This window comes from Setaria italica, chromosome III, assembly GCF_000263155.2.
Source record: "Setaria italica strain Yugu1 chromosome III, Setaria_italica_v2.0, whole genome shotgun sequence".
NCBI lineage: Eukaryota > Viridiplantae > Streptophyta > Magnoliopsida > Poales > Poaceae > Setaria > Setaria italica.
The window spans coordinates 25,176,471-25,245,112 of NC_028452.1; the positions used below are offsets into that span (position 1 = coordinate 25,176,471).

At 42.5% G+C, this 68,642-nt stretch overlaps 5 protein-coding genes and 1 pseudogene across 8 annotated transcripts in view; 1 reads left to right on the top strand and 5 right to left on the bottom strand.

Annotated features, from left to right (window-relative positions):
* Positions 1-1,482: 1,482 nt before the first annotated feature.
* On the bottom strand, positions 1,483-3,680 carry LOC101759042 (pentatricopeptide repeat-containing protein At3g62470, mitochondrial). The gene has a single exon (XM_012844277.3). The coding sequence runs from the start codon at positions 3,645-3,647 to the stop codon at positions 1,695-1,697; it is 1,953 nt and encodes a 650-aa protein (XP_012699731.1). The 5' UTR covers positions 3,648-3,680; the 3' UTR covers positions 1,483-1,694.
* A 1,361-nt stretch (positions 3,681-5,041) lies between these two features.
* Positions 5,042-10,505, bottom strand: LOC101758634 (protein FAM91A1). Its single transcript, XM_022824752.1, is given in 10 exon segments — positions 5,042-5,291; positions 5,405-7,016; positions 7,207-7,571; positions 7,703-7,781; positions 7,938-8,199; positions 8,385-8,507; positions 8,731-8,837; positions 9,245-9,341; positions 9,744-9,861; positions 10,375-10,505. Coding segments are annotated over 10 exon segments (3,141 nt in total). The 3' UTR covers positions 5,042-5,044.
* A 16,164-nt stretch (positions 10,506-26,669) lies between these two features.
* LOC101758227 (protein trichome birefringence-like 28) lies at positions 26,670-31,307 on the top strand. The gene is made up of 6 exons (XM_004962319.3): positions 26,670-26,894; positions 27,015-27,451; positions 29,469-29,640; positions 29,896-30,095; positions 30,248-30,409; positions 30,561-31,307. Exons 1-6 carry the CDS (start codon positions 26,670-26,672, stop codon positions 30,946-30,948), a joined length of 1,584 nt encoding a protein of 527 aa, XP_004962376.1. The 3' UTR covers positions 30,949-31,307.
* A 1,420-nt stretch (positions 31,308-32,727) lies between these two features.
* Positions 32,728-34,244, bottom strand: LOC101757419 (annotated as a pseudogene).
* A 4,242-nt stretch (positions 34,245-38,486) lies between these two features.
* Positions 38,487-59,594, bottom strand: LOC101757544 (anaphase-promoting complex subunit 1). Of its 4 annotated transcripts, none has more exons than XM_004962317.3 (37): positions 59,185-59,592; positions 58,259-58,322; positions 57,766-57,850; positions 57,398-57,669; positions 57,078-57,183; positions 56,843-57,000; positions 55,967-56,154; positions 55,829-55,898; positions 54,698-54,868; positions 53,691-54,178; positions 52,221-52,680; positions 51,813-52,145; positions 51,008-51,091; positions 50,594-50,686; positions 50,414-50,473; positions 49,938-50,036; positions 49,658-49,798; positions 48,653-48,733; positions 47,295-47,366; positions 45,625-45,696; positions 45,067-45,160; positions 44,900-44,982; positions 44,295-44,348; positions 44,134-44,211; positions 43,900-44,021; positions 43,658-43,818; positions 43,282-43,358; positions 43,098-43,211; positions 42,816-42,917; positions 41,975-42,115; positions 41,704-41,877; positions 40,283-40,346; positions 40,071-40,210; positions 39,819-39,967; positions 39,604-39,682; positions 39,419-39,517; positions 38,487-39,141 (listed from the first exon to the last, which is right to left on the bottom strand). In XM_004962317.3, exons 1-37 carry the CDS (start codon positions 59,415-59,417, stop codon positions 38,764-38,766), a joined length of 5,439 nt encoding a protein of 1,812 aa, XP_004962374.1. In that variant the 5' UTR covers positions 59,418-59,592; the 3' UTR covers positions 38,487-38,763. The 4 variants fall into 4 exon arrangements, 3 of the variants coding, with proteins under 3 accessions (XP_004962374.1, XP_012700410.1, XP_022680865.1); XM_012844956.3 differs by having other exon boundaries at positions 57,766-57,883; positions 59,185-59,246; XM_022825130.1 differs by lacking the exons at positions 57,398-57,669; positions 57,766-57,850; positions 58,259-58,322; positions 59,185-59,592 and having other exon boundaries at positions 56,848-57,000.
* Positions 59,595-61,718: 2,124 nt separating this feature from the next.
* LOC101757820 (probable AMP deaminase) overlaps positions 61,719-68,642 on the bottom strand; it is a 10,288-nt gene continuing 3,364 nt past the window's right edge. The window contains exons 3-20 of the mRNA XM_012844890.2: positions 68,137-68,326; positions 67,421-67,599; positions 67,286-67,337; positions 67,074-67,201; positions 66,792-66,971; positions 66,625-66,692; positions 66,409-66,551; positions 65,437-65,498; positions 65,222-65,335; positions 64,484-64,624; positions 64,045-64,197; positions 63,917-63,970; positions 63,736-63,846; positions 62,969-63,142; positions 62,691-62,771; positions 62,330-62,428; positions 62,093-62,221; positions 61,719-62,007 (exon numbers count right to left, since the gene is read on the bottom strand). Of these exons, the coding sequence (XP_012700344.1) occupies positions 62,150-62,221; positions 62,330-62,428; positions 62,691-62,771; positions 62,969-63,142; positions 63,736-63,846; positions 63,917-63,970; positions 64,045-64,197; positions 64,484-64,624; positions 65,222-65,335; positions 65,437-65,498; positions 66,409-66,551; positions 66,625-66,692; positions 66,792-66,971; positions 67,074-67,201; positions 67,286-67,337; positions 67,421-67,599; positions 68,137-68,326 (2,001 nt within the window). The 3' untranslated portion in view covers positions 61,719-62,007; positions 62,093-62,149. The remainder of the gene's footprint in view (positions 62,008-62,092; positions 62,222-62,329; positions 62,429-62,690; positions 62,772-62,968; positions 63,143-63,735; positions 63,847-63,916; positions 63,971-64,044; positions 64,198-64,483; positions 64,625-65,221; positions 65,336-65,436; positions 65,499-66,408; positions 66,552-66,624; positions 66,693-66,791; positions 66,972-67,073; positions 67,202-67,285; positions 67,338-67,420; positions 67,600-68,136; positions 68,327-68,642) is intronic.

Genomic DNA, 68,642 nt, shown 5'->3' on the forward strand with positions numbered 1-68,642 from the left:
ATGTGTTCCAACATCAAAGCAAGCACCTTTGAATGCCATTGGAGCAGGTTGAGGATGACTTGCAACCAAGATGGGAAGAATGATGAGGACATCACCTGCTCAGATATAACCACATTGGTTACTTTTCATTCAAAGGTGAAACAATTCTTTGTCATGATTGTATTTGATACATTTGATGAATTGATGCTGCACCATGACGTGTGTTCATTGTCATTTTCAGAAATACATACATGGATCAAAAAGAGTGTTAAACACACATGGAAGGCATGAAGGACCAAAAAAGTTGATTGGGCCAAGTATAAGTATTCCCAACGTCCTCCACCAGGCCACCACATCATTTTTAGCCTAAGGAAAGAAACATATCAAATCCAACATGTTTCGGGGCTGGATTCGGACTGTAGCACTGCGCCAACTTGTAACGGCCGCCACGACTTCATCTGGACTCTATTTTGGACGTTCAAGTACTTCATGGAATCCTTATGAAGTTTATTTTCATATGGATTCGGACTCATGTCCATATCTGTTCTGAGGCCGTCGCAATGATCAAATTACTACCGAGAAGTTTTTCTGTCCAAGGTGCTGCGTCGTCTTATTTTGACACAATGGGCCGTGTTGGGTCCATTAGGGATGCATCCTAGGGTTGTAGGACGACCCCCACCATGTCCTGGTCGTCCACTACCCTCTCATATACCACCGTAGCCGCCTAAACAGATTGGGTTCATTGCTACTTCCTTGTAGACGTGTGTGTTGACTAGATCATCTGTGCTACTCGATTCAGAACCCCAACTTTGTGATTTCAGATTGATTTTTATCTCCATATTTGCAATTGAGTTGCTTGTTCTACTTGCTCTTACTTGTTCCTCAATTGCTTGCAGGAATTACTCTAGTGGTTTGGTTGATCGTGCTCCACAAGATCGCGATGACCATTGGAGGTGGTGTATCGGTTGCTAAGGCACAGCATCCTTGGATGGTTGTAGTCAGGTCGTGAACGTCATCTCCATCCCCAAATCAAGTTATCCCCCTTCTCTCATTGAAAGATCGGAATTCAACCCCACGGGTTCACATCATTTTAGCATTAAAGAAAATATATGTATAGCATGCTTGCTTAAACCAGGGGGCCATGGCCTGTTTGGTAGAGCTCCATCTGATTCTGATTTTTTTATAGAAGTGAATCAGATTTTTTTTATAGAAATGATTATGTAGCTGAAAGAGATTCTCTTTGATTCTCTAGCTTAAACTCTTAAAATCATGATGAAGAATCACTCCACGGAACCAGGAGAAGCTAATTTTTTCAGCTCCTAGCCTCTTAATTCATTTTAAAGAATCACGAATCAGCAGAGAATTACTTCTCTCTAAAAAATTATTTTGCAGAGCTCAAGTTCAGCTCCCAGCCTCTTAATTCATTTCATTTTAGAGAATCACAGAATCAGCAGAGAATCACTCTCTCGGAAAAATTGTTTAGCAGAGCTCAAGGACAGAGCCTTAATTTCTACCCAGCTCTAAAACTGGCTGAAGAGTAATCTTTGATGAAGATTTACTGTGCATTACAGTTGAACCTGACGAAAAACAGAACTACAACATAAACTGACTCAATATTTTTGTTCCAACAAATATCAATGCACGTACTCTTCAATGGCACATTACTATACATGGCACCGAAAAAAAAGGTAGCGGCTCTTCTAAATAATCAAACCTTAGAACATTCTGTTACCAGTCTGATTAGGGGCAGTTCTCTTGACCCGGCTCTTCATTCTCTCTGCCCACTGATGGAACACATTAGACACATCAACTTTCCCTGCAAATTCTACTTTCTGAGCCAACTCGTACAATATGTCTGGTTTCCCAGCCTTGGCGAAATCTGCAGCAAACTTATTATAGTCTATCTGCGGAGCCTTCATCCCTTTGTTGATCATCTCCTCGATATATTTACAGGCCTCCTCTGGTCTGCCATGCCGGATATGCCCATTAATGAACACCGTGTAAGAGTTCACATCAGGACATATACCCTTCCGGTGCATCTCCTCCCACACCGCACAACCCATTGCGAAGTTCCTACCACCAAGGAAATATGACTTCATCATCATGTTGTAAGTATGGATCGTGGGCTCAAGTCCCTTCTTGATCATCTTCTTGTATATCCTTGCAGCATCGTCTGGCATATGCCTATTTGTTAGCAACTTAATCAGTGCATTGTAAGTCTGGGCATCAGGCGGGCACCCCTTCTGTGTCATCTCCTCCAACACAGCAGTCACTCTGTCCATACGCTTTGCATTCCCATATCCAACAAGCAAGCATGTATAGGTAGCAACATCTGGTTGGCATCTGGCCTCCTGCATCTCCTCAAAGCACCGCATCGCCATGTCCATCTTCCCCCGTTTGCAATGGTCGCGGATCAACATTGTATAAGTCCGCGCATTTGGTGGAGGCCCCTTCGCCTTCATCAGCTCAAACATCTTCACGGCCTCAGGTCGCCTCTGCCCACGCAGCAGCCCCTCAATCATCGTATTGTGCACGACGACATCTGGCTTCATCCCTTTCTCCAGCATCTCATTCCAAACCCGCCCAGCCTCAACTAGATTCTTCGCATTGCACCATGCCAGCATGAGAGCAGTATAAGAGCGCAGATCCGGAGTGTACCTGTCATGCATTTTGTCAAACACCTGCCTTGCCTCCCTGCCCAATCCCTCCTGGGCCAAAGCAACGAGCAAGCAATTGAATGACTCCACCCCATCATCAAAACCGTTCTTCCTCATCAACTCGAACACCCCGACTGCATTCTTGATCTCGCCAGCCGCAGCGAAGGACTTAATGGCGATCTTGAAGGCGTCCATGGACAAGGCCCCTGCCTTCCCCATTTCCTGGACCAGCGCAACCATCGACTCAAACTGCCTCGCCTTGCCCAGAATGTGGACCATCTTGCAGTAGGTGGTGGTGGTGTGAACAAAGCAGCCGGACGCGGCCGCCCATCGGAAGAAGCGGTGGGACGGCCTGTGCGCGTGCTTGAAGCGATCGAGCACCGCGAGCACAAGTGCCTCAGAGAGCGGCGGCGCGAGCGCGGACAGAGCCGCCTCCAGGTTCGCGTCGGCGCCGGCGGCGATGACGTCTGCGATGGCCGCGCACACGCGGCCCACGTGCTCCGGGTGGCCCGACGCTGCCGCCGCCTCCTGCTCCGACGAACCGCCCTCGTCGTCGTCGTCGTCGGAGGCAACCGAGGTGGAGAGGCACCTTGCGGCGGGGAAGCCAGAGAGCGCATCGGCAGCCCAGCATGCCGGAGGCGCAAGGAGAGGGGAGCCCGGGAGGGAGCGAGATCTCGCCGACAGCTGCGGGATCGCGCAGCTAGGAAGCGGGACCGCGCCAGTGCCGCGGTAGCGGCTGCCACCGGAGGAGCCGGAGGTCAGATGTGGTGGGGGCACCGGTGGGGGGAGATGAGGTGCGCGAGAGGGGTGTGGCAGTAGAGGCGGAAGTGGACAGTGAGGGCGATGGAGACGATGATGAGGACGAGGAGGAAGAGTGCCAGGCACGGGCACAGCATCACCGTCGCCGCGGAGGGCTCCCGCGGCGGCGAGTAGAGCGGCGGCGACTTGCTGGTCTCCATGGAGGGCGGCGGCGGCGGCGGCGGCGGTGGTTGGTATGGGCTTAACGGCCATGGGGGATGACCGTCGGCTGCGCCGGTGGGGAATTTTGCCATAGTCTGCTTGGTGGGTAGAACCTTAATTGGGCTTCAACGATTTGGCCCATTCACCACATAATGGGTTTGACAAAAGTCCAGTCGCTGGTGTGGGCTTAATGGCCATAATAAACGAAGGTAGAATGGCAGCTGCGCCGATGGCTTTTGACGATGTTGCAAATCGTCGTCATGCTTAAGGGAAAATAACTTGTGTTACAGTAGCAAATGACAGGTTCGGATGCAATGAACATCTATGCATGGCAAGCAAAGCTTCCTCTGAAGATTAAAGTATTTCTATGACAAGTATGCATTGGCAAAATTCAATCTGCAAAGCAACTTGCAAAACAAAATTGGCCGGGAGAGGTAACATGCAAACTATATATGTGGACAATTGGAGAGTACAGATCATATCATCTTTAAGTGTGCAATTGCACAGTTTATATGGTGCATTTGTAGAGATGTGTGCTGAGTGGCGATGGATTCCTGTAAGTGCAGATGATTTACAAGAGAGGGTGATGGAGGGATCAGAGCCAACAACCAAAATAAGAATTAATTTTTTTAATTTTTCTTTTTGGATGTATAGCTTGGAGCCTCTGGCTCATTAGAAATGATTTCGTTTTCAATAACATAGTGGTAGCTTCACCTGATGTAGGTTTTTATCATGCTATTTCATAAAATGGAAGATCTTGAGCAAGGAGGAGCAACCCTGGATGGAAGTGGAGATACAGCGGCTGAAACATCGACTATCATCATTGCAATCTGAAGAATGATTATTCACCTGAAGGAGGGATGCCAAGAGGAAATTAAGTTGCTTTGCTTCTTGTTTTCTAGAGGGAGGCTTAGAGTGGTTAATATTAGAGAAGCTGAACATTTCTTCTGTCACAGCTTAAAGCTTAATCTGTACCTGACTCTTGTAAAGCTGGTAACCCCAGCTAAACCTTTTGCTTTCATATAAAGGACCATAATGGTCTTTTATCTAAAAATGACAGGTTCGGAGAGTGCTGCTTTGCATTTATGCTTCTGAAACCTTTACCAATATGGAGCGTCTGATAAGAAGGATTTTGCTATAGAAGATCACAGTTGCCATAGTTAACATGCTACAAAGATCATATTAGCAAGTTTGGATACTACTAATAGATAGTCACACTTTCACATCTTATGGTCAACATTCTTCATTTTGTCCATATATATGATTATCCCTAGAGAACTCATATCTATAAGAACCAAGAAAAGCTAACACTGGTTCAAAAAAGTCTTCCCTGTGAGCTTTAGTGATAATTTCCTCTTCAAGACTAGTTCTGCACATATCAGCAAAAAGGAGCCAGTGATGTGCACACTGGACTCCATCATATAAAAAGAAAAGCACTAGTGGACTCGTCATTTCATGGCTAACGATGATGTGGCCGACGCCTCAGCTATCAGCGAGAGTGGTTGGCGAGCTTGGAGGCAGGCAACAATGTCGAAAGGGTGCAACTCAGCTCCATCAAATATCAGATTGACTCCTGGTAAGGCCACATCCTTTGTGTTCGCATCATCATGATCCGATCTCGCAGCAGGTGTTGATGGTTGCTCTTCAGAGACGGGTCTGGTGGCAGCCTCGTATACTGGAGTGAGTGCATATGACCTGTCAAGATCCAAAAGCATGAGAGCTGGTCAACAACAAAATTAGGATTACACGAATCTTAGTGAGAAAATACAACAATGCTTCACAGCGTTTTTCAGTCCGTAAGATGTTACCTGAGGATGCTACCATCAAAGCTTAGAACTTCAGTGAAGCATCTCTGTCGTCTTGCGGGTTTTGTTCTATCTTTTTCAGATGGGGAGCCGGAATGAGTCGGTGATGACGGGTCATGGAATGGACTCCATCTTCCACTAACAATATTCACTAGTTTGCGTGGAGAATTGTTCTTTGATCCTCCCCGTTGATTGAATAACCTTGCTGTTGGACCAGTAGCTTGATACTCGGTGCAAAGTTCTTTTAAACTCTTTCTCACATTCTGCATTGTCTCATAGTGTTCAGTGATATCATCTTTTTGAAGCATTTGTGACTCAGCAACCCTTTCGCAGATTTTTTCACATAACTTTGGACTGAACAAAGGGATGCCAAATTCTATGCTCAATGGTATCCATTCGTAACTTTCATTCACGAGAGTTTCACTTACCCTGTGTAGCCTTACTAAACGAAGGTAACCAACAGTGCTCAACTCAACTTTGTTGGACAGGTCTTCCAATAATAAAATCAAACTTGAGACTTGTTCTTTTGGCAAGTCAGTGCCTACTATTGTAGATGGAATTGACCCATCAGCATTTTTTAGCGGCAATGGCACATCGATGGTAATAATGTTTCCTGTTTCATCAAGATCATCTATGCTCAGTGGCTGCACTATCACAGCAGAATATTTTGTCATTGAATTCAAGTAATGCAATAAAAGACTTCCTTTCACCAAGTTCCCTTCAAACTGTCCTCCTAGTCCACCCACCATAGATTGATCCCAAGACCATATGAGTGCCTTCTCGCAGCTGGCTAATGGTTCAGGTAACAACCTCAAACGTTGCCCCTTCATTAAAACGACAGATATTGGACCAGAACTCCCTGACGTATACAATGCTAATTTCATCCAAGGTGTCATTGAAGAGTACGAAGGTGGACCAAAATGTACCAGACCAGATGGGCAGGGTAGAACTGACGAAGATGGAAGAGGAATCATAGACACTATCATGTCGTAGTCCCTGGCAAGTAGACGTTCCAGTGTCGATGGGGCCAGGGAAGCTAAGCTTTCACATCGAAGAATATTGACTTGGTAGCTTCTTTTACTCTTTGAGGATGGGCTGTTGCCTGTTGAACCAACCAACTTTGAGGTATGGATGTTGTCAAAATCGTTCTTGAGTATGCTTTCCTTGCTTTCAGATACAATAGTTGAAGGTGATGATGCATTCCTATCTGCAGCATCAGAATCACCCATCTGTTGATCCTGTTGCAATAATTCATCATGTTGGCAACCATTAGAAGATTCTGAAATTTGAATTGAGCTTTCATTTTTATCAACCACATTATCAACAATATCATTTTCTTTGTTTTCCATGGTAGAACGGGTATCTAAATCATCCTGCATGCAGCACTCCTGATTATTTACTTCACTAGTCTTATCACTTGTTTCATTTGGTGAATTTCCACCAGACAGCAAACACTCGAGGAAGCATCGAAGGCTAAATGCATGATTTGCAAATTCTTGTAGCACACCTTCAAATCGTTTCCCCTCTAAACTAGCTAGATCGTTGCATAACTCAGCAATGCAGGAAGCACCAAGCTTTCCTGCCTCATATAGTGTTACAGCATGTGACTTTAAACCTGCAATAGTTTGGTGTGGAAGTATCAGTCCATTATACCACTTTAAAGAAAAGTTACATCAAAGTTGTGCAAACATCATTTAAAGAGTTACATTGTCAATTAGAATATTTGGGTATAGCTAATTAAATCAGTGCTATTGAATGTTATTCTGCAAAGAAAAGTGATCTAAGCAATTGCATGGTAATCTAACCTGGAGAGAGTGAACCCATCATCAAGTACGAAGTTACGTTAGCATCCACAATGAAGCCAACAAAAGCCGTCCCAGAGTTTTTCTTGTGTCCATCAGAATCGCTGCTAAGCAACTCGTGACCAGACTTTTCTGAGGCGATACTTGTGCGTGAACCTTCATCATCTTCACTAAGGATATTACTGGACAATACAGAAGTACTTGAATCTCTAAGAACCGAGTCGGTATCCAAAAGTTTTACAGCCCAACCCAATCGACAAGCAAATGATGCAGCTGCTTGGAGCTGATAAAGGTCGGCCTGTAAAGTTGTAGCCAATTCAGCAACTGTGGCATTTTCACTTGATACAACGAATACAGCATATAGTAGCCTGCAGTATAAAAGATCGTTGACTGATTTTAACAGCTGCAGAAAAAACTAGCAATTAACAATAGCTGAATAGGGAGTGCAGCTCGTTATTGCTAATTAGTTATCAGAAGACAACTGAAGGAAATTACTCACTCTTCAATTGGATCTTCGTAGGACTGATCCTTGTTTGAAACAAAACCTTCAAGCCTTGAAACTGAAGTAATGGTAGAAACTCAAAAATGAAGCATCACCAAATAGAATGTTTACTAGAATACATGAGGAATTGAGGTGTTTATATCAAAAATATTCATTTTCGAGACAACAGGAAGGAACAAAGCTTCTTCCAGACACTGTCTTCATCAGCAAAAGAAAATTGGCATGAGGCAACTGTGTGGATGAATATGGGCTCATGTGGCAATGATTTTAAAAATGGGTCCAAACCAACAATGAAATCCTGTAGAATTAAACAATGACATAACTTTCTCAGGCAGCATACCTCTAAAACGATCATCAGGATAAACAGGGACATCGAAGTATACCATCCCTCTCCTATAAAGACCTCGTATAACCTCAGGATCAAATAGAACATATGAATTGACTTCCTCCTTACATATTTTGTCTATTGCAGATGTCTCATCTTCTGAAAGCCTCTGTAGTGAATTAGCACATTAGCTCCCAATAATACAAGGTATTAATGTATTATTTTCTCCCATTGAGAACAAACAAGTTAAGTAAAATCAATGCATCTATAACATGAAAAAATGATAGCATTGTATTTTTCTGTGAAATGACAACGCGACCATAAAAAAGAAAGATCACCCAAGATAGATCTAACCTTAAATTCTTCCAATGTAAAGTTGACAAATCGAACTCCCCACCATGCTTCTATCGCCAAATCTGCAGGCTCTGCAGGTAGCAACTCTTTCGCAATAGATTTGTTCAGCTTCCACATTATCTTCTGAAATATCAAAAATTGAACAAGTTAATTTTGTAATAGGAGTACGTTTAAGAAATATAACACAAGAAAACACGAATGGTATTTTCAATTTTCATTATGTGTGTGTACTTCAATTCAAGAAACAATAACCTTACTGTCCATTCCTACATCACAGCAAGACTACAGATGCATTACAATGGAAACAAAAATGTTAATGTAATGCCTGGGTACAATTGGTAAATACCTTTGATCTGCACTTATTCATGATATCGATAAATTCATTTCTTCCTACACCAGTAATCCTCAAAGCATCTGCAGCACTGAAGTTTGGAATACTATCATATGGTTGCTCTGCCAGTATTATAAATAAGTTAGAACTAAATAACCTAATTTTTGCACAAAAAGCAAGTCAATTTCTTCAATGATAATATCTACATTAGTACTAAGGATCACAAATAATAGGTAGAGATTACACATGACACAAATGTTTTAGAAAATGAATGGCGCATAGTATCAGAAGCCAAATCAGATCTTCTCTGATCTCCACAATTGGCAGAAATATAAAACCTATTAGCAAGATGCATAAAGTATGTATATACTTGAAGAAATGGCATTTTCATGTTATATCATTCATGTGTAACTTTTCAATCACGGAAAATGGTGAAACAACTCACGAAGGTTTATGATGGCAGATATACTAATCAAGTGAATTACTGAAGTGTGATGACCTAAAATGCTCTCGATTAACAAGTGGTTACCATTTTTCATAGCTTCAAAAAGGATATCACAGTAATATCTGAAGGGGGATATCCTCATTACTCGGCACATAAAGTCTGCAAGATGGTATGGATATAACTGCAAATATTGTTACAAAGGCAGTCATGAAATGTACTACAGAAGTATCCAAGAATAAGAATATTATAACTTCCTGATAAGACGTAAGGGGAAAAAAGAGCATTGAAAATACTGTGACCGATGGAAACATGTATCTGAAGAAAATTTCAACAAAAGAAATTGTGTTCCATTAGCAACCTTTAGGTATAGTATTTCACATTTGGAGGTGTAAAGGTAAGTATTAGAGTAAAATCATTTGTGTTGTCCTTTTGAAACCCTATGCTATTCAGTAAAGTTTGTCAGCTACTTTGAAATTAGTTTCTACAAGATGTCACAAAACAGTATAGAGCCTTTTTTTTTTCTTTTTCGTGTGAGGCATCATAAAATTATTGAGCAAGTATAAGAAAAATCTGGACAACATACTGCAAGATTTTTGCGGAGATAGCGCATCATATCCTCATAATACTCCCCTTCTTTGCATACTTTTCGGGCAAAACAGGAGCCCCATGGCAACCGCTTACGTATGCAATAATCAACAATCCTGGGGTCAACATTTGGATAAAGCAGAACATCAGTCATGTGACAAAGAGGACACTGCAATTAAAAGATTGCTCACTCTGCAAAAGGGTTACTAGCTCTAAGTATCTGACTAGGTTCTCAACCATGATAGCATCCATGAGACTGGAGTCTCGATATTAGTTCTGTTTTTTCGTGTCTGTTGTGTTCTGTTCTTTTTAGGTAAAATCAATAAGTTGTTAAAGACGCATATATTATACTTCTAATTTTCTTTCTATTTTAATAAACATACAAACGGCAAACAGCAATGATGAAGTATGTTCTGTTTGCATCAGGCAACACAACTCTTTCCACCAACAAGACCCGTCACTATGAACATAAACGTAAAATTATAAATAAGCCTAAGATTATCGGCACCATTTTTTCGGAAAAACCCCATATTTGATCACAAAATTAAATGCGCAAGTCTTCCAGGCTCATTCTTGTACAAGCAGAATCACACGCAGGTCCCGGGTTTTGATCTCACGTGGGCACGTACCTGCGGTGCCATTCCTCCTTGGAGACGAGTACGGCCTGGATGCGCTTGGGGAGGGCCTCCCACGGCGACTCCTCCCTGATGGCCTTCACCATCATCTGCTCCTCCACCGTCGCCGCCATCTGCCGCTGCATCTCCTCGTCTCCTCTCCCTCCAACCTGATTTTCGTTCCCCTTCGATCAAGCAATGCGAGCGGCCGTCTCGGATCCCGCTCAATTCCGACAGAGAGAGAGAGAGAGAGAGAGAGAGAGAGAGAGAGAGAGAGAGCCGGGAAAACCATTCGCCATGCGTTGCCACTGGCTGTAGCCATGTCGCAAAAGGCGGCCTCTTCGCATGGCGTGCATGCATGCACTGGTCCAAGCACTTCCATCTCTCCGAACAAATTTTCGGCAACTAGAAAATAATTGCAGCACAACTTTAAAGATAGAAAAGGTCACATTTAAAGTCGTGTTTCCTAAACTGGGTGTGCAAACTTCGATTGCACCATCAAGACAAGATCTTCAAAACAAAACCATACTTGAATATGTTTGGAAATTTCACATAAAGCTAGAACAGCTGCATTCAAATATAGTAAATATGGTCTTATTTTTAAGATCTTATCATATAAAATTAGTGGTGCAATCAGATTTAAATTTGAATATTTGGTTATAAAACTATGGAAATTTGCATACGGACTTTCTTTCTGTGATGTTTATCAGCCACATGCATAACCTACCATCTCCAGATCTTCTTCCATGACGGATGTGCTCCCCTACCATATTATACTGTATATATGAAAAATAACACCCGAAAGTTCCAAAAGAAAAATAAAAAATGGTTGGAGGAACTCGAGGGGTCGTGGGCTCGTGGCAACACCAATCTCCCATGGCTTCGAGGTTAATCACGGTAGCACATTTTCTGCAAAAGAATGGGTCGTGAAAGCTAGGTCAACTTGTTGTCTGGCCCAATTTCGTTTTTTTTAGACGGGGCTAAAGCATGGTCCATGCACAGCGATCGGCCGGCCTTGTGGGCTTGAGCGCTCAGATCGACGGGCCTTGATTATTGGAGGCCTGCACTCAAAAGTGCAAAAAAAAAATACCATGCTCTAGAACCATATTTTTTTTAGTTTGGTAATTGGATTTGTGAAAATGTTGGCACCAAATCGGATTCGTGATACTTTGGCCGTATTTTGAATTAAAATAGTCGTACTTCGGTCGTTGGAACCCGCCCCGGGTGGACTGGACTGGAGCCGCCGAGAAAGTGACACGACAACGCAGTGTCGCACTCGCGCGGGAGCAGCAGGGCTAGAACGTTAGGCCGCGGCCACTTGCATTGCATGGTGGCTCTCCCCCACCGAACGTCCACGGCAGCCGGTCAGTCGGTCGCCCAGGAAAAAGTCGCTGGACAAAAGAAAGAAAGAGAAAAAGGAGGGCGAGCTTTTGTCGTGGACCCGGCGGCACCTGACGCACGCACGTACCGGCGGCCACGGGTTGACCCCATCGCCATCGGGAAGCAGCGCCAGCCAGCCAGCCAGCCGTATGACGCCGACCCGCAATGACCCTCACCCTGAGCAGGCCGGATCAGCTGTGGTGCTGTGGTGCGTGGCGGGCAGCGGAGAGGCCGGCGTCGAGAACTGCCGAACCGCGACGCCGACGCAGGCAGATTGGCAGAAGGCGGCGGGCTCCCAAAGTCCCAAGTCCCAACCAGTCCCACGCACTCCCAGCATCCAGGGAATCTGGCCGCTCCATGCGCCCAGGCTCGCGCCGGGACTGGCGCGGCAGGCAGCTTTTGCAGCCGAGGTCGCGGAGGTTCTCAAGGGCGTGGCGCCCGGGCAGTACGTCCTGGCGTGGCGCGCTCCGTGACTGAGGTGCGTGGACGGATGCGCGAGGGCGCTCCGAGGATATCGGGCCTGTGTTTTCCTGCGACCCCGGTCGTCGGGTGACAAGAAAACGATAGCGGGCCGCGCAAAAAGCCGAAACGATAGGCAAGAACGTCATGTTCAGACTCCAATGGATCCTAAAAAGCTTGGACTCCATTTCTATATACACGGTACTCCACGTCCTAAGATACTACGGGGTGCATGTTTGTGTGAATAACAAACAATCCTCTCGTGTTAACAATATAACCCAAACAAAACCCTCGCTTTTGTTCCGGCAATCTGCTTTTGTATTAGTTTACATCCTTCTTTGTTGAAGCCTCTTCCCCCATCAAACATTTGTTAGTTCAAGCTTCTATTGTACACAATACTCATATCTTTGTTTTTTTCTTATGCTTTAGCAAGGTTCGTAGAAAGCAGCCTTTATTCCAATTTTTCTTACCTTTATCGAGTGCCAGGTCTTAATGCACGCAACTAACTCATGATTAACAAATATGCAAAATGGTACGTACTGCACTGGAGTGCATGCTACAACAAAGTCCAACAGCAACTATTCCTTCCATCCCGAATTATAGGTCGTTTTGACTTTTTAGATGTATAGATATTATTATGCATTATATCTAAGTGCATAACAAAATTTATAAATTTATAAAATGACTTATAATTTAGGATGGAGGAAGTACCTGCTAATATTGAGACATAAATAAATAAAGTCTAGCAGTCTCCCACCAAACTGACCTAATTCTCCAACACGGAGGAAAAAAAGCTAAGGATGCTGCCCGTACCAATAAGCCATGCATGTCAAACAGGAGCATGATGGGATGGTTGCTCCTTGGTCACGTGGGGGTTTTTCCGTCATTATTCAACTAGAATTAAACGCTTTACAGCAACATACCACGCGCATGTTGTCGGTTCCTGCAAATGCTAAATTGCCACAGTTGTTTTTTTTTTTTTTGCCCTCTAGAATCAAACATGTATAGCTCACTGTTGTTTCTACGGCTATCAAACCAGCAGGAAGAGGCAAACAGAATCAGAAGCGTCGAAAGGCATCTGCGGATCAATCATCAGGCCTGACAGTCACTGTACATCATCACTAAGGTTAAGGTCCTGTTCCTGTTCTAAAGCATCATGAGAGTAGAGGCAAGTCAAACGGCAAGTATGGCCACAAATTAAGTTTGTTAGATTTGGACATGGGAAGAATAAACCAATGCAAGCAAGCTTGTTTGTTAGACTAGTGGTAGGTGCTCGGTCAGTCAGAGTGCATAACGCGGCGGACTCATGCAAAAGCGAGAGCTAACTAACAGTCTAAGCTAGCTAACACGTTTCCGCTGAGATGATAGTATGACTCGGAGCCAATGATTAGCGAGCTAGCTTGGCATTATTAATCAATTAATTTAGGCAGTTTGTTGTTTTTCTCCGGAAAAGGATCGAGTGTCTTTGAAGAAAGATCGATCGGCCTCCTTGTTTATTCCAGTTCCAGGACAATCTTATATATACGCTCCAATAATGCAATGCAAGAAGCCGTGCAGTGCTACCTCATAAAGTTGTTTCTTTTTTTTAACAAAAACTAAAATAAAAACAGGAACAAATTTGCAGCTAATTCCCCCATTTGTTTCGTGAACAATATACTAACCTGGCTGCTGGGTTATAGACTTATAGCTAGCGAACAGCTGAATTATACACATGAATTCACCTGCTCTCTAATATACAAATAAGAAAAGGCCAGTAGACCTCTCACATTTCTACTACTAGCTTAGTATCCAATACACGTACTGATGTACAGCCAAGCATGATTATTCGTCTTGAGTGGATGATCTACCACGACAGCAACGCATGCAGCCTCAGCCTTTTTTAGTCCTCCACAAAAACAAAAGGAACAAGAAGTCCTTGAAAAAAAATCTAAAAACAAAAGGAAGAATTCAAGTGGTCTGTCTGGCGACCTCTTTTATCGTACTCCGGAAAACCAAAAATATGGTTGGGCGCTTGGGCCTGTGTCCCAACGGAAGGTTCGGTCGCTGATCCTTTTCCTCCCTCGCTTTAGTTCGTTGCGTCCAAGCAGAAGCAGGGATTCGTCAAACCGGCACCTAATTCGACCTTCGTCGACGCGATTTGGCCATGTGCCTCAACGTACAGTATATACTATATATACTATATGTTTATGCAACGCAATGATGCTCGCGGTTGGTAGCAGACTGAGGGGGTGTTTGTTTCTTTAGTCACTCCTAAAATTCCTGTCACATCGAATGTTTAGATACTAATTAGAAATATTAAATATAGATTAATTACAAAACTAATTACACAGATGGAGACTAATTTGCGAGATGAATCTATTAAGTCTAATTAGTCCATGATTTGACAATGTGACGCTACAGTAAACATGTGCTAATGATGGATTAATTAGGCTTAATACATTCGTCTCGTGAATTAGTCTCCATCTGTGTAATTAGTTTTATAATTAGCTCATGTTTAGTCCTCCTAATTAGCCTTCGAATATTCGATGTGATATAAATTTTAGTCCGGATTAAAGATCCAAACACCCCCTGAGACTAGCAGGAAAGGATGCACCTGCTGCTAGGCTGCCATCGCGGCCTGCTCCATCCATTGCCCCCATGCACCTTCCATCCCGTTCCCGCATGCCTCGGCTCGGCGCCTTCACGCCATCAGCCATCAGCCATTTGCCGGCGTACGTGATGCAGCCACTGGTGGCTGCTGCTGCGCCACAGCCACGGTACTGGGGCAACAGATCGAGGACGCGTCCCGAACGGGGGCCCTGACCCTGCGTGCGCGTGTGCGCGTGGCCTAGGAGGGAGGAGAGGCATCGCAGAACACAGTGAGGGAATTGAATGGGGTTAGGGTGGAGATCGATTGGGGAGCATTCTGCCGTGGATCGGCGGACAGCGAGTATACGGACCTACCACTAGCGCTCTGCACACTGCTCAGCGCCAAAGCGCTGGACCCGGTTTGCTTCGTGTGCTGCAGCGCGCTCGATGATTGGGAGCGATTGTCTCGTCAATTCGGTGAATCCGTCACTTTTAACTTTTTTTTCCGGTTGCCGTTGCCGAGAAGCTGCAAAGTTGGGTTTTTAGTCCGTAGGACACCACCAGATGGCACCCCCAACTCCTAACTTTAGCACTATGCAAAAAGAAGATTCCCCATCACATCAAACTTACGGTACATGCATGGAGTACTAAATGTAGATGAAATTAAAAACTAATTGCACAGTTTTGTTGTACTTTGCGAGACGAATCTTTTGAGCCTAATTAGTCAATGTTTAGACAATAATTCACAAATACAAACGAAACGCTACAGTGTGCTACAGTGCTGGCACAGTAATTTTGGCACTCCCAATTTTAGCAACTAAACAAGGCCATGATTTTGCATGGCACACATCGCAAACTTCGATTTAGTCTCAAACCCATCATGAAAGCACGGTTTGGTCCCTAATACAGTGTACCAAATAAATTAATCTTTTTCAGCTGAGAAGAGGAGTAAAAAGACCTTTCTGCCCTCAAGCCCAGCCCACTTGTCGTATTCTCCCTCTCACCTTTCATCCTCTCTTCTCTCCCACTGGTGTTACGCCATGCTGGCCATGGCGAGCCGCACCATTGCCGGCTATGCCCCGTCACTGATCGTCACAAACCGCGCTGCCTCCACCGGCCGCCATGAGCCAATCAACATAAAGGAGCGACGGACGCTGCGGCACAAGTTCTCCGACTGTCGCCGTCGGGGACTGGGAGGCACCCGAGCTGGCATCGTCTCGAGGTTCACGGTGTGCATCAGCTCGCTCGTGCAGCGTCACTTGGCCTGAGCATACACCTGCATCACTCGGTCACTGCATGGAGGCCCGCCAGCATATGAGGTCTCCAGCGAGATTAGCTTGTTGTCGCTCTAGAGCGGCTGATAGAGAAAAGAGGATGAAAGAGAGGGGAGGGTCAGATGGAGACTTCTTATCCCTCCTATCAGTCAAGAATAATTAATTTATTATGTGCGGTGTGTTTCGGATCAAAATGTGATTTCACGTTGTGTTAGAGACCAAATCAATATTCGCAATGTGCACCGCATAATCCGCACATCGATGATGTCATGCAAACAAAAACCCTACAAAGTTCCACCAAAGGGAGAGGGAGATGCTTCACCTTGGTCCGCAAAATTTTAAGCTTTCGCTCGGTCATTGCATTATCCCCAAAATTTTTAAACTTTCGGTCCAAAAATTGATATCCTCGCGAGGCGATTGGTTGGTCCAGGGACAACAATCCTCTACGGTATTGCTGTCGACCAAATGAGGAGGGGGCCATCATCATCATTGAACTAAAACCCCTCGGCACCTACATTATTGGCAACAGCTTCGGTCGAGATGTTTCAACGGATTTGGATTGAGTAGTCATCTCGAATTTCTATTTTGATTGGATCAACCATCGGACCCTTATAATTAAAATAAGACTGAGTACAAATGAACCTATTTCAAAAGTTCTATCCTTGAGTTTAAAGATGGGTGTGGTTCAATAGGTGTGGTTTACCCATGGAGCGAACCGTATTCGATCCATCGATCCATTAGTTATAAATAAGGGTACCATTTAATCTAGTCCCTTCATTCCAAATTGTAGTTCATTTTAGCTTTTTTAGTATATAGTTTTTACTATGTATTTAGAAATAGTGTACGTCTAGATGCATAATAATATCTATAAACTAAAAAATTAAAATAACTTACAATTTGAAACAGATGGATGGAGTACTTAGGGGGTGTTTGGATAGCAGGTGCTAAATTTTAGCACCTGTCACATCGGATGTTTGGACACTAATTAGGAGTATTAAACATAGTCTAATTACAAAACTAATTGCACAACCCCTAGGCTAAATCGCGAGACGAATCTATTAAGCCTAATTAATCCATCATTAGCGAATGGTTACTGTAGCACCACATTGTCAAATCATGGACTAATTAGGCTTAATAGATTCGTCTCGCGATTTAGCCTAGGGGTTGTGCAATTAGTTTTGTAATTAGACTATGTTTAATACTCCTAATTAGTGTCCAAACATCCGATGTGACATGTGCTAAAATTTAGCACATGCCTCCCAAACACCCCCTATACCCACCGCTTGACCCACGAGAACCGATGGATATCGTGGGTCGATCCATATCCTTCGGCTGCTTGTTGGTTGCTTCCGCAGACAAAGCAGAGGCCTGCTGGCTGCTGCTGCGTAAGAGACTGCAACATACACATTTGTGTCTACAACTCAATGTTTTCAGCATCATACATGCAATGCATGCTCACCAGTATAAGAGAACAGAAACAAATAACTATTACACATGCTGCTTTTACAACAGTAACAACATGCTAATGTCCTAGAAGTGGTTGATCAACATGCTAATCAACACTTTCGTGCACTTTCAAACACTAAGTTCCGGAGTCCTGAAACAGACCATGAGCGTGGTTCTTAGGCTGCTTTCACCTATGTGGAATGGATGACCTTCAGAAATCAGAAGCTGATTTCCTAGACCACAAGGAAGTTGATTAATTTGTAAAATTAAAATCATGAACAAGCTAGAAAATGCAAGATACACCCATAGTAGTACATTTACCTGTTATTGAGCAAGAATTATAGGACCAAATGAAATATCAAATCTGTTAAAAATACTGAAATGCAAGTCTGGGCCTTCAGAAGAACAAGCAGCTTCGCACACACGACTCCAGCACATCCACTGATCCACACAACACCACATGCAAGCATCTCGCTGTTTGGGGTTTCAATCAAAATTGGCCGTCGTTGTTAGCCTCTTCCTTCACCGAAATCAATCATGGGTGTATATACAAGAACGGAACTAAGAGAGGGTGCGTAGTACATTTCACTAGAGACTACAAGCTAGTAAGCTACAGCTTTGGCTGAATCAGGAATCCTACTTTCAGTACGAGATGCTGTGGGATTGGGACCCGTTTTCCTCTGCTTCTTGGAGAACGACCGGCCGGTGGCAGGCCTCGCGTCTGTTAGCTCCTTCACAACGGCAGCGTACCCATAAACCTGCAGCGTCCGGTCCTACCATTACTCGTGTCTGGTCAGCAGCAAACCCCGGTGTAAGATTTGAAGTCGCTGGACCCGGTTTGCCTACCATCAGAGGACTTGAGAACAGAGGGAAACGGTACAGTTTTGCCCACTGAACCGGTCATTCCTCCCTTTGGCTTTTCCATGCAACCGTCCACACTTTATCAGGAGAGTGTCCCCACACGGGCCGGAGGACGAGGACCAGGGCCGCCTGTGCAGTGCACCACCAGCGGTTAATGGTGTGGTGGTGAGACTCCATGCCGAGCACGAGCAGGGCCAATGCCTTCAGGAATCAGGAACCGTCCAGGCCATGTAACCCAGCGAGAGAAGGGACGTCGAAGGCGACTGGCCGCCAGATTTTTCTGTCGGCTGGGTCAATTCCAAAAACGAAATCATTTGGTAGTTTGCACCACGGCATCCGTAGCCCACGTGTGCGTCCAAGAACACACCTCGTTTCATGGGACTGGCTTGCAAATAGTCCAGCTACCACAGCAAGGGATGCACGCAGGAGGCGTCGATGAACAATTAATGGAACAAGAGCCACTTTGCATTTTACTGCTTGGCATGCCGAACAAAATATCACACATTTTTACATTAGGTGTTTATAGTCAGAGTTTGTTATTGATTAGAAAATGAATAGCCGGATCATAAGAAAAAAAATCCTACACAACCCATCCTAATCTATTCCACATAAATTACTTTATCCCCCAACCTATAAAATCATGTTTTAACCCCTTTATCTTTATAAAACTGTTTAATTAACGCTTTTTCTGGTTTGCACAATAGATGGCATGACATAGAGCCCTACTAGTAAGTGGGTAGTCTTAAGTGCTCTCCTTGATTTCTCTCTTCACTCGAGCAACTTGTGCCACCGGCCAACAAATCCATCATCGCCCGTTGATAGTTCGCACCAAGCACTAGTAAAATCAATGGACCATAGCCTCCTATTGTCTCACGTACTCGCACCTTTTTTATTCCTGAGATCTCATAATTTATCATTAGCTGCTGTTGCTCTTAAGTCGTGTGCGTCTGTCCACTAATGGCGAATGGTCGTTGTCGGTGTTTCGTACGCCGACTAGTGATTGTACGTCGCGCTCTCCTTGTCCTGTCCTCTCGGCCGGTCATGGGCTTCGAACACCCTGTACGGTGGCTCTTGTACGGCGTGGGCTGCTAACGCATGGCTTGGCCTGCTCCGCGGCGTGTTCCATACTGTCCGCCAACCCCGTGGCAGTGAATGGGACGGGAGCCGTTGCTGACGTCCGTACCGGTGATGAGTGGGCGGGCTGTGGTCAGTGGCCTGGACGGGACGTGCCGCTCATCACGGCTTTCCCCAACCTCTTTAGTGCGCTCATGGCCGGTCCACGTCGTAACATCTGTCGTTGGGTCCCGCCTCACCTGCAGGCCCGTACCTGGCCCGGCGTGGGGGTAGGCTCTTGATCTTGACAAGTCACCCCAGCGACGAGGGTGATGATGACGTCAGGGCACGTGGGCACGTACGACCGCGCGTGGCCTCGCTTTGCAGGTCGTCCTAGGCGGTCCGAAGGGTGTAGCCTCACCCTTGGACCCCCCGGCTAAAGGTCGGATCCCCTCGCTCGGTCACATCCCCAGCGTGGGATGGTCAGGGAGACCACGCCCTGCATTTAATGCCTCCAGTAGGGCGCATGTCTTCTTCAATCAAGGAGTGGGTGGGGCACTGTGGGCCCCTTGCGGGCCCCACCCCCGATCTGGCTGGTGGGTTATAGTCCTCAGCCCCTGATCAGGAGAGGTCGGGAGGTGGGCTGTAGCGTCTCCTGGGCCGCCTCTAGCATGCCTTTCGTGTTATGTGTGGGTGTATGTGTGGAATGCGAGAGAAAGAGAGAGAAAGGAGGCCCAGGGACTGGGCGACAAAGTTGAGAAATGGAGGGGGTTCTGAAATGATCTTGTGATGCCTAGAGGGGGGGTAAATAGGCTCACTTTAAATTTTCCTGAAAAACTTCGCTGTGGTATTAGATATGTCGGAACTTCCAATGCTGTGCCGGAACTTCTGATGGATCGGAACTTCTGGTACAGGATCGAAACTTCTGACAGGATAGAGTGAGTTGAACGAAATTCAAAATGCAACCTGAATCTTCCAATACTATTTGAATCAAAAGATACTAAATGAAGTGTATAGACTACTCCAGGTGATATATATGCAAGGAACCACTCAGATATATAGATCGGCTAAAAACAAGCCTCTAGGTCAAACTAGAATCAAAGAACACAATAAGCACATGAGACAAGGATTTGTTACTGGAGTTCACTCTCACTAAGAGTGCTACGTCTCCATTGAGTAGCTCACAAAGAGCTAGGTCCTCACTAACCCTTTACCTCCCTGAATCAACCACAAAGAAAGATTGAGTCACTTACTATGAATCCACAAAGGAGGGTGATACAAATATTCCCGGGCGCACCACACGAAGAGGACGCTCAAACGAGTGACGCCTAGCCGTCTAGAAGCAAAATTCAAGAGTAACAAATGTGAATTGAAGCTGAGGATGCTTGAAGTGCTCTTGAGATGAACTTCTTGAACTCTTCACTCAAACCTCAAGGCTCTCACCCTTAATCTTGCTCTCACTCAAACCCTAGCTCAAGAACTCAAGGATTTGGCTCAAATGGGTGAGGGAAGGTGTATTCAATGCTCTAGGGGGCTTTTGTCTCGAGTTAGTTCAACAGCCTTGAATGGGGGCTGAGGGGGTATTTCTACCCGAGCCCCCAAAACTAGCTGTTACAGTCCTGTTATGTGCTTATCAGAACTTCCGACACAGTGTCAGAACTTTCGATTGAGTTAGAACTGGTGTATCGGACACACATTTAGCGGAAGTTCCGATGGTGTATCGGAACTTCCGACACTCTCAAGTCAGACGTGCAGAGGATGCCGGTACTATCTGGAAAATTCCGATACAGATCAGAACTTCTGATACAGTATCGGAACTTCCGATACACTCAGAAAATCTGAGAAAAAGGTTGTGCGAGTGGGTGTTTTGTGTCTCTCAATGGGTGGTTAGGATCTCAAGTGAGCACTTTAGTGTCTTCAAGCTATCCATCCGCAACCCCCTTAATAGTACGATGTTCCTAAACTCAGTTTCAAAATTAGAAAACATAAATGAAAATCCTTTTGAGCTCAACACCATTCTATTTTTGTATTTGGGGGCTTCTTGAGAATCTTTAAGTACACCTTTGCACTCTTTTGCAATTAAACCCTATCAATCACTTGACAATCATATTAGTCCCCTAATCATGCACGTCATCAATACCAAAACTCACATAGGGGGCCAAATGCACTTACAGGTCCCCGACCTCAGAGGTTGGGGGTTGTGGCGTGATCGGGTCTTCCTTGCACCAAGGGGCTTCCTTGTCCTATCCTCTCGGCCGGTCATGGGCTTCCCATGCCCTGTACCGATGGCTCCTGTGTGGCGTGGGCCGCTTACAAATGGCCTGGCATGCTCCGCGACGTGTTTCGTTCTGTCCGCCAATCTCGTGGCAGTGAACGGCACGTACGATCGCGCGTGGCCTCGCTCTGAAGGTCATTCTAGGCGGTCCGAAGGGTGTAGCCTCACCCTTGGACCCGCCGGCTAAAGGTCGGCTCCCCTCGCCAAGTCACATCCCCGGCGTGGTGCAGTATGGGAGACAACGCCCCGCATTTAATGCCTCAAGTATGGCACATGTCTTCTTAAGTCACAGAGTGGGTGGGGCACTGTGGGCCCCTTGAGGGCCCCACCCCCGATCTAGATGGACTAGTAGGTTATGGTCCTCAGCCCTCGATCAGGGGAGGTCGGGAGGTGGGCCATGACGTCTCCATGTCGCCTCTATGAAAGTGTATGTAGGCCCCTAAGTGGGTTTTGGTGAATTGAATGACAAAATGATTAAAGGACTAACTTGTTTGCTTAAGATTGTGAGCAGGGTTTTATTCTCATATTTATGATGTGATATTATCTCATAAGTTGAATATGTATTATATGGCTCACAATAAAGAAAAGCAAGCAAGTATGTTATCCCGTGATGAAATAGTATGATCAATGACAAGCAAGGGTGAAGTAAAACTTGGGGATATGCTTTATGGTTGTTCTATAAGTCTCCAAATCATGTGATAGCTTGAGTGGAAAGTAGAGGGATCATTAAGAAAAGAATAGTGATATTCACAAATAGATATTGCAAGACTTTATGTGCATATGATCAAAGGACATGAGCTTATGTGTTACATATTGGACTTGTTATTGGAAGCTTGCACTTCATGAGATATTCTTTATCAATCAAGAATGATCATTTGAAGAGGATTCCAAACGAGATTTCATTATTGATGTCAAAGCAAAGCTAAACTTAAAGTGGCAAGAATAGGTGAAGAAATCAATCGAGATACTAGAGCGAGGGACTAAACAAGCAATGGACAAGCAACGACTTGGACTATATGCGCTTTGCTAAGGTGAAGTGGCTAGTATCCATGGGGTTTTGAAGTATCATATCTAAATCTTACTGAGGGAAGCAATGCAATGCATCTAATTTAGTGTGATTGGTAAAATGGAGTGACTTAATAATTCAAGTATATCTTATCATGAACAAGGGAAAATCTTAAGTCACTAGCTCAAGATGGATGTGCTCAAGATGATAGCTACGTTGAGAGCCCTCAAATGACTATTGATAAAATATAGCATGTATGAAGACTTACAAGTTCAAGTGGATAATATAGTGTTTAAATTTATTCTTGAGTATAGGTATGCCGTACTATCAAGAGGGATGCAACATTAGCTAATTGACAACACCAAAAGTACTCTTAGTTGACCTATGTGAGATTGGGCTTGAGAAAACCCTTAAGTGAGCTAACTATCCTAGCTCAACTAACAATGGTTGTTTCAACCAGTAGGTAAACCGAAAGTGATAGTTTGAGAGTTTTGGGGCTAACTCAGCCAAACCGGTCTAACTGGTTCAGCAGACTAGTTTGACGGGTCTGGGGTTGAGTGAGCAAACAGCTAACTTAGCCAAACCGGCCTGACCGGTTTGGCAGACCGGTCTGACCAGTCTAGCAACCGATCTGACCAGTTTGATCAGCTCCAACGGCTAGTTTCTGGTTTGTGGGGGTTATATATACCCCTTGGCCCCCTCCTTGGTGGGCTGCTGGTCACACACGACTTGAACACCATCTAGTGACCGAACAGCTCTCCCCAACCTCTCTTTGTGAGACTTGAGTGATTCTTGAGAAATCTTTGAGTTGGGTTGAGAGAGTGATCTTGTGTGAGCATTAGTGAGCTGAAAAGAGCAATCCATAGCTTGAGCACTTGTGGTTCACATCAAGAAAGCCTTTGAAGCATTTGTTACTCTTGGAGGTGTGCCTCCTAAACAACTAGGTGTCGCTGGCTAGCTCCCAAGGTGTGGTGAGCAGCGGCAAGTTTGTGAGGGCTGTGATCTTGCCTCTGCAAGGAAAAATATCATCTAGTGGAGATGAGAAAAGTGGTTGAAAGAGACCTGACTTGTTGGAAGGGAGTTGAAATAGACTCGTATTCTAATAGGCTATTCAACGGAGACGTATGATTCATTGCGGTGAATCTGAACTTCGGATAAACAAATCCTCATGTCTTCATTTTGATTTGCTTCACTTGTGATTTCTAGCAATTTACTTATGCTTGTGCTTCGATCTACTTGGGTGTGCTTATCTTGTGTGCAGGGACTATTTTTTCTTATTGGAAATCATCTACAGAAGCCACTCTCCAAGTTTGGTAGGTGCTAGAAGTCAAGGAAGGACTGGAGCAGCACTTGTGTGCCACCCTCCCTGGATCGGTCTGACTGGTCTGGTGAACCGGTTTGACCGGTTTGTCCTGGGTAGTGCTACTGAGTAGGTTGAAGTTTTATAAATTGATCATCTCGCCTATTCACCCCCCTCTAGGCGATATCTCGGTCCTTTCACTCTAGCATGCCTCTTCGCTATTGGGCCCTTGGCCTTTTTGCGTCTTGGCTGCCTTGAATCCCTTCCCCGAGGGTACCCTTGGTACAGGAACCTGTTAGTCCTCTTCACGATAGCTATATCCCTCACCTCCGAGCAACAAAACCTATCGATCTCATAGATCGTCTCTCCCAACCCAGAACAGGAGAACCTCTCCCTAACATACCTGGAGTCACCATCGAAGCCGAGGAAGGAGTGGCCCTATAGCAGGTTAGGGTAGTCCAACTTGTGCCACAAGCCGTGCCTAGGAAGTATTCCCTCCATCCATAAATACATGACGTTTAGGACACTGGATTGTCCTAAATGACATATATTTATGGACGGAGGGAGTAGCTGCCGCCTGCCCTACACTGTTACGTAGCTCAATGCTGGCGCCAAGGAATTTTGGGACAAGGCTCTAGCATCGGTGGTGTGCCACCTCGAGATAGGGGAGTTGCACATCAGGAGCAGAGCTACTACGTTGTTGGTACCAGGTGCGACCGCATCTGAAAGAATCCATAATCACTTATCACATCTGAATTTTCACCATGTTTACTTGAATATTCTATGTATACTGAAGTGGCGCACCCCCTTGTATTTGTGTCTAGCTCTTCCCAGCGCATGGGGTGAGGACATGGCATGATGGGAGGGGGAGTAAGGAGGGGTGTTGACTAAAGCGTGTGCTTGTCCATCTCCACCCTAACAAGTGACAAGTAGGCCTATGTCGGCATGGTATGACATGGTGGGGAAAACGCTATGCAAAACCATACAAGACCATTATTTGAACATGTTTGTAAAAATGAAGGTGCTTGATTTTTTAGTTAGGAGATTAGTAGTTCACTTGCAATAGATTGGGGTAGCGTATAGTTTTTCCCTCGGATGGTATAAGTAGTCTATCAATTTTAGTGTAGTCGGACCAAATGATGGTTCAAAAAATTCATCACTACGCTTGTCCAGCAATTTGACAAATACACCAGCGTATAATATTTGGCGTCACGTGATAAGTTCTTCTGTATCTTTTTAGTGCCTGATAATATTATTACGATATTACAGTGCCTTGCTCCGCTAGTATACAACAAAATTACCTAATTTTTTTAGATCTAAATGTAAGAGACCATTTTAAATAGAGGAAAGCATATCTCTCCTGGGCTAAGCTCGAGGGAGGGCATCTTAGACTCCGGTGACCGCCACCATGGGGAGCTCACGGTAGATCCGCCTGTACGTGGTCCGTGGCGGCTACAGGCAAGCGTGGCTCGGCTCTATGGCGGCGGCGGCGGACAGAGGGCGGCAGACGATGAGCGACGGCTTTGGCAGCAGCCAGCAAAGTGGACTTTTTCCAGGTGAAATTGAAGAACCGAAGCAGGTTCGGGTGGCGGCGGCGTCTTGACGTCGCTTTCCTCTTGAGGTGCCGTTTTGGAGTCCTTGGATGACGGTACCCGTTCAGCTTGGAGGGATGACAGTTTCAGTGTAATGCCAGTGTGCATGGTAGAGATTGACTAAGTGCGTTTCTACGTGACAGGAAACAGTTGGCCGTGGAACAGGATCATCCTAACTTTTAAAGTTTCTAAGAAAATGATAGATGGGAGGGATTAGTTGCTGCACAAGGCCCATGGCTAGGTGGAAGTAAGAGCATAGAAGAAGTTTGAAGTTTAGTCTTTTTAGCTTTCTTTCTTACTGGCTTGCTTTCTTATTTTCTTTGACCCTCGTGTTGAGACGTGAAGTCTAAATACTCATGTACCTCCGGACTAGGTGGTCAGATTTGTTTATTTGTGGTCGTAGACATTTACTGGTGAACGTTCCACGTCGGATAATTTTCTTAATTAAAAAAGACAACTACAATATAGAAACACGAGATACTTATCTATAGTTCTATACCCACGGGGTTTTTATAAGTTACATCCTTTCCGTGACACACCAAACAATCTCAAAGCCAGCCGTCTCGGTCGCATAGAGCAGTGCGCCACTTTTGACCGTTACCCAGACCATCTGCCTGCATGGCAGCAAGCGAAGGATCGCGTAATTACCGTGCGCTTTGGGCCATAATTAATCCACCCCTAACCTTCTTTATCCGGACCAGCGTCATCGAGCTCAGCTCGCAAAGCACCAGCAGCCAGCCAAAAGCGCCCAACCCCCTCCACGCATTCCGCCGTGCGAGCTAGACTACCCACGACACGCCACCCTCCCCCCTCCCTCACACCCGGGAGGGCCCCCACCCACCCCGCTTGTCCTCCGCTCCCCTCTTGAAGAGCGTGCCCCGCCTCATAAATAAACGTCGAGGAAACCGAGCAAAGCGAAGGAAAGCTGCCGCTGTGCCTCCCTGCTGCTACCGCCCCCCGCCGCGGAGGAGGCGAATCAAACCACCGGGCCGGGGGAAATAAAGGAGGCCGCGGTCGCGGAATCCCCCTGTTCCCCAGCGGCGAGGCCCCCCTCACCCCGTGCTCGCCCGATTCGATTCGGTTCGGTTCGGCGGCGATGCGGATCCCGCGGCGGAAGGGCGGGGCGGGGCCGCTCGCGGTCGGGGTGCCCAGCAGGCGGGCGCAGGTGGCCGCGGTCTTCGCGCTCGCCGCGCTGCTGGGGGTATCCGTGCTCTACGACAGCGCGCACATCGCCGCCTCGCTGCGGAGGCACGGCGGCGGCCCGAGGGCGTACGCCAAGCTCTCCTCCGACGACGCCGCCGCCGTCTCCAGCGCCGCGAGGGTGAGCGCCCACTGCTCCTGGTCCTGCTATCTTCTCCCGGTCGGTCGGTAGGTTGGTTGCTGGCGGCTCTAAGCTAGACCTACTCACCTACCTGGTGCTGGTTTCTGTTTCCGCGTGCAGGAGGAGGCGGCGGCGGCGGCCGTGGAGGCGGCAAGCGCGCGCGCGCCGCCCGCGAAGGGAGCGGAGTCGGCGCCGGTGGAGGGCACGGATCGGCCCGAACCGCCCCCGCACCAGCAGCAGGTGGAGAAGGCGGAGGTTGAGGCGGTGGCTAAGCCCGGAGCGACGGCGGGGAGCTCGCTGCAGGACGCGCCGCTGATCGAGGAGGTGGTGCAATCAGGCGGAGCGGCCCAGGGCGGCGGCTCCGCGCAGGAGGAGCGGCAGGAAGGGACGTGCGACCTGTACAAGGGCCACTGGGTGTACGACGAGACCCGCGCGCCGATTTACAAGGAGTCCGGCTGCAGCTTCCTCACGGAGCAGGTCACCTGCACGCGCAACGGCCGCCGCGACGACGACTACCAGAAGTGGCGCTGGCAGCCCGACGGCTGCGACCTCCCCAGGTACGTGGCGGCGGCCGCCTCCCCCTTGCTTCCTTGCTTGCTTGCCACTGCATTTCCTTCCCTTTCTCTTTTCCCCTTTCCACAGCTACGGTATACGTGTATCTCTACACGTATACGTGTACTCACATACGGCCCGGCGCGCGTAGTTGGTTTTGGTTGGGTGGGTGCGTGCGCGCTTTCGCTCGCAGACTGGAAAGCGGGGGTGGCTGCGTGCTCCGCATGGGCGGCTGCGTGCAGCCAGATCACTTCGCGCTTTCTTTTTTGTTCGAGAGCCGCGTCAGTTGAGCGGATCCGTGTCTGCATCTGGGGGGCTGCAGGGGTCTTTTGGTCTTATTTTTCTTGTTGCGGTCTGTGTGGACGTGGTGATGCGCACAACTTGTTTGGCGGATGCGCAATTGCGCAAGGAGTACAGGTGTATTGGCTACCTCATCTTGTTCGATTCCATGTTTGGTACCATTGCTAACTACAAAATACTACCCCATTGCCCAACGTGTCATGGTTGTAGCGAGTTAGTGACAACAACTAGTTAGTGCAGATGAAAAAACAACAAAGTAGTTCCAGCATTGCCAGCATTTCACAGGTAGCCTTGTCAAGATGTAACCCTTTCATCTTACTGTTGCAATGGCTGTCCATGATCATGCTTAGTTTTTGCGTAGTTCTGTCCTTGTTGTTAGTAGCCTTAGAAGTTTCATCAATGCAAGTAGCTGTGCAGGGTTGCCCTGCATCAAGACTGCAGAGTACGTTAGGTGAAGTTGATCTGTTGAAGCTTGTACTCATTAGCTGTGTTTCTTGGCAACTAAGATTTGTATATCAGGGTACTTTTAATTTGTTAGGTGCTATAATTGATGAGAAAAAGAGACCGCACTCATATCAGCTATGGTCTTTCTTTGAATAGATTAAGCAATTTATTGGTTGATAGTGAAGTTCCGTTTGTTAGAGAAAGTTGTTGAGTGGGGAAGTAACAGGTTTGGAATCTCAAAAAAACAAGTGGGAGTTGTTGCATGACATGGCATCAACTTCTAGTTCTAACTAACTTCTAACGATTATTTGCATTTCTAATTTTTTGTCGCTAAATTGGTGAATGACTTCATACTAAATCAGTAATCAAAACACGAGCTAAACTAATAATTGAGCAATACTTTTATATACTCCAGAACCTTTCAGAGGTTAGGGTTGGGCTCACATTTATCGCATCGAGTACAAGTAGTTACACTCACATCACAGTTTATTAAATGTTAGTTTATTTGTTTTCACATGCATGCAGCTACAAACTGTTGAGCTTACTCACAGTATTATCTACTTCATATATTTTGGTAATGCATTTCTTAAATATGTAGTGCATGCTCTTTGATCCAATATGTCCCCTGTTACATGTTACGAGAACTTTGAAACAGAGGAAATTTATCAGAAAGTTAGACTCCACATTTAGATGCACCGATTAGTAGCCACTGGTGAATCTGGACACAACTGGTGCCATAACTACTTCCTGGAATTCACAGTTTACCATCCTACTGAAACCAGAGAAACCTTTTGTGCATCCGGTTGAATGATTGTAGAGTTTTTACTTTCATGTCTGTTGTACTGTTCTATGACAAGTGAGTTTTGTTGCATGTGCAGTGTTGTCTATTCTATGACAAGTGAGTTTTGTTGCATGTTCAATGTCCCCACCATGGGATCATGGCAGTATATTTCAAGTTGGAGAGAAGTTACTATACATCACTCATGTAAATGAATTGCGGTGTTTTTTGATGTGGGCCTTCCTGGCTTGAAGTTACTGTACATCACTCATGCATTTAATTATCGTCATTAATTGATCTAGTGGATGTTAAACTTTATAAAAGACGCTGATGAAAAACCATGGATAGATTTGTGGCTCAACCAGAGTGTTGTGAAAACTCACTTGACAAATCTTGTCAAATGCATGTTTCCCTAAGAAAAATCTTCAAAGTAGATTCATGTGTATCTTGTGCATACCTTGTCATGAAACTGATGGGTGTTTTTGACAATTTTGTTACAGATTTGATGCTAAGTTGCTTCTGGAGAAGCTAAGGAACAAAAGATTGATGTTTGTGGGGGATTCTCTGAATCGGAACCAGTGGGAGTCCATGGTGTGCCTGGTCCAGGCAGAGGCTCCATGGGACAAAAAGTCACTTGTTAAGAATGGTTCTCTGAATGTGTTCCATCTTCAGGTAAGTACATACTTAACATATGCACATCAACTAGTGGAATCATCATTGAAGATCTAGCTGGAATCAGCCTTATAAAATGGTGTTTGTCGTAATAAATCACACTACCAGCCTCAATAATTAAGTAAAAGGATAACAATGTTCAATTTTTTATGCCGAGTTTTTTTCTCTATCATCACCTACGAATCTTATGTTTTTTTGATAAAATATGAACCTTATGGTTAATCCGGTACTAATAATTTACTTGGGATGTTTCAGGAATACAATGCAACAGTTGAGTTCTACTGGGCTCCTTTCCTAGTTGAGTCAAACTCAGATGATCCAGACATTCATAGCATCAGTGACCGCATGATCAAGCCAACATCAATCGCGAAGCATGCAGCAAACTGGGAAGGGGTGGACTACTTGATCTTCAACACTTACATTTGGTGGATGAACACACCACAGATGAAAACAGTGTAAGTATTTGCAGACATCAATCCAGCAATCCTCGTGAAGAATGAAAACAGTTTGTGTGACCAACAGACCAACCTTAGGAGTGATGGAAAATCTTTATGTTATGGATATGCTTGCCATTTTCCAATGCTTACGCATGCTACTTTTACTACAGGCATGGTGGATCTTTTTCAAGGAAGCATGTTAAGTATGATGAAGTAGAACGTGTCGTTGCATACCGAAAGGTCCTCAAGACATGGTCTAGATGGGTAGAAACGCACATAGATCCTAAGAGAACAACAGTCTTATTCATGAGCGTGTCACCTGTACATATGCAGTAAGTATCCGCATCTTGATTCAAAATTCTCCCAGCATGCTGTTTGTTTCAAACTGTATGTTTCTGTAATGCTCTATTGTTGTTGCACAAATGTACTACTCTGAGGATGCTGGGTCTGAGCACTGATGACACATTCATTGTCTTGGTGCAGGAGTGAAGGTTGGGGCAGCCCTAATGCCGTAAAATGCTTCTCTGAGACACAGCCAGCAATCAATTACACGAAAAAACTGGAGGTGGGCACGGACTGGGATCTCTTTGCGACCGCACAGCGCGTGACGAGGTCGATGAAGAAAGTGCCGGTGCACTTCATCAACATAACTGCGCTGTCGGAGATCCGCAAGGACGCGCACACCTCTGTACACACGCTGCGTCAGGGGAAGCTGCTTACGGCGGAGCAGAAGGCGAACCCGAGGAAGTTCGCGGACTGCATCCACTGGTGCCTCCCTGGCGTGCCAGACACATGGAACGAGTTTGTGTATGGGCACATCATGTCGAGCCCACCGCAGCTCCAGATGCCCGAGGATCAACCTCACAGATGACAGAGAAATGTTGCACCGGAAATCTGGTAGCTCATTTTAGTGAGGAAAAGATTTGTGATCGAGGCCATAAGTTATATTTTTTCTAGGTTTAGAAGTCTATGCTGTTGGTTCGCCTAAGCATTTGTTGGGAGGTAAGATCACAGTATAGCGAACACGTAGCTGTGAACACAGCCACGAGCCCACGATCACCTGAGGAGCGTTCTCGCGTTGTCTGAATGTGGTTGTTTGATGAGGAGAATGCTTCTGTGCTTCTCGTGTCTCACGTGGCACGTGTACATAATTTTACCAGATTTTCATGAAATTGTTTATATTCGTGTAGTGAAATTTTTATAGAACTTAGGGAAATCTGCTTTTGAGAATTTTGATCATTTGGTGTCATAACTGGCGATAACAGACATTATAATGGGATAAGACGATAAGCCTACGAAGGCCCCGTTTGGTTGTTAGCTGTCACATAGTATATTTTGATACTAATTAGAAGTTTTAATATAGACTAATTACAAAATCAATTACACATATGGAGGTTAATTCGCGAGATGAATCTATTAAATCTAATTAATACATCATTAGCACATGTTTACCTGTAGCGTTACATTGTCAAATCATGAACTTTAATAGATTCGTCTCGCGAATTAGCCTCCATCTGTGTAATTAGTTTTATAATTAGTCCTTCTAATTAACCTCCGAATATTCGATGCGATATGAACTTCAATCCGGACTAAAGATCCAAATGCAAGTGAAGTCATGGTATTGCGTGCCAGCAAAACCACATGCATCACAGAGAATTTTAGCAAACGCATTCTCGATAATCTGAATGCTTGCCAACCGCATCACAACATCGCTTCACTAAAATAACAACAGCTAGCTAGATAACAGCGGTTCAAAACGAATATCAACAGCAGCAGGAGCAGCACGGATGGTTCGTCACTGACAAACAATCAATTCAGGTACAGTGACCGCAAACAATCTGCAGGAAGAGTCTTCTGCAGAGCTCTCGTCTCAACCTTCCGTCACCATCATCACCAAACAAAAATAGAGATGACGGGCGCTCCAGATCTAAAGGTGACCCTCTTTTGTCAGGTTTGTGATGATGGATCAAATTTACCCATTCGCGACACCAGGACCACGTGGTGGACCCCTCTCAGGTTACAAACTGGGCTGGCCCAACTACGCATTGACCCATTCGCCCGCCACCAAACGTGGATTGGGCTTCCCAGACCCGCGCACCTTGGGCCGCCTCTCTCTCTCTGGTCCAGGAACTGCTCCCTGCCTGCTTTCATCTCCCCGTTGCCCGCGCTTCAGAGTTTCTTTTTCCAAGACGCCCGCGCTTCGGAGTTGCAGGCTTGTAGCTTCCCCTCTTCCGCCTGCTGATGGTTGCTGACAGCGAGCTCCAGCGTTTGACAAGATGGTCGGAGAGGACTCCGCCGGCTCATCGCTTCCAGGCAAGTGATCTGGTTGTTGCTTGTCAGTGAGCTTGCAACGTCTGCCATCTGCCCGGCGACAGGGGGAAGTTGTTGATCCACCCCCGCCACCATCCCAGCGTGAGCAGCCGACCCCACCGCGATGGCTCAGCAGAAGAAGTGGATCCCCCTTCATCTCCAGCAATATGGGAGCACTTGATCCCTGACGCGTAGCTGGATCCATTTCCTGGCCCGACAAACACTTGGGTTTTTTTTTTCTGACCATTTTCTATTCCTTGACCATGAAGATCCTAGGCGATGGCCAGGCCAGGATACTGGTATTCCAAACAAATCTCCTTACCTAGTTCCTCCATAACAACTATTCATCCCGGCATGTATTCTCTATGCTCGTCTCTCCAACCGTTGCATCATTCACCTGAATCCAGTTCTCCGATTCATCATCCGTCGAAACATCCTCCTTTGAGGCATGAATACCTTCAAGCGCCATTTCGACTTGTCTCGTTGTGGTCCGGTCCTCACCATCGAACTTCACGCATATTGCTGCCAGTAGAGCGACATCAACAACTTCTCCATCCCCTTCCTTGGTCACTTGTGGATCCAATATGTCAAATAGCTTTCCTTCTGAGATTAGAGTAACGAAATGTTTTGCAAGACTGTAACCATGTGCATACCCATAGGAAACAGGCTTCTTCCTGGTAAGCAATTCTATCAGGAGCACGCCAAAATTGTAGACATCACTTTTCTCGATCAAATGCCCTGTGCTATGGTACATAGGGTCCAAATACCCAATGTTCCTCGCACAACTGTATCCACCCCAGATTGATCAACAGGGATATACCTTGAAGCTCCAAAGTCCGACAATTTCACAGTTAGATTATCATCGAGCAGTATATTATGAGACTTGATGTCCCTATGTATTATTGGCATCGAAACAAAGGAGTGAAGATATGTGAGAGCTCTAGCAGTTTCGACTGGAGGCTTGATAAAATTCCCTTGTAAACTGTGCCATGCCCTCCACCACCAAGCTCACGAGCTTTGTCAAAGTTGTTAGTGGCTCTAGCTAGCTCCTCCAAAGTAATCATCATTCTCTCAGCTATATCTGCCCTTTGCCATATCAGTTGTTGGAGCAACTGCCCACGATTTTGCTTGAAGAACCTTTGTCTTAGTCTTTTCTTCCTTGCTGCCTTGACTCTGTGCACTAGAAATGCACTGCCTAAGACTAGAATGAGAAGTCCTGTTCCAATTCCGATTCCTAGTGCAATGATAAGGCCTGAGAATATATGTACCTAAAGTATCAATTTTGGATTACAGAAAGGCACAATAATTTATCATACCGAAAGAACAAACATTTTAGAAATAATTGGATATTTTCTAGTTAATTCTGTTTGGGTAGGTTCTAATAGTGGATATTTTGCCAGATATTATCACTGAAACAACACAAATTTACAATAATTCTATGGAATAAATAGAAGCGTTGCGTGAATATATGATTACCAGAAAACGCAAGCAACTTCTTCTAGGAAAACATTATAAAATAGTTCATTTAGATTTCAAACCAACTCCAAATTAATCCTATATAGAAATTATTCATTAGTATTATTGTATTGTGCCCGCTGTTGCCGCGCCACCTTCTCTGTCTAGTTGCACCGGTATGAAGACCAAAATCAAAAGTTTAAGCAAATACATGGGTGTAATAGTTTAGAAGAAATTAGAACCTTTTCAGTTTTTTTATATCCAAATACACCTCAAAACTAAAATCTATACGCAGAATAAGAATCTTATATGCAAAAGTACATACTGTGCATATTTTAAAATGAGAAGTTGCGGCATCGACTATATTACCTGCATGTGACGCATGCAAATTTGTGCAGCCATTTTGACGGTATGGATCACCGCTTGTTCCTTCAGGACATTGGCATGGAAAACTGCCGGGCATATTTTTACAATTGCCATAGCATTTATCTGGAAATGCACACTCGTTGATGTCTGGCAGGATTAATTGAAAAGGTGAATCATATATATGTTCTGACATTATTGAAACCCACATCAAAAGTATTGTGGATATGGAGTATGTGTTATGATATTACTCTAGCATATGGTAGAATATTGAGTACGGAAAAAGTATGGATATATATGTGCACAAAAATTTAGGCCATTTTTTAATCTTATTTGGCGTTTGGAAAACACAGCTTCCGAAGAGTTCAATATTAACGTGGTAGAATATTGAGTACTATAACAATATAATTGCTTTAAAAGCATGTTAAGCAAACTAACATGGAGCTAAATAAGCAAGCTTTTCTGCGAACTAGTTAGACTGAAATGATGTGGAGGTGGGGAGAGAAAAAGTGAGGTACGACAACGCATCAGATCAGTGTGGTTATTATGGTGCAAGACACCGTTGACCACATTTTTAATTGAAGATGACCTCTCGAAACTCCCGCGTTACTTTAAAACCCCTGGCACACCGTAATACTCCTTCTATTTCAAATTACAAGTCATTTCAATTTTTTTTCAATTTTTTTTAGAGTCAAACCATTTTATATTTGACCAAAATTAAAGGGTTCAATAAAAACTGGTGTACATGGATTGAAAAATTTGTTTTGGGAGGGAGTGTGGGCATCAAAGTTAATGATGACATTAGGCACTACTTCCAAAAAAAAAGTCTCAGGCAAGGTGATCCTATGTTACCCATCTTATTCAATTTGTGGTAGACATGCTCTCTATATTAATTAAGAGGGCAAAGTAAGATGGTCAAATTAGAGGAGTCATTCCTGACCTTGCGAACGAAGGGTTGTCTATTCTGCAGTATACGAATGATACAATTTTGTTCATGGATCATGATTTGGAGCAAGCTAAAAAATATGAAATTACTGTTTTGTCTTTGAAAAAATATAAGGCCTTAAAATAAACTTCCGTAATAGTGAAATCTTTTGTTATGGAGAGGCCAAACAATGTGGGACCTTCAAAATAAGAGATGGTCGACAAACTAGATATTGGGAAGATACTTAGGTAGACCCCAAACAACTTAAAGAGCAATACCCTAGCCTATATAATATTACCCATTATCCCCACACTACGGTGATAAATGTTATTAACCAAACGCAGTGCTTGGAATGACCTGCCGGCAAAAGTAGATAATTACCAGCTATCTAATGAGAGGGACATTTTCAACTGAGGTCTACATAAACACGGCTATTTTTTAGTCCAGTCTATGTACCAGTATTTGTTGAACCAAAATATCCTCTTACAAATAAATTTATTTGGAAGCTGAAGATATCTCTAAAAATAAAAATCTTCCTTTGATTCGTGTAATATTAACAAACGATAATTTAACTAATTTAACTAAGAGGTAGTCAAAAATATTGTTTCTATGATTGTAATTAATGAGACAATTAAACATCTATTTTTTATTGTCAGCATGCTAAAGCTATTTGGAGAATTGTTCATATTGCTACTGGGTTAACTCCACCTAGATTAATTATTCACATGCTTAGGAATTGGTTAACCAAGATAGGTAAGAAGAAAAGAAGATTGATTTTTGTGGGGGTTGCTGCACTTATGAGGGCTATTTGGTACTCGCAATGATATGGTTTTTTTAAAAAAAACGGTTCACTTCTTTTATGCGGGCAGTATTCAGGGCAGCTTATTAGTTGTGATATTGGTCCTTATTGCAGCGTGAAGACATAAGGAAAATTATCTATATGACAAGCAAAGCATTGGAGGTCATCACTTTAATACCTTTGCTAAGAATGGATGGACACTACTACACAAACCATCATCACCGCCGCCTATATCACTGCTGGATTTTGTCAAACCGGCAGTGATAACTCATCACCACTGGTTTTTTACATGATCCGGCGGTAGAACCATAAACCGGTGGTGATATATCACCGTCGGGTCAAATAACGAGCCGGTGGTGATAGCTATCACCGCCGGACAGTATTACAAACCGCCGGTGAAGGGGGTGTCTCGGATCCGAAATTTTCATGCAACTCAGTTTTGAGAAATTTGGCGTCCGCAGCCCTTCCCTCCCACGCCCGCCTACCCGCCTGCCAACATAACCTCCCCCCTCCGCATGTCTGCGGCCATCCATCCCGCAATCTCCTCGACTCCTCCTTCCTGTCCTCCCTCAATCTCCTCTCTCCCTCCGTCATCTGCTTCCCTCCCTCGCTCTCCCTCCGCCGGCCCCCTACCTCCCTCCCTTCCTCTCCCTCCCTTCCCTTCCTCAGCTGCCCCTCTCCTTCCCCCTTCGCTCGCCTTTCACTCGTGGCAGTGAGGAGCGGCGGCGGGGCAAGAAGCGGCGGCGGGGCACAGGGATCTGCGGCGGCGGCGGATCTGTGGCGACGTGCGGAGCGCGGATCTGCGGTGGCGCCGGGGCGAGCGGATCTACGACGGCGCGTGGGGGTGAAGAGCAGCGGCGGTGGCAGCGGCCGGATCCGGCCCGCGTGGCACTCCAGGCTCCAGCGGCGGCTGGATCCAGTGCTGCAGGCGTGTTTTTTTAATTTTTAAAATCACTTTCACCGTCGACTTTTATTTGCCGGACGCCGGTCCCTCAAACCGGTGGTGACGAGGGGTTTGGGGCCAGCGGTGATAGACTTTGCTTATCTTTACTTTTGTTAGACCAGTTTTAAAGCTGAACTTGTTGTAAAAGATTGGCTGTGTGCGGGTTCAGAGATCGAAAACAATTCCATTCTGTAAAAAGTTGGTGGCGCTACCAACCATGAAATATTTTTTAATCTTTTATTACAATTCTATACGCGATCTACGGCAAACAAGTCATCTCAAATCTTACCTATTATTCAGTAATCATGGCTTCTTTAGTTTGGTCCAACTTAATCTCGTTAACGGATAGGCCTAGTACCTGATTTGTTGTGATTACCGTCATTGACAGGTGGGTCCAGAATCCACCGCGAGCGAACCGTCGGCACGGGTCGTCCTCAACCTGCACCACGCGGCTTCGCTTACCAGTGCAACTCGACCGTCAACCGAGCGCCCGAGCCGGACTCCGTTCCGATGCCATCGCCTAATCTGCCTGCAACGGACGCCCTCTTGCCTCCAGATGGTGCAGACCGAGCTCCGGTGGTGCAGACCGCAGCTGCTGATGACCAAGCCGTCTCCCGCGAGCCGCAGGTCCACGAAGAGGTCGCACCCCGTGACGACGAGCTCGTTTTCCGCCGCCCACAGGACGTAGGGGGCGTCACCGCCGAGGCCCCACGCCTGGCCGCCCCACGTGCTGGCGGCGAGGGCAGGCGATCTCACGTCTCTGTCTATGGCCGGCCCGTGGACGCGGACGGTGGCGTTGTCCAGGAAGATCTCCGTGACCTGGAGGGTGCCGTCGCCGCCGAGGGACAGGCGCGCCGGCGTGCGGCTGGTGTCGCAGGTGAGGTTGAACCCCGGGAGGTAGCACCCGGGCTGATGCCGAAGGGGTACGGCACGCTCACGTCCTCGCAGGCGGTCGCGCAGCCGGGCAGCCCAATCTGGCCCGCCGCGGCGGCCAAGAGCAGCTGCGCCGCCGACACCAACGCCGCTGACACTACAAGCACGATCTTCGACATTGTAACGCTCACAGTGAACGCGCGCATGGCTTCAATTCCTCAGGCAGTTGACTGACTGGTCAGGAGGTGCTGATGAACTACGCAGCTGTATCCCAACTCGACGGGCAAACCCAAGCAAAAGGAAGAGCCGGAGATGGTTCATTGATATCTCCGACGATCCTTCCTGACACTATTGTAAAACCCAAACTAGTGACGAGGACCACAAGACTTGGAACGCACTGCTCCATTTGCTACACCTGGGATCTTAAAACTATGAAGAAACTTAACGCTAGCATAACTGGGATCCAATCGGGCTTTTCCCCTCTTGTTCCTCCACCTCCCAAAACATAGGTAAGAATCCTAAATTTAATTTGCATTTTCTGAATCTAAAGCAGAGCCGTATAAAAAAAAATGGACTTCTTTAGTCTTAAACTTCAAATTTCGAGTTCTAACTTCTTTATATATATATATATATATATATATATATATATATATATATATATATATATATATATATATATATATATATATATATATATATATATATATATATATATATATATATATATTTAGACTGGACATATGAAAATTATAAATGTAAGCTTTCCTCGAGAAGTACTGCCGAGAATAAACAATGGACATAGTAGACTAAATTAATTTAATTCGAGTACGGATTAACACAAACTGTACAAAGATGCCCTTGACTAAACCATTAAATTAAGAGCTGGAGTCCGTTAATCAGTTCCCCCATTCTCACCAAGTGCGCTAACAATGCTCACTACCATTCAAACTGCTCTACGACTGGTATCAACAACCAACATGCACAAAGGCCCACCGTTGATTGCACTTACAACGCGACTTTAGGCCTTCAAGGCAGCATGAAACTTCTCGATCTCCATCAGTCCCACAAGGTGCGTGGTTGGCAGCAGGAGGCGAAGCAGAGGGAGCATGGATACACCAGCGGGGACTCTGGGCCTAACCTTATTAACTGCAGAAGCCACAACATGGGGAGGTGGGATGCTGTACCACTGGAGATACCAAGAGAGGATCACCACATCGTTTTGGGCATCAGGCCATCTGCCTGTGGTCAAATAACGGCCAAGGTTGTCCTTGAGGTTAGGCAATTCCGCAAAGATGTCTCCCATGCGCTTCATAAGCGACTCCAAGAACATGGACTGAATAATTCCTCCATTTGTGATTCTACCATCAACTAATGCTTCATTGTAGGCCAAAGCCACCTGCACATCAGAAAGAATAATAAAAGGTAGGTGTTTCCTGACTATCAAACTTTGTCAACATGCAGGTAGGATGAAACTTCTTTAAAGGGCCAAAGGGGGAACAAAACAAAATGCCCCCCCCCCCCCCCCACCCCCCCCCCCCAAAAAAAAAAATGAACTAATTGGTTTCTGACGTTGGTCCAGGTATCTTTGCCGGAAACAATTTTTAGACAGATTGAAACAAACCCGAACTGGAAATAAAGACTGACATGTCATGCATAGAGTGCTCCGTACAAACCTTCAAGTTGGGAAGGAAAAGGGAATCATAGAAAGGAAAATGTCCCATCTTCAAATGCTCCCACATTGATTCAATTATTGTGTAAAAACTGATGTAGACCTGGAAGAGAAAAACTGTCATTAAAAACAAGCTAGCCTATAAGAATTGAGCAGCAAAAAATGATGTCCAAGTTTACAATAAGAAACCTGTAACAGTGATGGTCTATCTTTGCTCATACATTCATACAGCACTTGAGAGCAGAATTCTCGAAAATTGCCATTGCATCTGCAGTTAGAAGATGAATATTTGAACAGAATACAATAACAAGCCAGCCAAATGATGTGGCATACGTTTAGTGCTTATTATCCAAGAAAAACTCATCCTTGCGGATATAAGGAAAGAGGACAAAAAAATCACTTGCCTGTTCTTCCATGACTCGGAACACAATTTTGCAAAAGCAATCAAGCTTGGATTGGCTGAAAAAGTGCTTACGATTTGATCAACTCTGAAGGAGCTATGATCAGTGCTGTTTGGTTGATTACTGCAGCTAGCAGATGGCGTATCACAAACCTGAAGTTTGATGTAAGCAAACAATAAAATTACAAGTCAGTATCACCTGTCCTCAATTGAGACACTAAGGAACACATCTGTGCAAGTGTAACAAAACATTAACCTCATGCATTGCCCGTGAAATCAAAGACTGGCAGCCAATTGGATCATCAGAGTAGGAGCATGATCCAACTTTTCGCTTTATGTAGAGTACTCCCCCATTGAATGGATCTGTCTTGTCTCCAGATCTCCACCATGGCTTGTCTATTTGAGAGTCATGATAAGAATCCAATGCAATTTTTTACTGAAGAAATGTGATGTATTCAGGACAAGTACCTTCAGGTGTAAGTTTTATCACCTGAGGCCAATATCTAGGCCCACAAACTCGAATACTCTTAAGCTGCAACAGAATTAGCCCTTTTAGATTGTGTCATTTATTGGCTCAAACTCGCATCTCAGTTTAAACCTGTGCACTTTCTATATACTTAACCAAACTCTAAAAAATTAGAGCGGAAAGGGGGAAGGTTGCATGTGAACTGGCAAAACTCATTATCAAAGTTGATTGTACCAGACATCACAAAAAAGATAGGCAAGTGAAAAACTGCTGAACACTAGGAACCCCTACTAAAACAAACTTCTATGAAATTTTGCAAGATCGTAAATGTTCTTCCCCTACGTTTAGAAAATTGTGGTCTAGTGCGCAAAGTACATTGGTTTCCTACATTATCTGTTCTCGATGCCATTCATCCTTAGCTTATACCTTTACTGGACGTAATGATAGAAAAACAGCTCACAAGAGTGAGTTTAATCATAGGTGGCAATGGAATTATTTTTGGGGCTCGATTTGGCATTTGAGGAGACAGTAAAGATCTAGTCATCATCCTAGGGAATTTAGCCACAAAGGCATGAAGAATGAATGCAACCGTACAGTGATTTTCAGTTTGACATTATGGGCAAGATGAAGGGCATATAAGGCTTAAAATTAAATACAGTGGCAGTGCTTATTTGGTGTCAATGTGACAGGCAAGTAGTACAGAGTAGTTCAACAACCTCCAATAAACTACTCTTTGGCAAATTTTATTGACAAGAAACCCCTCATAAAAAAGTCCCTACTTTTTCTTGGTTCCTCAACATCTCATTTCTAGTCATTGCCATCGAAAAAGACGGTAGCAGACCCTGCACATGCTGCCCACTTCATCTCTGTTGTGGCTGCCTAATCCAGCCCGGGAGGTAGACAATTTGTCTGCAAGTGGTGTAATACAACGCAGGATGGCAGCCTAAGGGTGTGGTACAGGCCAGGAGTAACACCTAAGGCGCAACTTACCCTACAAAAGTTTGATTGAGTGGTTGAGCAGAGTATGGTGCAGGAAAGGCAATGACCAAGGTGTGTGCAGAGTCAAAGGAAAGGAGTGGTGCAGGCTGAGCACTGCCAATGCTTAGTGCACTGGGGTAATATGATATATATTGTTTTCTGTAGCAAAAGCACCAGCATTTTAGCTATTACTGAAAAAAGTTTCGCCTTGACAACAGTGGAACAGCAGAATTAAAAAACAAACAAACAAACAACTACACAGGAAGTTATTCTGAATATTCACATGCCATTACTTCAGACAAAATAAATTGGCAAATATGTCAGTAACTTGAGTGCACTTGTTACAGCATCGTGTTAAACAATAAACATATGTTGTACATGTTTCAAAATGTTTAATACGGATATTGTTTCACCATTACACGTAAAGCGAATGAACCATACATACCACTGAGCGTTCTGGCAGAAGACAAGGTGTCACCTCGCAATAGTTGGTCTCATCATAATACTCTGTTTCAGCAATAGTCACTTCCAATGGGCAATACACAGGAAGTTCTGTGTCAACATCCACCGTCTGAACCCAACGAGGCTCTGTAGCTATTACGTATAGGTGTCTGAATGCCTACTTACAGTGACACAAAGAACTTCAATTTGTTTGCAACAAAAGAAGCTATAACATACAGTGAAGGTCAGAGCTCAGGGAAATAGAAGAGAATGACCTGGAGATGACAGCGATTGTCATTTGGTCCAGTGGGCAAACGTGGGTAAAGTGAGACCAATAATGCAGCAATTCCACTATTTTGAGTTGAAAAAGTGTGTGTCCCGCCTCCAAGGAACAAGAATCCTATCGCCAAGCTCACCTACATTGTTGATAAACGGGATCAGCCTATTTCATCACATTATAGCTACTAACGCATCAACATGAACAAAAAAAAATTCTCAGAATTCAGCAGATTTTCTAATTCAGTTTCATAAAGTGATGCTTAATCATAAAGTGTAGTAAAAGATATATAGAAGGAGAAGAAAGCATGTTTCTGGATTAAAATGATAATAACAGGAAGCACCAATTCAGCGTAATTTTCATATGGCAGTAGCACCCATAAGGCCATAAGATTTTGTATCAACTAGGAACACGCCCACAGTTCCATACCAAAAGCCAAGGCCAGAATATAGGATCCAATAGCCAGGGCCACTGGGCAGTTGAAGAAAATCAAGTGAAAACCAGTCGATCCCAAGGATTTCAACCATTTGTTTACTTTCAAGCTTTCATTATGTATTTACGTATATAAATATTTAAATGTGCTCAATGCAACATAACATAAAACATCAGGTCAAAAAGGTAAAGGAGATGACTGCCTAAAAGAGATGATATTTAGAGGGTGACTTGGTCAAAAAGGTCCCGTGGTCTTTAGCCAAGAACCATAACCTTGATGACCAAAGGTTGCCACATTTCAAAGTTCTCATAGTGTGCAGTAAAAGAATATATCAGTTATTAGTCATCTGGTATTTGATTTTAAAGAAAAACATATTTGTTCATCAGAGCTAATTAACGATACTCACAGCCATCTGCAATCCATAATTCATTTGTCCTTCTGCAGAAATTCTTCCTCTAAGATAACGCAGTAAGCGGAAAGTCTGTAAGTTTCCTGATCCTGCCATTACCTTAACAAAAGAAAATGACAAGAAATCAAAACACATAGGTGCAGAAAACTGTTTATTAGGATAAGGGCAATGTATATGACATGTAAATCCGTAAAACTTCATGAAATGTGTACAGATAGCAGCTGTGTCGAGTGTACTATGCACCAATTCTATGTAATCATGAGACACATTCTCACTAACCAGGGATAGAGATAGAACAATAAGATGCAAGCAGAGCTCAAGGGTTCCACGGTCAACATATTGTAGTAATCCCTTTGGCAGTATATTTGCTGTTCGAACAGGTATGTGCTTAATCTGCATAACAATGAGCAATTGTATTACCAAAATACTAAAACAGTTACAATTCAACAGGCCATGTACATACCTCATTTAGAAAATGGGCAGCGTAGGCGTAGAGTAGTTCTTGGGCATCACCATTTCTGCTGCCAGCATACTTGAGTCCTGCAAACATTGATTATGCTGGTAAAGGGTAGCAAACAGTATTAAGAGAATTTGTTCAGCCAGTACAGAACCAGCAGGACTGGACCAAGAGAACTATTAAACAATATCTACTGTTAGTTGTTTAATATCGATGTAAAGCCCAAATTAAAAAATATTACAAGAAATTATGAAAACTAAATTAGCTTATGTCTTTTTAGAAGCTTAAAAACCATTACAATATGATAATAGTATGAAGCACAAACAGTTTGCAATTCGTGTCAGAGCTGCCACAAGTCCGCAACAAACGATGCTCTACTCACCAAGTGCAATGCATGCTCCAGTAACTATATTAACATAAGCTTGAAAAAGAGCCTCGGCATCAAATTCATCAATGTCGATAGCCCCTTCACTCATGTTGGAAACACCAGACTTTACAGTTTCAGGTATTTGAGAATCAATCCATTCTTTGGTAGGTTGTATTCTGCAAAATGACATAATTCTTTATTTTTATGCTACTGTCAACAAGCCACACAAGGACTTCATGTTGAAATCACAAGATTACCTGCTCCACAATATTAAATTCCTGGCTATAATGCGAAGCATAACAAAATCAGGTCTCACATACTGCAAATCGAAGTAAGTATTGGGGATACTGAGTCTAGCCGCAATCTCTTCAGACTCAGCCTGTAATATGAACCATAACAATACAGAAATTCAGACGGTATTGCTTAATGCTTAAACAATAAATTTAATTTTTAAAGGTATAAAGAGATGTCAAATAACCAAGGAAACACACCTTCAGAAATATCAAAGCTAAAGCAATTATTGCTCCAGGTGCAGTAACATCAACATTTATTTGTGCTCCATCCATCATCTGTACAAAACACAAGATAATACACATCAAAATGTACGGCTACTTATGGAACTTTGGAAATCACTGTATAAAGTGAAAATGACCTGCCCAGTGTTGCCACTTTGATCATCAGCAGTTGTTGCATTTAGGTGCTTTTCCTGAGAATATTATTAACTTGTAAAATAGAGCTACAAATAAAGAATCATGACATTGATAAACCTAAATAAAGAATCATGACGCTGATTACTCTTCAAATAGCATTTTATCTATTAACTTAGGGAAAGACACAAAGAAACATTAGTTCAGATATAGCATAAGGAGATATGAGATTATTAACCTCATGGAAAATATTTCACCCTATGTATCAAAACGTTTCAGATCATATACTCAGTGAGTCAAATAGTTAATCTATTAACACGTGCAATTCCAAAAGCTGGGAAACAAAGGCATATATTAACATTATAGTAGGACCATCAAACACTGAATAAAATACTTATCATGAAATCAAGAACCAAATATCCTAAGGGGGTTTAAAGGATTCGCCACTCCCCAAAGTTGAATCTTAAAGAAATAAATTGCATAAGCCATGAGAATAGTATATCCTGAAATTCAACTAGGAGAGTAATGTATCCTAAAGAATTTCGTATCTTAAGAGATGAACAGAAAAATTATATTTCTGAAGCATATAGGGCTATGAAAAAAATCTTACATGGTAGACTTCTTTACTGCCAATATATTCGAAAAGTCGATCTAGGAAAGTATCCATGAATCCAAATGCATCGCTGCCATGACCTATGAGAAACTCTTCTGTTACTTCTGTGCAAGCATGCCACTTCAAGAATGCAACAGGAATATTTGTCATAGAATGTAACTCACCCAGGGCAACAAATCCTAATGCAGAACCTGCAGCAACAGCATACCCTTCCCTTTCTAGCACATTATCACCACCACTTCTTCGACCAATCTCACCCTAAAGATACAACAAAAAGCATTTAGTTCCAACACTCAACTGCCAAGTAAGCCCGGGTAGCCTAGAGATGAAACTTAACAAGAGCCACACAAATAAAAAAAAAGATAATAATACCATAAAATATTAATGTAGTACAAATAGTAATAGCGTCAACAGAAGATCGGCTTTTATATGTGAAACTGCTGCAATAATGAATTATTTTAAAAAATAAAGAATCCATTTAAAGATACACAAGGTTTATTTCTCAAATTTTCTATTTTGCCAGAACTTTAGTATACCAAAATGCTAGTATCGAGGATTAAGCAGAATACCATGTGCACACATGGTAATATCCAAAAAATTGAAGCAATGTTTTCTTTACTCATTGATTGAAAAATAAAAAACAAGAAAAGAAAAGCGCAACTTGATACAGAATCAAAAGCGAAGAAAGAAAGAGAGCCTTATTGACTTATTGTCATGATTACCAGAAGTATCTTCATGGTGAGTGCATGTGCTGAGCCTTCATATAGAAGTCCAATTCCCATTACTGCTGCTGACTGGACACAGAGAAAATTGAAGGAAGAATTGGTGTCTAATATTTGTCAGCTTATAGCAATAAATCAGCTTAAATAGGACATTGCTCAAGATGATACAACAGAGCAGCTGATACTGGATTAACTTCTTTTTATCAGGGTTTATAAATCACTATGTAAAGACGAACTAGAGAACCAACGTGTATCTAAAAGAGCAATATAAAGCAGTAAGCCACGTTACAAGCTTTATTAATTCATTCAATACTGACACTCATGATGTACGTACCATGGTACTATAATCCAATAAATAAACAAACATCCATAAATTAAATACTAAGCATTATTTGGTTACATGAGATTGCTCATGTAACCTATCACAGGACCAGTTGTACTCAAGATTAAACAGCTCGAAAGAGGACACCCTTATTTCTTCAAATCCACAACTCTCCAGCTAAGAATTTTCTGTCAAAAGTTCAGAAATGCTATTCACCAAAAATGAACACAGAAAAATACAAGCAGAATTCCCACTGCCTGTTTTCTTTCTTCCCTCCTTTTTTAAAGAAGACCATATAGTATGTGAAAATATAAGTTGGTATTACCAGAAAACTGGTCTTTCTTAGTGGAGACAAATTTTTAAGTCTATTCACAAAAGCATTCAATTATTATACTTCAATCCTCCATAAATGGAAAACTACAGCAAGGTGATTACCTATTGGCACAAATCCTCTCCTTACTAATATGTAAACCATGTGTCTGTGTAGTTCAGTCGTACCACTTTCCATCCCCATAGGTGGTCTGTAGTATCTACAATTTATTATTTGTTCTTACTGCATTCCTAGTTCATTTACTACATGCAAGACAAGGTACAAACCTACACCTGAACATTCGTCTGAGTGACAGAAACAAAGATAAGATAAATCATGCATTACGTCAACTCAGGATTCTAAGCAACCAACAAAACTAGTAAAAAATTGCAAGGTTTAGCATCTTATGCAACAGTGGCCCTTAAACGTTAGTAGAAGGGTCCTTACTTCATACCTGGGTGTTGGTTTCTACTACCCACACCCTAATTTTGGGCCCTTGGATCTTCATCAAACATTTCATCCAAGGGTTCTTTCTTCTACTACCAGCCATCTCCTTCCTCCAGCTATGGCCATGGTGCCTGAGCAAGAGCCCAATGCTCTCTCCCGTCTCCAGCGACTCCCACCACAGGAGCTGCTGTCGCTCCCCACTGCCACACTAACCCCGTTGGAGTTTCCCCCATCAAAACCCTCCTGCCACCTGTCCTCCACAACAAGCGGTGCCCCCACTGCCCCATCCACCAACCGCCTCCACCACTGGGCCAGCCTTCCTCCCCTGGCCTTCCACTAAACCTCCAAGGCTTGATCTTCTCGGAGATGGAAGAAAAAGAGGCCAGTCTCACCGGAGTTGGAGAGGTGGGTGAAGATTTTAGTGAAGAAAAAGTTCAGGCATGGGTAGTTCAAGCCAACACCTAGGTGTCATATTGCAAACCCGCAGTATAAATCCCATAAACACAAGACCTAAATTAAGTATCAAAAGTTTAAAATTATTAGGCTAGAAGGAAAAACATGTAATAAAGCAGTAGCCTACTGCAGTGTTACCTGTAGAAGAGTTGGTAATTCCAACTCTGGCGTAGAAGATGGATGTCGAGAAGGAACATGAAAGTAGAGCATCTGTAAAGTTATCATAAAGGCAGTCATTTCAAGTTGCCAGAGCATAATATCAGGAAATAATAAAATACCAAGTGACCATGCAGCAGCAACAGCGTGACAGAACAAAAATCAAAAGAGTACATTTCTTGGTTTTAAATCATCGCAAAAATACACCTTTTGGAACCTCTATGAAACTACACAAACTTTGGCCATATTATCACAAAGCTGCATGTTAGCAAACATTATTAGTTTGGATATCAACTGAAAGGGTTTCCGAGTACTGTAGTTTCACAATATGTTAAAAAACAACTGAATTACTAAGGTATTTCATTTCATGATATTGGGACACATTAGTTGGGAGAAAAGGTGGAAAGGTAGACCCACAATGGTGACAATGATTATAGATGGTAGCACGGTAGTGCATTAATTAGGGGTGCAAGGTTGAAATGTCTCATTAGCTACACCCAGTTCATGCCAGGGGTCTTATGTTCAGAAACAAGTTCACAGGAGAATGAACCATTGTATTACAGAAAGGAGGGAGCAACTGAAATAACTTATAAATCAGACAAGAAAGTCATAAAAAAGGAGTCATACAAATATGGGCTATTTGCCCTGCAAATCTAGTCTGAAACTGTGAGTCTAAACTATTCGACTCATGTCCTTTTTGGGTGATTTGAAACCATAAGCTGTAGCAGCATGTGTAAGACAGTACGTTCTTGGTTCTTCTTGGTTCTCTCGCAGACGAGTTTAAGACAAGATCAACTAGATCTGTTCGATCCAATGTAATTAAGGAGGAAATATTATAGCAGACTGAGGTCATATGCACAACACTGGATGCAATTAGTCATAATATTATTACTTTATGGGAAAAAACATAACAGCAAACAAAAGCTACATGGACCAAACAAGATAGCGAGATTAGAGAAACAGCAATTCAGTACTGGAAAACAATGCACAAATATTTTTTTAACAAAATTGAAGATTGGCAATATTTCATAAGACAGACAGTGATTACCACATTGACAGCTGTTCATTACATTTTCCACAGTTCCCAAACATTAGTAGAGTAACACAAATTCAATCTGTTCAAACAGGATTGGAGCTACAAGCACCGAATCAGGAGGTAGGGGCTACAACAACATTTACAGAGAAAATGGATCAAATTTCCTAAAGAAATAAGATCGGATATAGGGAATACGACTTTGAAGACAGTTAGCTATACTGGTCCATAAGTTCACTTCTAACCATGATAATTAAACCCACGTAATAACTGCATACGTACACATCCAACATACTGAAGTTAATACCTTAGATATTGCAGGATCCATTGTTCCCCTATGAGATGCTGCCAAACCAAGTAATAAACCAAGTGTTGTTATATCATGCTCCTGCACTCAGACAAATAGTCAAATTATACAAAAATATATACATAAACAAAAGCTTGCACTTAATGAAAATGAGTAAATTTCACAAAACTGTGAATTATTAGTCAGAGTTAGTGCAAAACTACAGGTTTAAGAATATGTATGATGTGTCTCAAAACTACATAATTAATCCACAATGTATCACAAAACTAGAGATTTAAGACGAGTGAAGCCTGTATTTTTGTGATGCATTGCATGCTAACTTTGTAGTTTGTTCTTGCTAACAGTTTGTGGTACTATCACATGCTAGATTTTTAGTTTTCTGATAAAAAATACAAATTCTTAATTATGGATTTTCTGAAACTATGGCATGTCAAATTTGTAGTTTGGATATAACGTATTAAATTTATAATTTTGTGATAACTTGGACAAACAATCTGTAGTTTTACGAAATCTTCTCAAAGTAGCAACGGCACTCTCCTAACATACTGCGAACATAACGCTACACAAATGGACTACAGATTGAATGATTTTAAGGTTCTAAGGGGAAAAACACATGAGCAAAGGAATTAGTGAAGCCAATTATTTTCCTATTGAGGGACTGAACAGTTACATGTGACCATACCTACTCTGGGAAGGTCAAGAACAGCTATAGCTATGCCATCACCTCAACATTCACCCAGTCCTAGAGATGAGCATTTATCTCCTATTACTCTATTAGTTATTCTCTTGCCTTAAGTATAATTTTCCATCGATTAAGTATGGTATAGTCTATGTTAGTTCTTATTTTCTTAGGGTCCCTCCGTCCCCCTCTCTCTCCTGCCATAACAGTGACAGGGTGAGAAGGCGCTCAGTGCCTTCATCCTCCCATCAACTACTTCTACCTCCAGTATAACCCTAGAACACAAGCCCATGCCATGAATAACCAAAGAAGAACAATAAGATCACCTGTGAGAGATATCGATAAGCATCAGTCATAGTTAAAACTCTTAGATGCTCATGCAAGCCAAATGCTAGAAGTAGACCAGCATGAGTAAAATTTGGTTCAGAAGGTCTATTGTACTGTATCCAAGTTCTCAACATCTTCTCCTGCGAAAAAGCACTATAGTAAGCTCCACTTATAAGACAGGAAAACAACACATACACATAAGTGAAAACTGCCTGCCAGGGTCAGTGAACTCTGAATTATGCTACAGTTGGATAATAGACATTTTATCTTGTGTGTTACCTGAAAAGGGGCAAGCCTCAGGCCAGCAGCTACACCATTATGAAACTCAGCCCAAGATTTGAATTCTGAGACACTTCTATTACTTAGATCAAGGTTAACCTGTATAAAATACAGTGAGGAAAATATAGAAGTGAGAACTAGAGAGCTACCATAAGGTATTGTTCCCAAAAGTTTAGAAATTCTACTTAGTTACTATCGTAACATAGCAAGGTTTGCTATCCTACTTTCCACACACATCTAGTCATTTTTCAGAACAGAATTCCTAACTTTTAGTTTGCGAATACTAATCGCAAAAGATGAGGTAGCAGAACTAGTCAATCATGTAAGAACTGCTGAATCAATAAAACAAAAACTTGAATTTATTTATAGCATGGTTCCACAGTACTATTCTCAAGTGAACTGCACAATGATATCCTGGACATTGCAAAAGAGACATGAAGAAAATGCCATTGAAGCTACAGAAGAAAAAGGATTACTGTAGCATTCTGTTGTGCAGGCAATCGACCAGCCAACACAAGCTTTGGGAACACCAGAACCTGCAGCGGAAGGAAATACTTTTGAGATAGGAAGAAATGAAGGTGCCTGAAGTACAAAACATTGACAAAAACCAACATCAGCCATCCAGCCTATCATGACATTTTGGTATGAACTCATACCTCTGTCAACAAAGTGTAAGTTGTAGCTAAAGTAAAAGCCCCACGCCCAAAAGGTAAAGCAGTAGTCCTTTGAGCAAAATTCCATAATTGTTGCTGAAAATACAAGGGAGAGTCAGCAACAAGGGAAATTTGTAATCCGTGAAGTCCAGAAAATGTAATGAAAAAGATACCCTGATTCAAATGGTTGTTCCTCAGTAACTCATAGCAGTGATATATTTAATAGAATGAAACAACCAAACAGAGGAGATGTTAAAAAATAAGTGCACAGGAAAGTACCAAGAAGATCAAAGAAATTGCTGGTGGCACAAGAAGAAGGAATTAGCCAATTAGGTACTTTGAAGTTCAGTTATGGTTTGTTTGTGTTTAGGTAATAGCTTAATATCTGCGAGCAAAGAAGCAAGAAAAATTAGTAACCTGTTGTAGGTCTTGATCCGACACGCTAGGATTAGTAGGTGTTTGTATGGCCACAGGTCTTGCTGAGCATAAAAGGCGTCTAACCTAATCAAAAGAAGAAACAGAATTATAAGTGGACATGTAAGGAATGAAATAAGATTAGAGCAGACTAATGTGACTTACACAAGCCACGTAGTGTTCCTGTTGCAAAAATGTATGGAGCATAAAACTATACAAATAAAGCAAAAGACTCACATTATCTCATTTACATAAAAGTGCACTCTGTGTCTATTATAGTGGTGGCAACTATCATAAGGTTATTTTGCATCGGCACCTACATCCATTATGATAGTCTGTTTGAGTATTGAATTGTCAGAACAAGTTTACAAACTGTAGTTTTTTAATCCCGCAAAACTCATTAACTTAGTGTTACACAAGCAAAGCATAGAGTCTTTAAACTGCTATAGTTGAGTAAAAACTTGGCCTTCACGAGGATCATAAGTTTATAGTTGCAATCTAACCAAGAGAATAGATAATCTAATGTCAGAATAGATAAGCCAATAGATAGGAAATAGGTCCACTGGATTGTATATTAGGCCCAACAGGTACCTCGTACATAACATATAACCAACAGTTGGCCCGCAAAATTAACTAACTATGCCTTATAATCATTACTCGGTGAACGATCAAAACATGTAGCAGTTACATATCTTTCAACATCTGATGTTGGGATTATAATTGGAAGAATCAAAATATTAAGCAAATAGCAGTGCAATTGCAATCCAGTAATTCAGGAAGACAGGTTGACTCAATAGACATGGCAAACCTCATTCAAGCGCAAATCATGACCAAATCGTAGTTGTGTAGTTGAAGTGAAGATATGTTCCATGCCATCCTCAATAGATTTAGATACAGAATCTGAATCTTCAGAATTCAAAACTTCTGATGTAGGGATGTCAGATGCAGTCGTTGGTATGGTTACAGGTTGCAGATGTAGCATATAAGGGACTGACATTGATGTCAAATTATCATTGTTCCACAACCCATTGTCTTTCCTAACTGACCCCATCTTTGCCATAGCTAGATCTTCCCTGCCAACAAGAACATAAGCTGTTGCAGGCCAGTCATCAGGAGGAGAGTCACGACATTTGTCCAGTGCCTGTAATATGAAACCATGTCTCAAGAAAAAACTCAATTGCAGCATATCAAAATGTAGAATAGAGAGTTGGCTCACATGGCGAAGCACAAGAGATACACCAACTGGTAACAAGTCCAACTGCTGACGACCAAACTTTTCAGCAACCATAGCCAGAACAGTAAGTTCCTCAGTGTTTCTTGCTGAACCACTGGCAACCTCACAATACACACCAGAAGAGAGACTTTTCCCTTTCCTTTCTGCTCCTAACAACAAACTATAAAATGACACCACCTTCCTACCCCAGCTCACAGCAGAAACTTTCTGTTTGCGCATCAAAGTCGGAATGTCTTCCAGCTTCGCCGAGTCACAACCATGACGTAGACAGTATTCAAACCAGCGAAACAGAGAAGGTGGAGTCCTTAAAGAAGTTGATGAAGGTAGGGAAGGTAATTCAATCAAGTTGAGTGGAAAGTCACGGCAATAATAATCAACAAAAGTATGTTCACCCAGAGATGAAGCAACCACACATAACAATGAAGCAAGACATCCTAGATCCCTGAAAAATAAACTAAATGGTCAAGATTGATTTGAAACATGGCCACAAATATGATAGTAATACTGGTATAAGTACAAAAGGTCTCAAACTATTCAAGACAACGATGAATCATGCACAGTAAACTGAAATAAAACAACAAATAAACAGACTGAGACATACTATATAAGATTCAATGCCTATAAACATAAAGAACCAGTGAAATCACGCTTGCAGGTGCCATAGATGCCTTCCAGCAGACAGAAACATTGATTCATACTACTTAACAGGCTACAAAGGAATTATTATGCCAATAGCTGGCTTCTAACAATATCAGCCTCATGAGGAGAAACAAGCTGCCCATGAGACATGAAGAAATCGAAAAATTTAAGGTTTTCATTACAATTTGATTCTTTTATATGTTGATGAATGCTACAGCAGCATGCAATGAGGATAGCATTAGTTGATCTACCGTTATTCTTTTCCTAGGACACTGATCTACCGTTATTTTTTTTCTCAGGACAGTTGGTCTACCATTGTTGCCATGCACATAGCAAGTGTCAAGGCAGCTGCAGTGATGCGTGAGTCCTTTTGGCCAAGTAGCCCAGTTTTCTCAGGAAGTATGGACATGTTGTGATTACTTTAGGTAGGCAGTACTGTTTTGTTAAGTTAGGAGATGAATGCCACATTGCCACTTTTTAAATTTAGAATATTAGCCAGATAGCTAGTAGCAACTACAAAGAAGAAACCAGTCAGCAGTCTGTTACTGATATATGTAAAGCTACATTCGTATGAGATAACAAAAGTCTAGAGATCCTTCCTGAGTCAACATATGAAGATCTTCCAAGATAATTGCATTAAACTGTGAGTTTCAAGAATGCCATACATGATGAAAGGACACGAACAGAAGTTTAACCAAATGTTTTACTTCTCAGTGGATATCTATAATATGACACAAACTACCATGCAAGCATTTGAGAAAAGCAATATCAATAAAATACTTCTTTAAACAAAAAGAAAGAAACAGAACTTACTCTTTCCGCAAAATGTTAAGCTTCAGGTTCTCGTATAGGGCATGCAATGTCTCCAATGTTTCTCTCATAAAACGAATATAAAATGACATATCTGAACTATGCTCATCCTGGAGAAAGGGATTAAAGCCAGTTTTGTGTGTACCATATGACACCGGCAAAAATGAATTGGAAGACATTGGAGCCCTTTTGCAGTATTGAGCATGGTATTTGCTGTTGATCAGGAAGTCCCAAGCTTTACTTGGAGATATGGGTGATTTAGTTGGCAATGTTTGCCCATATTTTGTACAAACTCTTTTTATTTCATAACAAAAATATTCCCATTCTGAATCCGCGTGAGAGCTTGAATATAGGTAGCTAGCGTCACTATCACCCCAAAAAAGAGAAACAAAATGACTGTAAAAGCAACTCTGCAAGCCCTCTGCCATTGCAGTTATGCAGTCACTAACCAGAGAAGAGGAAGGATTTTTGCGCAATGAACATCTGAGCATCTGGAAAAAGGTAAAATGTACCATAAGATCAACTGAAGGCTAAATATCAAAGCAGTCTAAAATTGGAAATTATAGTGAGGAAAGAAGCACAGTCGAAAAGACACTAATTAATTTAAGTTCCTATGTAGAGTTGAGCAAATAACTTTCTTAAATAATATTTCCAAAAAAGATCACATACAAAATTCATGATTATTAGTCATAGAATAATAGATTAGTCAATCAATATACAAAACTATAAAATCTAAGCAATAGCGTTTGTATTTAAGTCTCCACATTGTACAGTGTAAAACCACAAACTGTTGTTGCACCAAGTCCAAAGGCATCATGCAGATTCTTCTAGTATTAATTAGTTCAAAACACAACAAACATCACCGATGCAGAACAAAGAATCAAAACACAGCTCCAAGATAGTACACCCTTTGTAAACGAAATTGTCAAAATAATGAACAAAGGCAGTTCTAAACCATTTGTGGAGTAAACCAGAAGGATATTTAAGGACAAGGTACATGAACATCATACCAGACCATTACTGCATGTAACATTTATGCGCTCTTCAACAGCATCAGCTATGCTTGTGATCTTCAAATCAGAGTAAGTATCTGAAATCTCAGAATGTAGGTCGTAATTTGAAAAGAAACCCTTTCCCAATTCAGTAGGGAGAGCATATCTGCAGAGGCACTGCTTCCCAGACTGCATTGTACATATTAAAAGAAACCAACTATTACTAAATTACATCATGCAAAGAGATGGTGGCTAACTGTCAGTGAACTTTATAAGAAAACAATCAAAAGGCACATTATTTAATAACCAAACAATAAGGTCTGAAGTCTGTTTTTTTTACAGTATTCAATATTGTTAGTATATTTGGTAGTATAGAAAATATCTTGGGGAGGCTTCTTGCCCCTCAAGTCTTATACCCCTATATATTCGCCGTCAAGGCTCACTGCAATACAATCCACGCATTATACACAATCTTACAAAAATGCATTGTCTATAGAGCTCTTTATTATATGAACAGAGGCTCAAGGTAAGGCAGATGGCGGTGCAATCACCCCCTCAACTCAGCTGGACTTGTGCCAGCCAAGACAGGGGCTCTGATCAACAGATGCATTGGCTGGGGCAAACTTTAGGTTTGTTTCTTGAAAAAAGAAAGCAATGTGCCTGCACCCCTTCATATAGGCCAGCCCTGGCAACATTCTTAACTAATTAAGATAGAACCTTATCTCCATGCCTATGCCGCCTGGGTCTATGGTCTCCTCTACAAGAGTAGATAAAGCCCACAAACAGCACTCACAAGACTCTTGTTAACTCTTCAAAATTCACTTCAGATCAGGAAGGTAAGCTCTAAAAGTGAATTATAGGACACTTAACTGAACACTGATGTTTCAACCTTAACTGAACACTGTTTGAACTCACAGTGCAATATAAATTAACTAGACCGATTCCAGGTCAACTAAAGTTATGAACAACCAGTGCTTTTTTCACATGATAAACAACCAAAGTGATGAGCTTTGAATGCTAATCAAGACCGACCACCTGCTGGGTCTTCAGGGCCTTACAAAATCAGCATGAACCTGACTTCAGGTTCATATCCACATATTAAAATAAATACAAACGACATAGTTTGAATTTTGAACAACAGGAACCTACATAGAGAAGTAGATCATTGTCTGAACTCAGACTAAGGATGTCTGTAAAGGGAAGAACTCCAACCCGTACTCTGCAGAAAACATAGTAGCATTAGCAGTAGTAGACTGAGGATCCAAAACCATGTGATTAGGCAATCACCTTGGACGAGTCACGACAACTGGTGCAGCAGCAAATGCAGTAATGTCCCAGCTCATGTGAGGCTTAATATCACCAAAAGCTTCTTCAGTAGTATCATCAACTTGAATCCTTACAGCAAGCAATATTTTTTGTTCATGCAGTAAAAAACAAATTATTGGCAATCCATCAATATCAGTTGCCAAGAAGACCTGATATGAATAATTGGAGTCAAGTTCAAGTAATAGTTGGAGTTAAATATTTTGCTACCATGACCAGTATAAAGAACATGAGAAGATGAAACAGGGAGAAAAGAAAAACTTTATTATTATCCAATGTTTCTATCACACCTTGAATTCGGTATGGAACCTGGATATGGTGAAACTTTAAGCAAACGATACTCCTATATTTTTTCTCTTGAATACGCAGGACGGCAGGAGAGCCGCACATCATTGCATTACGAAGAAATGTACATAGAGTAAAACACACATCCCCATACCCCACAAATTAAAACTAGTTATGTTCCTGTACAGGTCCTTGGTATTCCTATGTTTTTGACAAAAGGCAAAATCATGTACAAGTCCCTGACCAATTACATCATAAGATCATATTCTAAATTCTTGTATATCGAAGCACTTGCAAGACAACCCACCCATTGTTTAAAATTGGTGGTTTAAGTCTTTACAACACAAATAATTAACAAGATGAAAAAAATTGCAACTTAGCATGCCTGCTAGTACTTAATGAATAAAAAAGCTGGATGGATGCTGCTGACTAGTAAGACCAAATTATTAGAGAAAGGTCAAAAGGCACACCAAAACGAAGATAAATAAAGCATATCTAAAGATAGAAAACATAGCATAAATGGAGTTCCTTAATACACTATTAGAATGGATCAACCTTACTGGCAGCAGATTGGGAGCATTTCCCTTGCCATATCTTACGGAATGCACATTTATGTGAAGAAATAACACATGAAACAGGTAGCATTGTATTTCCATTCATTGCTTCCTGATAACTTGCACCATCAATTTGCCAAACAGAGTGCTGACACTTCCCTGCATACCACGAGTTAGTTTCTTAAACCCTACCTAAAAAAGGAAAATGTACAGGTAGAGAAATGTGAAACAAAAACCTTTATGATATGATGCCATTAGAGGTATTGTATCACTTGTCCAGATAGTCTTTTCATCAAAATCTTTCATCATAGTTAGTTTGTGATTTTCTTCAAAATATGTTGCCTGTAAATAGTTAATTCATTATGAGATCAAAACAGCACCAAGCAGGCAATCCTTGCTAGTTAAAACCACATGGCAAAACCAGTAACAGAAATTATATAATAGCCATGTTGCTGCAGAGAAGTTAGTCCATTGACCATTGACAAAGTGTACATGTTGGAAAAAGACAAGCCATCACTACCAGGCAAAAACAAAAATGATAATGTACAATATATACCTGAGGCTCTTCAAGTGGATGTTTCAAAATGAGGTGTGACGAGATAATGGCTCCATTAGCTTTGCTATCTGTCTCCATGGTGTTCGCTTGGCACGAAACATTGTAATTCAATCCATATTCTTTGTTAGGACGATTTAAATCCCTTGCATTTAGCAGCGAACTCGAGGATGAGACCATATGACCTCCATCAGTCGATTTCTGGAGTAGAAGGCCAAAGGGGAGTGGCCATATTGATGAAACAGCATATGGTAGTGGAATACTAACAACTTCACCTGCAACATGGCATGCATACATCACGAGCCTCAGAAAATTAGTGAAATTTCAACACTATTCGGGTGGCTTGTAATAGACCGATGGGATAAACTAACCAGTTACATTGTATAGAGATAAAGTATCAACTTGCAGGACACATAGAAGGGCATCACTGATTGCATTCATCCGACACCAGCAAGCCTACAATTTAGGTTTGCATCACCAAATGAGAACCTATCGTTAAGTAAATCAGAAATATGATGAGTAAAATGAAGAAAATGCATGGTAAGGGTAACAAAAAGGAGGTTAAATTTGTTCTCTGTTTGAACTAGTTTATTTTCTGGCACACGATATCTACAGCAATTATTGTATATTAAAAAAAAGGTTGGAAAACAGGTATTAGTTTGAAGGTATTCTACTTCTGTATTCAGTTCAAAACAGTGAAACCTGATTGGACATGCAGAAGAACAATTAAATATATCGGTATACAACAAACACGAAAGACACAGGTAAAATAAGCAAAAAGTTCAAGCAAAACTGATAGAAATAAGTAAAAAAAATCTGGGAATTCATTTCATTTTAAACAATATGGCATAAAAGCAACCATACCATAATGACTGTATTTGGGGATACATATCTTTTGTGAACTCGAGAACCATTGCTCCATATTATCCTAGAAGGAAGAGAAAACAGAAATAGATTATATTAACGGTAAATAATCCATAAAGTTTGTTAGAATCAACTAATAAACTAAAAGATAAAGAGAACATAGCACAAAATTTAGCACACATAACTAGTATTGAACTTTTTTATTGTGGGCCTTCATTCAATCCATTGGAAAAATGTAAGCAGAATCCCTTTGGCATGAGAGAATGAACTGATAACCCCCTCCCCACCCCACCCCACCCCACCCCAAAAAGAAACAACACGCCCACAAAACACTAAGCAAGATGGTGGTCTCTAACTCTAAAAGGACCATGCCACGCTTCCTGACACAACAGTAACAGGCATACATTTAATCAATTGTGATATAATGCCATACAGTTCCAGAGTACAAATTGGAGAGTCATTACATGTCAGTGCAACCTCTCTGTGAACTCATTAAACACTTCTTGGCATTTGGCTTCCAGCTGAAGATACTAACTACGAATTGTTAGATAAACATGGTTCGGTATTATTCTGACGCAGCTGAGTAAGAACAGCAGGATTTAATAACTAATTCCATAGACCATGGTTCCATCAACAAGAGACAAAATTGAGCAACAGTGAAATACAAAGCTGATAAATCAACCATCATAACAGAACAAGCACGCGCTTGGTCACCGTAACTCACCATAACCACGCTTACAAGTTACAAGGCATGTAGGTAAAAGACTAAGATGCAAGACTAGCTAGTGACTGAAATTGAACAGGAGAATTGGAAAGCCAGTTGCTTAATAATTCTGCTATTGTAATAAGAAATTTGACCCTTGCTGCTTCGAGATTCCTATTTACACCACAATGTACAGTTGAGAGAGGAGGGGGGCAACGCTCACTGATTGCCGCGAATGAAGAGCTCGTGGTCGCCGTCTGCGCCAGAGGCGGAGGCCTCATCGCCAGGGTCTGGCCCGGGAGAGGCGGCGAGGGAGGGGTCGAAGAGGAAGTAGTCGTAGTCCTGCGGCGGTCGCGCCCCGGGGGCGCCCTCGCCGTCGGCCTCCTCCACCGCGAGCCCGTGCGGGCGGAACTCCCGCAGCACGGTGAGCCGCCGCGACCCGATCGCCGACGCCATGATCCCGCAGCCGGCGGCCGCGGCGGCGGCGAGGAGGGGAACGAGACGTGGAGCAAGCGGGCCGCTGTGGGGAGTGTGACGCGAAGTGAGCTCGCGTCCCGACTCCCGCCTCCTCCTTGGGCGCTTCGAAACGGTTTGCCGCGGCGGGGAAGAAACCCTAGCTGACGGGGAGGAGGGAATTTTGCACGCCGCGGGCTTAGGTTGGGCTCGGCTCTTTGTTTAATGGGCTTTTGTAGTTGATGCCTTGATTGAACGAACACGGACGACGACTTGGGCTGTGCTCTCTCGGCTGTTCCCACCAAATAAAGCTCGCTCTTTCTCATTTGCCACGTGCATTTTTGAGGTTGCAGCAGCTCGATTGGCGTTGCAGGAGCTCTCCTAGTTTATTTAGGAAGGTCACATCAGATCGGATATTCGGACGTTAATTAGGAGGATTAAACATGAGCTAATTATAAAACTAACTGCAGAAACTCTATACTAATTCACGAGACGAATCTATTAAGCCTAATTAATCCATCATTAGCAAATGTTTACTGTAGCACCGCATTATCAAATCATGGACTAATTAGGCTTAATAGATTCATCTCGCAAATTAGACTCCATCTGTGCAATTAGTTTTGTACTTATACTATATTTAATACTCCTAATTAATATCAAACATCCGACGTGATAGTTACTAGTTTAGGAGTGTGTTCCCAAACACCTCCTGATTCATGGCTGTGGACACCGTCGCCTGGAGCTAGAGCCTCACCGGAGCTCTACCAAACTGTTATTTTGGGGAGCTGGAGTGCTGGGAGCAGGAGTGGTGGGGACTTAGGAGCAAGTAGCGATTGAGGGCGCTACCGAACGCTCCCTGAATCCAGCTAAATTTTTACTCAAAATTGACTTTCATCTCAAAGCAAGAGATTTCATCAAATATTTTTGAATCAAACAGGAAAGTTACCGGTTTTTATTCCAGTTTTGCTACTATATCTAAACAATCAACATAGTATGAAAACTTAGATAAGTTTCTTTAGGGGTGGAGGTTGACCAAATAAGCATGGGCGGTCTATGAATAGTAGTGAATATAATATTAATTCAGTGGAGATTTCGTTGGACCAGGGAGGCCATGGCATCTCAACGAAGTTACACCATTGAGTTTCTTAGACTTGGCATGTGCAATTTTGCTAAAAGGTATGATGTGAAACTTTTGGTGGGTTTTTAAATCCTTTCAAGGTTTTTCACGTTGTTTTCACCCATCTTAAAAAGATGGAAGTCCTAGCATTTGCATTGGTTGCGATCACATGATTCATAATATCGTTTCGTTGTCTTTATATGGAGAGGTCCAAAAACCGGATGCTTAGTTGTCCTTCGACGTCCACTTAGTTGTCCTTCGACGTCCACTCAAAAAAAAAAAGGCTATCCTTCAATGGCAATTATTATTCATTTATCCTTCGGTCTCTCCAGGTGACCGGATCTAATCCCTGTTAAGAAAAAAGATTTGATCCTAGACGAAAAGAAGTGTTCCTAAAAACATTTTAAAAGGTTCGTGAGAAAAAAATTTCAAATAACATAGAAAAGTATTCATAATAACATTGTGCTGAAAACATTTTCTGAAAAGTTTTCTTAAAAATACAGTAAGAAGATTTCTTAAAAAGTTTTAGAAATGAAAAGTTGTAAGGTAGAAAATTTGCTAAAATCAATAAGTTGGGAGCGTGGGAACTTTTTGTCGTTTGTTGTGAGGTATCTCATGGCGCATCAGGACCTTTTTGTCTTATGATGTTGAAGCGGGTGCACATGTATCTTGACAAACGTTAGGATTTGAACTAGCCTTTTGATTTGAATTGTCCTTTATCAAGGACTGACATGACCAGAAAAGGAAGCATCTGTGCAGAGTTTGATGAAAAACAAAAAAAAAAGTTGTCCAAAAACGGCCTTGGTAGCAAGGCAATTTGAGTGGACAGTGGACGATCATTGTGAAAGGGAGGGGAACTAGAGGACGGTAGTATGCACGGCAAAGAAAAGATGGAATTAGTATGCTAATATGCTTTCGGTATATCTTTTTCACCATTGGTTTGTGATAGTGGATCGTAGATCAGCAATTTTCAGGAAAAGAATAGAGGAGCGGCATGAGCTCATGCGACCCGAAACTTTACTATGGCTAGTTTTGCTCAGGAATCAACTATCACGTTCAACAACCTAAGGCTGGATCGGTCCAATGCTAGAACTATCATTTCCCAGAGCTTGAGCTTCTCCCAGCACCATAAATAAGTACCCATAAAATCATTCACTGCCTCTAAGAATGCGATTAGGAGCGTGGCCTTGAAGAATGCGATCTAGTTCGATTTCCAATTTCCTCAGGGCAAGCGGCAGCACTTTATTCGCATGGTAAAGTCTAACCGGAGTTCATCAACTGTCGATTACATTCTTTACAAGTTGCACCTCACAATGCACCCTCTATAACGCAACCCAGCACACACCTGTGTGCCGCTTCACTTCGCCTCATTATTATTTTAGGTATTCTATCCTTCGGTGTGCTTGGGGCATTTATGGGAGTTTTGCCGGCTGAGGCACTCCAGATCACATAGCTCCTCATGCCTACTTCCAGCGGCTGCACGGTCGAAAGAAAGCACATGTTAGAGTTGGTTTTCGACTTGGCTCAAGATATACACAAGAGGAAGGGGAATAGAGTATACCCAAACATGAAGTATGCTTCCCACAGCAAATATGGGATATACACAAGGGCAGACATCTTACTGGTCCAGGTCTTCAGATATTAAGATGTTGTTGTTCAGGTAAACCAGTTTCATTTCATTTCTCCAGATCTGAAAAACACAACATTATATGAGTCAGATTTCACCTAACTTCTACAAAAAGACTAGTAAAATAATGACATCCGCTTCACATTATCGATATGAGAACAATGTTCATACCATGTCTCTAAATTGGACCCTGATGTGCGGTACATTCGTTCTGTGAATATCATTTCCAGCAGGGCCTCTCTTGAAGTAGTTCTTCCCAATCCAGTGTGCCTGCAAGAGATCAAATAATTATGTGCTGCGTGCTGTGCACACAAATATACAACTCAGAAGGTAAAAACCTTCTCTAACATCATTTCTAACATATATAGTTCAAATGCCTAAGAGAGGGCTTCAACACCCTCCCTAAAGGGAAAAGCGCCACTTTAATGCATGCCTAGGGCCACATTTCACACCATCACTCCATAACTAACATGAAGGCTGGTTTGGAACAAGCACTGAAAAATGTCCAGAGAAGTAGCAAAAGATTTCTCACCTTGAGAGCATGTGAAAATCCAGATTGATAGACAGAATTCCTCGCAATTTCACATAAATCACAAGAACTGAGCTTCCACAGCTGAAAAAACATCAAAATGGGCATGAGTTCCTCATGCTTTTGTGCATAGGTGCAGCAGTTACCTAGCATATTCTGTGTCTATGTGCGTTTGCGAAGATGCATGCTGAAATCACTTGTATACACATGTGCACAACTCTTATGCTGCATATGTGCATGGACAATTGCAGAACAGAAAAGGAGAGGGAAATAGGGAGTACCGAAGCAGCAATGCTGTATTCTTCCACCAATGGTTCTTTTGTCAGGTGAATTTGCAACGGATCATCCGTAGACAGTGAGACATTCAGACCTCGCTGGAAGAACATTGGGAAAGGGTTGCGATGATAATCAAGAAACAAGGAGTTGTTGCTCAATGGGGACATTGCCAGACCAATCTGATAAAATTGAAAGTAAAAAGTTAGAAAGAAGAACATTCAAAAATCAGGAACTGAAAAGTAGGACAGTCAATGTCACACAAGGTGCAGCCAAACATGGAGACAATATTCAAGGAAACTTCAAAGAACTAAGAAGAAATACAATTATGCAGCCTGATAATATCAAATGACAGATTCAACATGTGGAGCCAGTTCTAATGTCATTAAGAAAGAGATTCTCTGAGTATGAATATGTGGCAAGTCCATTTATCATGCCATCTACTGTCATTGTCTCCAGCCACTAACAAGTGTTTTAAACATTAAAATTATCCCCAAAACACATCTTGACCATTAAATCTGACTATAGTATATGTGTAAAACCCACCAAGTACGGAATGTTTTTTACAATTTATGGAAGTATTACCCAACAGATAAATTTTCACAAGTTGAATATTCATTAGATATCTGTAGCCAAAGATTAGAAAGTTCACCCATCCTAAAATGCCAGTTATTTTTAACTGGATGAAACATGTTAGTACTGAAGTGAATGCCAGCAAATGCATATACAGAGCCCCTGGAATCATGCTGGGTTATGGAATTTGGTAGCATATTACCTGACCAAGGTAGTACAAGTACTGAAGCACAGGAGACTTCCTTAAATTGATTCCATGTGATATGTTGTGACAAAGAAGAAATGTCGCAGCTAAGTGATCAATATCTCCAGCCTGTATGAGCATACCCATTAGACCAAACACGATACCAGACTTTCAGAGAGGAACCTGGAATAGATTTTACCTCCCCAGCATGTGGACGGAATTTGATAGTGGTCATCCCCTTTGACTCACGCAGCTGAAATTTGAACAAAAGTGTTACTTCTCTGAGAAATATGGAGAGAATTAGAGTAAGAAGGGCGATATAATCACCTTGTTTAGTGTGTATAAGTTAGCATAGCAGTAGTACGCATAATATGAAAATGCAGGGTTGAACACATTGGTCCATTGTTCGGGTGTGGGCATGTGCTTAGTTGGCCGCCTTTCTGGTTTACTTTCATCGTCAACCAGATCCAACCCTACAACCTGCAAGGTGCATAAAGATTCAATCTAAACTCTAAAGTTCTCGAAATAAATTCATGCGCGCGCGCACACGTGTGTGCCTGTGTGTGTGCTTGTGCGTGTGTCCCGCGCATAATGCATGGAGTGTGTGTGCGTGCGCACGTGCGTCACACACAAGCACAAACACAAGCACGCGTGTCACACACACAGGCGTGGCGTGGCGTGCGTGCATGCGTGTCACACACAGAGGCATGCACAAACACATACAGTACATATCTAGATTATAATTATACACCAATGATTTCTCTACCTGCTTTAAGAAGACATGGAGCTGTGGGTGTGAAGCTGGATCGATAGTAACCTCAAACAGAGGAAGGAAAATGTTGTCAAGAAGATTTTGGAATGAAGTAACAATACCCATTTCCTTGTAAACATTATATAAGCGTGGAATCTGCAAAACAGTGCAAAGTACAGTTTCAATAAGCGTGTACCCATTTTGGTTTTACTGTCATGTTGTTCAGTAAAAGTACAGTCTTCAGAACATCAAAAATTAAAATAACTATCTTCATGGGATACTGCATCATAAATGCACAAGATACATCAGGACAGAAACATGTACCAACTTTGCATCTATAATCATTTATGTTATTCTGAAGATATAGTTTCAATAGGAAAAGAAGGTACTATTGACTGTTCCATGGATAAGAACAAAATCTTGGGCTAAGTCCTCATTTTGGCATTCTGCAGACTAGACTGTTGTTGAAAGTAGTTTTGTTCGGTATTCATACTGATTATTGATTAAAGAAACAATGACTATAAACTAAATCACATAAGTTTTGTGGAACAAACCAGCAGTAGCTCCACAGATATAGCTAAAGAAAATTCAGATATAATTACAGGTTTATACTACATGGACAAGGTGAATAAAGCAGCCGGAGTCACAGAACTATCCAATATACTAGCATATATGCAAGTAGTTCACTGAGTACCAGGACACTATAAACACTGTCACAAGTAACTAGTAGCAAGAGATGAAAGTAAAGGATACCTGAACCAACCAGACAACATTTTCGCTGTACAATTCATTGTTCACTATCCAACTTGCAAGTTGGTCCCACTCACTTTGCTTCCTTCCATAGATTGAAATCCTGTATTCAGCCATCTGGCAAAGCACATTACAGCATAATAAAAAGTTAAAGATCTCAAATAAGAAGTACCTCTGAATTAAAAACAAAAAAACAAGTTATCAACTTGGCAGTTTACCTGATATTTGCTAGCAGAAAGGTCTGAGAAAACTTGCTTTGTCAACTCAGCAAGGAAACGGCCTAGTTCAAATCAAAATCAATATGAGTATTTCGAAAAGGCACCAAGATAGCTTTCTTGAAAATGTTAAATATTGGTCGGAAGTGAATATAATGATTAATCATGATTCATGATCTGATCATTACCCTACAAACCAAAGTAATTAGTATCGGGCATAGTATGCAGTAACCCCATCTTTCAAATGATAATCTATAGGCATGTTCACCAAACAAGACTTGGGCATGTTGTAAGACAAAGCAATCAAAACCAAGCAACAAGATTTATCAGTTTAGCTATGTCTAAGTCCATTTTCCGGAGAGAATCTAAAGATATAGGTAGCTGCTTACATGTTAATAAGCTCATGAGCTCATAAGGTGTGGTTAGAAGATTTCTCTTGGAATTGTATTAGAAGCTAGCATATAAGGACAACAAATCAGCATCTGCCAACCAGTAATTGTTTAACAGGAAGAATATGAAGCATTGAACCATATGATCACAAATGAACATTGAATAACTAAGAAAAACTTTCACCAAATAAGTTTGAACCTAAAAGCCTGGAGCATAAGGTATTTCCCCAATGTTTTGAGCACTGTACTACACAACCACCATTGCAAAGCATGTACTATGGCCAGTCATAAACAGCTGCCATATCTCAAGTTGCCAAAACTGTTATGATACAAACATCACATATTTCTGCACACAAATATTTAGGTTTTCTTTGGTACCTATTCACTGTATATGATTTTCCCAAAATGTTTCCTGTTGAGCCTCCTGCCACAATTAATTAAAATACTATTTTTGTGTGTGGTTTTCTGACATTTTAATTTGGCCATCTTGATTTTCCAAGAGAACGCCCAGTGAAGTTCAAGCGGACCCAACTTTCTACGGACATAAATTCATAAGACTACTAAAGGACATTGGAACAACTAATACCTTGAATGAGATTGTCTTGTTTGAGGAAAATCTCTCTGAGCCTACTTTGGCCACATGGATTGTATTTTAGGTTGAATTTGTCAAAACGATGAAATGTACTTTTGTCTGCATGGACGTCTAGCAAATCAACATTCAAATCATACCTGAGAAGAAAAAGAATTATTAGCCAATGGCAGTGTCAGCATCATTTGTACATAGGACAAATCCAAAACATACCCTGTTAAATCCAAGCTCTCAAAAACCTCTTTTAAAGTCATATAAGTACCATCTCTGAAAATGACCACCTACAAGAGATAATATGCATAATTATGATTGTAAGCAACGACAATATCATGTTTCATACTGGCTAGGAATGTTGTTCAACAATTAATGAATGAATATACCTCATCAGGTTCTTTTCTTAGTTTGGACTTTATGAACCTCAGCAGATGCTTTTGGTTCATGCATGCCGAGTGGTGAACATGAGTGTCAACCTTCCTGACATTGTAAAAATCACGATGCGGTGCAGTCTTCTGGGCGAGAAATTCCCTATCCGCATTTAACATCAGATGAAATTTGAATTTCTGAAAGGAAAAAGAAATGCATCACACCCAAAGAACTGCAGGAGAGCATTCAAAAAAAATCATCATGTATGAAGGAGGTAAATGACTTTACAACATGATTACATGCTCAAGAAGATTCAACCGATTATGGCAGACAGTTCTTGTGTTCCCCGCAGCCGTCACTCGGAGAATATAATGCAAGTCAGTGAAGAAGGCTGTGGCATCAGCCACAGGATAAATACTCTCTGTATCTGATGCAGAAAAGGGAAGGGGAAATATATGAGTCACAAAACCATCTGGTTGATCAAGTGGAGCGCGCTAGTAAGAGAACTTACAATCCTTGTCCTCATAAACATGGACAACACCATCAACCATTTGGAAGACATGCTGAAAGCACAATTAATAGTTGGAATCACAATAGAACAAAAAAGGAAGATACTGAAACACTGCAACAAGCAGAACTAATGTACCTCTGACTTTGGTTCAGGCACATAAGTGAATGGGTTGGGGTTAGGTTTTGGAGTACAGGGGTCATTTATGACTTCCTTCTCCCATGGAGCAACCTCTTCTCTAAAAAGATAAGAGTCTCTTAACTCGAGGCACTTTTGAAGGATTTTGAAAACCTCAATCTCATCAGCAGTTGGAATCTCTGCCATAATTAGCAAATACCATTTAATAAACTTCCATACATGCTGTACAGGAAATTCAACTAGGTGCTGATTTTTTTCGGCTGAAGACAACAATGCAACCACCAGTTTTAAAAATAATTACTTGCGAATAAAGAAGTTTCTCATGTATCTGAGTTATATTCTGCAAATTGCACATCAAAAAAATCACAAACTAATCAACAAGAGAAATAAGAATATGGGCAGGCACACAACCCAACAATAGAAGTATTAAATTTTACCATGGTTTTCAATTATGATTCTTGACATACACTAAATACTAACAACAAATTGATAAATCGTACACATATTCACATACTGCAGCATCTAATTACTCTATCAAAAGAGTGTGTTTGAAAAATAAAGATAGTACTGATCAAACCAGGAGGCCTAATCAAAGCATATTAAACAATAAAAATATTAGCATTTTTTTCTCGCTGTGTCAATGCTTGAAAAGAGAGGCTACTGTTTCACCCTTTAAATCAGCATTGAGGATTATTATGTATATTCAAATGACATACCCTTTGGTGCAGTTAACAGCTTGATAAACGATTCTTGCTGAGGTTCTTTTCGAAGAATATCTGCAGCAACTGGGTCAGGTTGAACTGCATGAAGATCATTGGATATACTATGTGATCGTATCAAGTTTGCTGCTGCTAATGGTTTGGTAGCCCCATTTTCCACACTTGCATTTCCTTTGTGTTCTCCTTCCTGCTCAAAATGTATTCACAAATTAAGAGAAAACTGAGGTTTTAAGTGCCAATTGCCCTACCGATAGAACTGAAGAATACATCATTTGAATAGAATTGATGATTCATAACAGCAACCAAACTAGTGTAATATCAAACACCAAGGCATTATCTAAGGCATCTTTACAGCAAATAAAGATTTTCTAAACGAATACTTGTACCAAGCTTCACACCATTAGAAGTTGCATAGAAGGGCAGCTGAAGCAGTAGAAGAGTTAGGGGGTGTTTGGTTCCAGGGACTAAAGTTTAGTCCCTGTCACATCGAATGTTTAGATACT

Bases quoted from the DNA above. Each gene is read 5' to 3' on its own strand.
- LOC101759042 (XM_012844277.3), bottom strand. From the start codon at position 3,647: ATGGCCGTTAAGCCCATACCAACCACCGCCGCCGCCGCCGCCGCCGCC.
- LOC101758227 (XM_004962319.3), top strand. From the start codon at position 26,670: ATGCGGATCCCGCGGCGGAAGGGCGGGGCGGGGCCGCTCGCGGTCGGG. The intron at 26,895-27,014 runs GTGAGCGCCCAC...TTCCGCGTGCAG, and splicing joins CCGTCTCCAGCGCCGCGAGG to GAGGAGGCGGCGGCGGCGGC. The intron at 29,641-29,895 runs GTAAGTACATAC...GGGATGTTTCAG, and splicing joins TGAATGTGTTCCATCTTCAG to GAATACAATGCAACAGTTGA.
- LOC101757544 (XM_004962317.3), bottom strand. From the start codon at position 59,417: ATGGCGTCGGCGATCGGGTCGCGGCGGCTCACCGTGCTGCGGGAGTTC. The intron at 57,001-57,077 runs GTTTTTGTTTCA...CGTGGTATGCAG, and splicing joins AATGGCATCATATCATAAAG to GGAAGTGTCAGCACTCTGTT. The intron at 45,697-47,294 runs GTAACACTGCAG...CTCTGTGTCCAG, and splicing joins AATTACCAACTCTTCTACAG to TCAGCAGCAGTAATGGGAAT.